This window comes from Elaeis guineensis, chromosome 10, assembly GCF_000442705.2.
Source record: "Elaeis guineensis isolate ETL-2024a chromosome 10, EG11, whole genome shotgun sequence".
Taxonomy (NCBI): domain Eukaryota; kingdom Viridiplantae; phylum Streptophyta; class Magnoliopsida; order Arecales; family Arecaceae; genus Elaeis; species Elaeis guineensis.
The window spans coordinates 8,623,834-8,695,922 of record NC_026002.2 but is presented as its reverse complement, the minus strand read 5'-3'; the positions used below and the strand labels follow the sequence as shown (position 1 = coordinate 8,695,922).

The 72,089-nt window shown below is 33.2% G+C and overlaps 3 protein-coding genes across 3 annotated transcripts; 1 reads left to right on the top strand and 2 right to left on the bottom strand.

Moving 5' to 3' along the window:
- Positions 1-3,100: 3,100 nt before the first annotated feature.
- Positions 3,101-6,301, bottom strand: LOC140852082 (protein LIFEGUARD 2-like). The gene is made up of 4 exons (XM_073244848.1): positions 5,904-6,301; positions 5,185-5,298; positions 3,634-3,791; positions 3,101-3,523 (listed from the first exon to the last, which is right to left on the bottom strand). The coding sequence occupies exons 1-4, from the start codon at positions 6,157-6,159 to the stop codon at positions 3,317-3,319; spliced, it is 735 nt and encodes a 244-aa protein (XP_073100949.1). The 5' UTR covers positions 6,160-6,301; the 3' UTR covers positions 3,101-3,316.
- A 10,354-nt stretch (positions 6,302-16,655) lies between these two features.
- LOC140852072 (chlorophyllase-2-like) lies at positions 16,656-22,886 on the top strand. The gene is made up of 2 exons (XM_073244814.1): positions 16,656-16,974; positions 22,100-22,886. Exons 1-2 carry the CDS (start codon positions 16,723-16,725, stop codon positions 22,796-22,798), a joined length of 951 nt encoding a protein of 316 aa, XP_073100915.1. The 5' UTR covers positions 16,656-16,722; the 3' UTR covers positions 22,799-22,886.
- Positions 22,887-42,493: 19,607 nt separating this feature from the next.
- Positions 42,494-44,190, bottom strand: LOC140852059 (EPIDERMAL PATTERNING FACTOR-like protein 5). The gene is made up of 2 exons (XM_073244773.1): positions 43,981-44,190; positions 42,494-42,978 (listed from the first exon to the last, which is right to left on the bottom strand). The coding sequence occupies exons 1-2, from the start codon at positions 44,051-44,053 to the stop codon at positions 42,704-42,706; spliced, it is 348 nt and encodes a 115-aa protein (XP_073100874.1). The 5' UTR covers positions 44,054-44,190; the 3' UTR covers positions 42,494-42,703.
- Positions 44,191-72,089: the final 27,899 nt, after the last annotated feature.

Below are 72,089 nucleotides of genomic sequence, written 5' to 3'. Positions count from 1 at the left end.
GGAAGAGAGAGAGAAGGGGGCCACCGCCGGGATGCGGGACCCGCCGCCAGGACGCGGGACCCGCCGCCGGGACGCGCGGCCCGCCGCCGGCCGTCTGTGGCCGGCGGCCAAGGAGAAGGGGGAGAGAGAGAGGAAGAGAGAGAGAGAGGAGGGGGCCGGGGGCCACCGTCGGGATGCGGGACCCGCCGCCTGGACGCGCGGCCCGCCGCCGGCCGTCTGTGGCCGGCGGCCAAGGAGAAGGGAGAGAGAGAGAGGAAGAGAGAGAGAGAGAGAAAGGAGGGGGTCGGGGGCCACTGCCGGGATGCGGGACCCGCTGCCGGGACGCGGGACCCGCCGTCGGGACGCGCGGCCCGCCGCCGGCAGTCTGTGGCCGGCGGCCAAGAAGAAGGGAGAGAGAGAGGAAGAGAGAGAGAGGAAGAGAGAGGAGGGGGCCGGGGACCACCGCCGGGATGCGGGACCCGTCGCCGGGGCGCGCGGCCCACCGCCGGCGGTCTGTGGCCAGCGGCCATGGAGAAGGGAGAGAGAGAGGAAGAGAGAGAGAGAGAGAGGAAGAGAGAGAGGAGGGGCCGGGGGCCACCGCCGGGACGCGGGTCCCGCTGTCGGGACGCGCGGCCCGCCGCCGGCATGAGAAAAAGAGAGAGAGGGGAAGAGGGAGAGAGAAAGAGGAAGAGGGAGAGAGAGGGGGAAGAGCTCACCGCCGTCGAGACCTCGCCGCCGTGCCGCCGGAGAGACGCCGGAGAAGATCGAGAAGGAGAAGAGAGAAGGAGAAGAGAGAAGGGAGAAGGAGAAGAGGGAGAAGGGAGAAGGAGGGGAGAAGGAAGAAGAAGGGTTTGGGGAGGGGAAAACGCCATTCTCTATGGCGTTTTCTCTTTTTTTTTTTAATTCTTTAATTATGTATTTGTAATCTTTTAAAAAATAAATTAAATTAAATAAAAAAAATAATAATTTAAATGATAATTTTTAATTTAAATTAAAATTAAATTTTTTTAAAATTAATAATTACAATTCCTATTTTATTATTATTTTATTATTTTTTTTATGATACTTTTTTTTATTTATTTTAAAATAGTTATCATTTGAAATTATAATTTCAGTTTTCTTCCATTTTTTTTTTTAGCATTCTATTACGTATTCTTTACCTTTAATTAAAAAAATATTATTTTTTCTAAAGTTCAATTTACAAAATTTTTTTCCACATTTTTTCTCATTTTTTAACTTTACACTGTATTTATTTTTTGATCAAAATTTAATTCAAATTAAATTTTAAATTTTCCTCCCATTTTTTTTTCTTTATTTAAAATATTTTTTAAATAATAATGTTTAAATTAATTTAGTTATTTAAAATATTATTTTAATTTTCAATTACAATTTTAATTCTTCTTTCTTAAAATTAAAAATTATAAACTTTGTTCTTCAATTACAATTACAATTTCTATTTTTTTTCAATTCTTTATCTTTCTATAAAATTTTTTTAAAATATTTTTAAATTTTATTTAAATTTTTTTTTAATTAAATAAATTTTAATTTTATAAATTATATTTAAAAAATATTTTTATTTCAATTAAACTTTAAATTTTTTTTTATTTTTAATTTATAATCCTTATTTGTTGTGACTTTTTAAAAATTTTCACTTTTTAACTTTTTAACTTTTCCTCGTTCTTTTAAACTTTTTAATGTATTTCTTTTTTTATCAAAATTTAATTCAAATTTAATTTTTTTAAGTCACATTTATAAATTACCCTAAAAAAAATTGTAATTAATTTAATTTAATTTTATTCTTTTATGATATATTTTTTCTAATCTAATTTATAATTTTTATAATTTTAAATTTTAATTTTAGTTTTTTTTTTATCTTTTTGATATTCTATTACGTATTTTTTTTCTTTTATTTATAATATTTTTTAAAAATTTATATTTAAATTAATTTAGTTATTTAAAATATAATTTTTAATTTCATTTACAATTATAATTCTTATTTCTTAAAATTAAAAATTATAAAATTTGTTATTCAATTACAATTATAATTTCTATTTTTTTTCAATTCTTTATATTTTTATAAAAAAAATTTAGCCTATTTTTCAAATTTTTTTGAATCTTTTTTAAATTAATTATTTTTAATTTGAGAAAGTAATTTACAATAATATTTTAATTTCAATTAATCTTTAAAATTTTATTTTTTAAAATTTTTACATTATAATTCTTTTTTTTTGATTTTTTAAAAATTTTAAAATTTATAAATTTTTTAAAATTTTTTAGGACAAGTATTTCGAATGATATTTTTTAATTAAATTTTATATTTTTATTTCTTTCATATTTCTTTCTCTTTTTTTAATTTTCTATGATAATTTTCTTTTTATTTCTTATTTTTTTTTTTGACATTTTTAAAAAATATTTTTAATAAAAATTCTAAATTAATTTTTTTAATGAATTACAAATTCAAATCTTTATATTTTTAATTTCAATCAAAATTATAATTTTAATTTATTAATTAATTTTAAATTTTAAAAAACTAATTTTTTCATTTTTTTCACAATTTTTTTTTTTTTTTTGTGAAAAATTTTGAAAACGTCATTTTGACGTTTTTAAAAACGCCATTCAAAATGGTATTTTTAAAGACGCCATTTGCCATTTTTAAAGACGCCATTCCAAATGACGTTTCTTTTTTTTTTTTTTTTTTTTTTTTTTTTTAAGACGATGCCACCATGAAAATGTGGGGTGACGTGAAAAGAGAAAAAACGTCATTCAAAATGACGTTTTTTTTTTTACATTAATTTAATAAATAAATTTTATTTTGATATATTTTAATATTTAAATTTTTTTTTTGAATTATTTTGAAAAAGGACTCCACAGACAGAGACAGAAGGATACAGATGCGTTGAAATGCTCATATTTTAATAGGACGCCCCACCGTCAAGGACAAGACCTTACAAAAAGGTGAAGCGGGAACAGGTATCCATGCCGAAATGCGATCCACTACGTCCAGACTCGGAGGGTCCCACCCGCTAGCCGAAAATCTGCAAGACCAAGGGCGAAATAGGCAAATTCAAGGTTGTTTAACGTTGTCCCCCAGAAAATTCCATCCGGATGTTTGCAAACTTAATTATAGCCAAGCAGGGAATATTGATTTGCAGAAGAAACATAGAATTCTTCCGATCCACAATAAAATGCAGGGCCATGATGTAATTTACACCAACAAGATTGCATCAAACCTTTTTTTTTTTTTTTTTTTTTGGGTGGAGAAAAGAAGGCTCTATGCACATGATACTAGAGTTATACAATTTTGATGTGGAGTAAAAACACGTGTCGCATCCCTGCTTTAAGCTTCAGCCGCTCTGAAAAGAGTGAGCAAAGAAAGGAAAAGGTTGATGATGTCGATGTACAGAGCAACAGCAGCAAAAATATATTCGTCATAGGAGTAGCGTTTTATCAAGTTATCAGTATCATAGATGATGTATCCGCAGAAGATAATCGCAGCGAGTCCTCCATAGATCATGACTGAGATCCTCCCAAGTGGAAACAGGATCTGAGGAAGCAAAGGAAATGAATCAGGATCTTTTAACTGAAACCCAAAGCAAATTTCCGAAGAAATCATGGAATTAAGTTTTTTTGACAAATGGAAAATGGTCCAGTTACCTGGATGAGGGCAAATACGATCAGGATCATCACTGCAGCGAACAGGAAAGGCCCCAGGAAGCTAAAGTCATGGCCTCTCCTCGCCGCCCAAAAGGTGTACAAAGTGAGACTCACCACCACCACCGACGTAAGGATAACAGACTCAAGTATAACCTTCCCTGTTGTACCAATTAAAGATCCTTAGTTTTCCAAATTATGGGCAGTACCAGCCAGGTTGCAAATCCTTATGCTTCTATAAGAAAACAAGAAGTTTTATATCATATGGACAACTAAACCAGATGATAATTGAATAACATGCCATCTGGGAATTATAAGATCCAAATTGTGGAATATAACCACATAGAAGACAGCTGTTCTGGTTAGGACTAAATGCACGATTTACGATTATCATTTGCACCACACTAGAAGTTATCAAAAATACACATGCATCCATTGAAAGGCCTCAAAATTGTTCAAAATCACGTCAAGCTCACAACAATACCTCTTCGAAGCACTTTTATTTGAATGGTCCTCAGATTGTAGTCTGGAGTTATCAACACCAGCATCAATGGTCCATCTTTTGTGATGTCTCTCAATGAGATCACAAGCATAAAACATTGCCGCAAAGATGCCATGAAAGAAACATTGATACTACTACTCAGACAAACGAAAAGGTAAAATCTTGTGAAACACCAGTTCATAAACAGATTGATTATGACAGTGTCTGATTTAAGAATATTCTACTTATTTTCTACATGTTTCCATTCTTTCACATTACAGACCAGTTTCTGATACCATGTTGACCATGTCTTTGTAATATCTCCTTTTTTGTGAATTAAGGAAAAGGGTTTTCCTTCCTCCTTTTCTCCTTAAAAGAGGAAAAAAAAAAAAGAGGGAGGGAGGGGGAGTGGAGATGCCCAAAATCCATTATCAAACACCATTTAAGATCTAAATACAAAGAAAAAGAACATCTTTCAAAACCCTGAAAACATGATAATCTTTCCTAGGACTAGAAGTTTGTGACAGATCTAATTCCTTCCCAAATTTTGATCCTCATGTTACAGCTATAAACTAAACAGGATTAGCTCAAAGATTATGCCCTCACTTGTCCCATAAAACTATCAACTTTCACATTGCGTCATTTTTCTCCTATATTAACAACCAAACAAGTACAAATGCTCACGGTACTTGCATCTGTCAATATCCGAAAACACAAATCAAGTCCCTTGGTTGTCCCTAAACAAGGGTTTAGACTAACATTTTCCACTCCATAGGGATAATAAGATAAGGTAACATCCTTCTAGTTCAATTGCTACAGTTAGTATAATCTACCAACCATGCTTTCAGCTAAAGAATGGCATCAGGTAAAAGTTTCTTATTGAAAACATATAGAAAAGAAAAGAATTAGTTCTAGTTCAATTGCTACAGTTAGTATGGTCTACCAACCATGCGTTCGGCTAAACAATGGGATCAGGTAGGAGTTTCTTGTTGCAAACATATAAGAAAGAAAAGAATCACTTCTTTTCTTGTAAAGTTTTCCAAAGGAAAGGAAACACTAGAAAAGAATCTTACCACTTGTGAAGGCGCACGTCAATCCAACTGCAAAGCTAAGAGACACTGTAAAAATTCCAAGGAGTAGATAATTCACCGGGTGCGTCTGATGGTAGTAATACAGAGGGCATAACACTGGAACAAAAATAAGATAGATTAGAGATTTAGATACTGGAAGAAGTCAAAAATTTTAGAAGAAAATAAACCAAAACCAAATAAACAGTTTAAAAAAAAACCTAAACATATCGTTCGAAGCCAGGATATCAAGAATTAAAGAATATCATGTTAATTCCTCAGAGAAAGCGCGAATACTCGCGAAGTTACAGGAAAAGAAGGTAGAATTTAAGAAAGCATGGGAGAATTGGATTTCTTTTGAGAACAATGAGAGCCGAAAAAAACCCCAAAAAAATCACTTTAAAGCCGTAAAATTTTCATTTTCAAGATAAGAGAACAAGTATAGCATATTGATAGTACAAGAAATTCCGAAAAATCCTTAATTTACAAGAATAGGAGCCAAAGTTTAAGAAAGCATGCGAAACACTGGATTTTTATGAGAAAATGAGATTCTTTTCAAAGGGAGAGTTAAAAAATACGCTCAAAAATAACTTCGAAGTCATCAACCCAAAGACAAGATAGATATCCTCCAGGTATATGCCAGAAATTTTCAAGAAAATCGAGAAAAAAAAAATCTATAAACCCATACGATTCTACAAAGAAGAAAAAGAAAAGAAGGGGAGTACCAATGAAGGGGAGAATGATAAGAAAGATGTAGAGGCCGAGGCCGGCGCCAGAGGAGACAAAGAAGTGGGAGATTGGGCGAACAGTGACGACGACGGCAGCGACAGCGACAGTGAGCAGCATCTGGACGGTCAGGATGGCGTAGATCTTCCTGATGAACGCCCACCGGAGCTCTGGGCTCTCCAACATCATTGGGTACAGCGGCCGGGGGCCCGATTCCACGTCCACGCCCTTCCCATACGGCGGCCGGATCCACATCTTTCTCCTCTTGGGCGATCGCCGAACTCTCCACACACCAAGAGCACCAGAGAAGAACGCCGAAAGAGCAAGGGTTTGAAATTGGCCTGGGGTTCCTCTCTTGATTCGTTCGTCGGGGCTTTATCGTGGAGAGGGAGGGGAATCAGGTTGGAGGAGAAGGAAGCGCGAGAGGAGTGGCGAAGGTTCGAGACGAGTCCAGGCAAACGACTCGTGCGACGTGGACACGTGGTGAATTGTAAGGACGACACGTGGAAATACAAGTTTCTAGCGCCGTCTTAATCTTAAATAAAAGAAAGATCTTTTGCGAGCCTGCTGTTCTTGACGGAGCAGAGAACAGTGGTCCACGCGGAGCGTGCAGCTGCCAGGCTTGCATCAACTTCGTGGGTCCCCGTGGCAGCGGTGAAATTCTTGGACTTCAGTGATTACCATTGACTGCTAGCTAAACGCGGCGAGCATATTTTTGGCGTGGAAGTGGGTTCACCATGCTTTGCCGGACAAGGAAAGCAAAAACATAATCGAAATTGCATTGAGGTCATTTTAGTCAAATCATTGTTTATTTTTTCAAAATTTTTGTTTTAGAAGGGATAGAGTGACAACATGGTTTCGAGAGACCTCCGTATCGATGCAATTGGACTGCATCAAATCCTTCGATGGATAATATATTTATTAAAATAAAATATAAAAAATTAATTTATTTTAAATAAAATTTAATTATTATTAATTTTATTATTTAATAATAATATTAGTATATATTATATATAATATTATTTTTTATAATTATTATTAATATCATAAAAAAAATTTCTTCATAGATCAAATTTTTTGAAATAAAAAGAAAGAATAACACTCATATTAGAATATGCTAATCTTGATTTGATGTTTTCGAGTGGATAATTTTTCATCATAAATGGATAAAATACATTAGAAGAGAAAATTTTTTTTGAAAAATGTGAGCATTCCAACTGCCTTAATTTGCTTCTAATAAAATCTAATGTAACTAGATGGATTAGCAAATTCATCTTTTCATATGACAAAATATATTAGTTTTTGGACATCATAGAATAGTAATTTATAAGCTTTGATAAGACAAAAGCCAGTACCCTAATAATGAGATTAATCTTGTGAGATATGCATGCAAAAATAGTATCCACAAGCATAATATAGAGATTTGGGATATTTCAATATACTTAAATGAAATGAAAGTTTCATATCTAATGCTTTTTAGTCCAATTTATTCTCACTTCTCTTTTTTTTATGTATTGCTATTTTTAAGATTTCCCATGATACCCTCAATGCAAGTTAGTGTTTTTTTTTTTGATAGAAAATACAAGTCAATGAAAGAGTAGGTAAAGAAAAAGTTTCATCCAAAGTAAAATGGATGAAAGTATTAGCACTATTATCGAATACAGCTAGGAATAAAGTTATCAAATGCTTTTTCTACAATAAAAAAATTATATAAAGTATGAAAATTGGTTAGAAAGGAAGGTTCTATTTGCTCTTATGCATGTTTTGAATCTAATTTAGTGAATATTGTAAATTCTACCTGATGGATTGATTCCAGTGCATTTGTGCACGTTGTCGACAACTTGCTTTCTATCAAGAATGCCTCTAACTAAAAATAAATAACTTATTATCGCTGAAAATCAAGTATGTTCACATGTTAAGATAGTTGAATATTATATAATAGTTTTGGATTCTAGATTTATCTTGGATTTAGATAGGATCTTTTACTCTCTTTTTTTTCCAAAATTTTAGTTTCTGTTCTTACTTTAGACAAAATTGATTTTCATGTTTCTTTTACAAACTCTAAATTTGATTTTAAAAATATTTTATAATTGTTGGATATTCTTTGCTATATGATGGTCTATACAAACTTTCCTTAAATTATTTCATCAATCAATGTTTCTTTACAAACTAGGACTGAAATCGGATCGGATACTAAAATATCCACATGTATATTTATTTTATTTAACAAGTATAGATACAAATGCGGATGTTAGTCGGATGCAAAAATTCAAATCCATAATTATTTTAAATGGATATGGATATTAATCGAATATTAGAAGTATGAATATAAATATGAATATAATTCAAATAATTAAACTTTATGACATAAAATCAAATGTATTTACTAAGTGGATGATAAATCAAGTTAACAATAGCATGTTAATATACCCATTTATTTCTTATAAAATTTTATGAGTGCTATATATAATTAAATAAAATTATAAATAGAATTAGATATTCAGATATAGGTCAGATAGTTGTCTATTCATATCTATATCCATTTTTCTTTGATGGATATATATTAATATATATGAATATTAGTTGAATATTTGAATTTCTATCCATATCTAGATAGATTCAAATACTAAAATAAATCTTAACAAATATATTCAATCTATTTTCATCTCTATTGTAAACTCTTTTGTTGTCAATAAAAGAGAGAATTAATGAAAAATCCTCTATATTATAGCATCGAAGACTAGGATGTATCTCCGAAAAAATGCTCAATAGGTTCATGAAGGATGAGATCTTATGATCATTGAATTTTACTAATTTTATGATCTATATTGAGCGCATAAAGACAAAACTGACACACACATTTAAGAAAAATGGTAAGAGCGAAAGAACTTTAAAAATTATTCATAATAATGTATATAGATTTTTTTTTTCTTATCTAATAGATGAAAAGTATTTCATCGATGACTATTCTCAATATATATATTTATACCTTTTGTTTGATAAGGTTGATATTTTTGATGCCTTAAAGAAATTCAAAATGAAGATAAAGAGGAAATCAAGAAAGTAATTAAAGCGATCAAATGGGACAGAGATGGTGAATATTACTGTAGATATATAAAGATGGAAAAAAAATCTAGATCATTAGCAAAATTCCTAAACAAATGGAATATTGTACCATAACATGTAAAGCTAGGCACACTAGGTCAAAATAATATACCTAAAGGAAGAATTAAATGCTTAAAAAAATAGTTCGGGCTATAATAAGTTATCCTATCCTGTCTATTTTTTGTAGTGTAAAATTATAAAGACAACCAGATATATATTAAATAAGATCTCTACTAAGATAGTTCAAATGACTCCTTGGGAGTTCTGAACTAGTAGAAAACTTAATTTGAAATATATGTATATTTGGGGATGTCCAGTTGAAGCCATAGTTTATACCTAATAAAAAAAGACATCTGATCTTAAAATGACCAGAGATATTTTCGTTGGTTATTCGGAAAGGTCAAAAAAATATAAATTCCACATCTATCTCATAAACTATAAAATGTGAGTGGAGAACTTTGAGACATCATCTTTAAGAAAATAAAGAAAACAATCTCTATACCTGAGAAGCAAATGGAGATAATAATTTCTGTTCATATTTCTCAAGATAACTTTTAGGAGGAACCACTACTTTATCAAGATCCACCCTATGATATTGCTATTGTTGAAGAGACAACTATCCAACCACCGCCATAAGTGAATTAAGGGACAACTCTTTAAAGATCTACTAGAATAAGAAAAATCTATTATACCTCCAGTTTATGTGGTATATCTAACTAATATGGATGAAAAGAATGATGATATCAAGATTTTCTCGTAAGCCATGAGAGGGGAGAACTCCTTATAATGGTTAGATGCTATGAAAAAAAGTTAAGCTCTATAGATAATAACTATATTTGAGATTTAGTTGACCTATCAGAAGAGGTACGGCTAGTAGGTTGTAAAAGGATGTAAAAGACCAAAAAAAACTTTGATGGTAAAATTAAACAGTATAAAGTCAGACTTATGACAAAAGATTCACATTAAAAAAATTTTAAAGCAACCTATTCTCCAGTTTTATCAAGGGACTCTTTTAGGATTGTCCTAATCATAATAGCTCATTTTGATTTGAAGGCATGTTAGATGGATGTAAGAACATCCTCTTTTAATAGTATTTTAGAAGAAAAAATTTACATACAACAACCTAAAGAATTTATTGTTAATAGACAAGCGTATATTTATAAATTAAAAAAATAATTCTCATGTTCCTTTAGAAGAAATCAATCATTGTTATTCTATCCTTTGCTCTTGGCCTGTTCAGTGTAAGTTGTATACAGAAAAGTATAGGAATGATTTTTTTGAGGTGTTTCAATACTGTAATAACTATAATTTTCTTTTGTGTACATTATTTCTTTTTATAATATATATATTTTTTAAATTAAGATCCCTTGACCTCTCCCTAATATTTCAAAAAAAAGGAAAAAAAATTAGAGGATAACATTTTTTATTTTTTTATTTTTATTTTTATTTTATTTTATTTGCTTTTTGAGTTTGTGTGTGTCTAGCATTGCTCCTATAATTTCCAGCTATTACTTCCACCATAGTTTTAGTGGTCTGATGAACAATAACTTTGTGTTTTGATGGAATGATTAATGAATAATTTAAACCAAGTTTAAAATAATTGCTAGTAAAATTTGAGGTGAAAACTGCTGATATACGATAGCTTAAACTAGGAAGAAGAGCAACCCAAACTGAAAGCTATTAGAACCGAGTAGATTAATATTTAAGCGGATGAGCATCCAAAAGCAGTTGAGCAAATAGCTTTGGAAGATTCTTTGGTTCCTTCACGGAGTGGAAAGGAGGGAAGGATCCGGAGGCATCTACTACCACCAAACGAGAATGCTCGCCGCTGGAAGGCGCTGGATTATTTTTGTTGAGTGGAGGACACGCCAGGGATCGCACTAAGTAAAACTTCCAAGAAGAATTTTTGTAGTGAAAGTTGAGTATTGCTTTCAGGACATCTTTCCTTCGTTCCGCAAGTTTCTATAGTTGCCGTATAATTCATGAGTTGCGTCAGTGATGGCTGCCATGCCAACACCATATCTGAACAAGAAAAAAAAAAAAAAAAAGTGCATGGCTGGCTTTGAGATTTATATGAAACATGATAAAGATAAATTTACAGTGAGTTTATGCAAAACGTTTCTAAGCCGATGATGGATCTCAAATAAATCCAAATTTAAGTATCAGTCTTAGCACAATGATAAGATTGCTCCATTGTAATCTAGATGCCACAGCACGAATCCATAGTGATAAAAGCCTCATATGCAGGGATTGTAGTGACCTCGTATGATTTTGAAAAAATAGGATGCTTTAAATAATTGTGAAAAGTTCCAACAGTGTAAGCATCCAGAGGGCTTTTAATTGGTATGCTGCAGTACAATTGTATAACACGATATCTAGCAATCATCCAAGTTAAATTGATTAAAAGGCCTTCGAGAAAAGGATACTAAGTTATTGGCAAGAAAATCAGCTAAGTTTCGAGTTACTATACCTGCAAGTATGCGACAGGCCATGGGACTCCCAATATACATATGTACTTGTCTAGGATGGCAAGCTAGCAATAGCTTGCCAATTATCAAGCCGCAGCTTCAATAATAAACTTCTTATCTTTGAGATATCTAGATTGATTTAATATCTTGCGTATCGGATGCCATATTTTTTTATTAGATACCAATATTTTGAATCATTATTGAGTTGTCACGTTCAGATCAAGCATAATGTGGCCCACATAGTGCTTTTGATTTTTGCTTTTAAGCACACAAGATCAATTTGAAAGCAACGTTTGCTATAGTAGTTGTATGCTGTTATGTAGATATCATTTTTATATGATATCATATAATACTTGGGACATGCAACATACGCAACGTACATACTCCCAAGCTTTGGCATCCAATTTGTGGCGGAGTAAAACTCTGGGTGACGCATCTCCACCCCAGAAAGTTTCCGGCATGATTTCTGATATTTATTACTCTACAATATGCATATAATATGTTGAGATAATTTTTCAATAAAAAATCTATCATATTTTCACTTAACTAAAAATAAATCATATTTAATTTATATTTTTGATGTTTTAAAATTTCATGTTTTTAGAAACAACCTACTTTGGACATTATTAAGTGGATTTTGCATAAAGAATCCACTTCCTTACACATTTAGGAGATTTTGGATAACTACCCTCTAGGTCCAAGCACGAGAATTAAGGGCAAAAGCCTAAACAAATATGTATCAAAAATTTAGAATATGTTTATTGAACATTTAGTAACTGTGTCTTGGGCATTCATTAAATTTGTATCCCCCGTTTTGTACTGGTACAAAATTGTTTAATAATCTCTGAATATCTATCATTCTGTAAAAAAAATAATTTCATATTTTCCATAGATTTTCAATGTAAAAATTACATTATTAAACCACCACATCCTTGCCCTCATGACTAGCATACAAATATTTTTGTCTATGCATCAACATGTACCATATTTGCAAATGTTACCAACAATGAGTTTGACTATTTAAATATACGTATTCATCAGAAGTTAAATGTATGGTGGTCTAATAAAGTTCAAACTTACCTTTTTGGCTAAAAAAGATGACGCATGTAAAGCTTCATGCTGTTAACTATTTTATATAATAGATATTTCTCACTCTTTTTATTGATGTAGGTTGATTGTGATCAATCATGTAAATTATGCGTTGTTTGTATGCTCAATTAACTTTTTCCCTTGTTAAACTGCATACGCCTGAGGAATCTTGGAGACTAGATCGAGATCAATAAAACTCAATAAAATCATAATAAAAACCATATCATAACATATACAAGCTATTAAATATCTATTAAACAGTTTTGCTTTCTGGTAAGATGTAAAGGCCGCGTCCATTGATCGGCCTTTAAAATTTAAAATAATTTAAAGTCTCACCAAAAAAAAAAATAAGGTTTGGTGGGGGAAGGAAGACTCATATTAGGAGTCTCCTCCTTCTCCGATTCCATTCAAAAAAAAGACCCTAGGTATGCTAAAACCCTAGGGTATTTGACCTATAAAAAGGCTTTTCCTCCCTCTATTTATCATACCCCAAAACCCATCCACTACTCGTAAGAAATCTTCTGACTTATCCTTGAATTTTTGCGAAGGGATCTTTAGGATTTTTCGATGAGCTGGCTTTGTGACCTCACCAGAGCCAAAGTAATGCATAAATCTTCTTTTTTCTTTCTTCCAGTTTGTATGTGTTGAGGGGATCACTATTGCTACGATTTAGACTAGTGAAGAGCCAGATTAGTGGTAAAACAAGGCCATCCCTTGGTGCTTCTCCTCTCCTTCTCCCACTAAGCTGGCCACCATTGTTGCATGTGCTGTGCTTGGGCTATTAAGGGCTGGTGCAGTCGTTGAGGTGGGGGCGGGTCATCACCACCGTTACTAGGGACAGCTCTTATGGAAAGGGGGTTGGTCAGCCCTAAAGCCTTCCACCTCTATTTTTTCAAGAAGAGGGAGAAGAAAAATAAGAAAGGAAGAAAAAGAAAAAATAATAATAATACCTTGATTTTCTCTCTTCTTCACCCTTTAATCTTTATATCCTTCGGACCAATGGGGGGTCCAAGTACATGGGGTTTGGGTCGATGATAGGAAGCATTCCAAACTAGCATTGTGTGATCAAAGATCTCGGATTAGTGTCGTACAACCACGTATCTTGATATTCTAAAGTTTTTCACTAGGAATCCTAAATGTTTACAATTGTTCTAATGATGAAATTTAGCTCTATAGGTGAGCAACTATCTAAACAAGATAGTGTCGAGCCGAATACTTTCTCTCTAAGTTTGCAAATCGAGGAGCGAATTAGTACTCACTGTACTTGGATTAGTCTTTAGTAGAGATAAGATCTCTTTAACACAATCAACAGAGTTTTTATTTCATATACCAACTTTATACCTGTTGGTGAGGCCTATGTTCATATAGACGCTAACTTTATATATTGATTTTCTCAATTCTAGGGATTCATTATAGCTATCTGAGAATCTTTAAAATATTTATATCTTTTTCTTGAAACATACACATACGTAGATGAAACAATAAATAAAACTCATGCTTTATAAATATGTTATTTTCATAAATTACATTCATGGAATCACTTGTCATAATAAAATATATTGTTTCATATATCATATACTGATCGTTATTTTAAAATATGATTTCATCAACAACAGATCATTTGCATAAAAAATATAATAATTTAAAAATAAATAAGAAATATAAAATTTACTTATCTCGTCCATCTTAGATCTTCAAGCTTCATTGAAAAAATCTGTTGATCATATTTAAAATATCAAAAATATGATCAATTTTTATTCAATGAATTCAATAAAATTAAATAATAAGAAAAGAAGATTATTGACTACGTGGTCAATTCGATAGATTGTCCACGTACCAGATCAATTCAGGGCCTCCTAGCTAAGTGTCAGATCTAAATGACTCGATCAAAGAATCATAAAGTACGGATTAAATCAAGATTAAGATCGATCAACATGATTCATCAATAGTAGATTTTAAAGATACTTAATATACTTATTGGGATGGGGTCAACATACTGCACAAATTTCAAAGTGGTTTCGGATCATTTTGAAAAGATCATCTCAAGTTTATACTTGAGTCCATGGATCAGATAGAAAGAAAAAGAGATAGTAGAAGAAAAACTCTAGAGAGAAGGAGAGAGAGACACAAGAGACAGGACCCTTCTCTCTCATTCTTCTCTTCTTTTTCTTTTGTTCTTCTTTCTTTCTTTAGCCGAACAAGAGAAGAAAGTGAGTGGTGGCTAATCCCTGGAGGACCGGCAATAGACAGCAGCAATAGGTAGACGATGGTGGTGGAGTAAGAGATAGCCAACGACAAGTGGCCTGTCGACAAAAGTCATTAAAAATAGAGCCAAATCGAGGCCCTTTACTTGGTTGTTCTTGGGTTCCAATCCACTCGCCGATGGTTGGTGCCCCAACATTGGCCATGGACTAGTGCAAGGGGGAGGCCAAAGCCCTCGGTGACTTGCTGGCGATGAAGGCAGCCAGAGAAAGGAGAAAAGAGAAAAATAATAGTGGAAACAAGGGATTTTAATTTTTATTTATTTTTGACAAAGTTGATAGTTGGCAATGGCTCCCAAAGCCATGGGAAGAAGGGGAAGAGAGAGATAGAAAGAAGGCAGAGGCTTTTACCTTGCTCTAGTGATGTCTCTAGCCCCGATTTCCAGCAAACACAAATCTGGGCCCTAGGGTGCCATGAGCTTTGATGGAAAGAGGAGGGAAGATGTTCATAGTGGTGGATCTTGGAGGAAGGAGAGTCCTATTTGTAGAGAGCTTTAGGGTCCTAGTGGCCCTGGAACTCCGATTAGTTTATGGATTCATTAGAAAAGAAGAATCCTGATCTTTTTTTCGTGTATATGTGTTGTTGGTGGGTTTGTGGGGGGGGGGGGGGGGGGGGGGTGTTGATCTTGGGGACTTGGGCTGATTAGCTGGTCCAGGATATCACATCTGCTATACACGTCTTCAACCCAGGGAGACACCAAACATATTCTATGTCGTCCACATCTCCGAGCCCTCCAATCACACCGCATGAGCCTTAAGCCCGAGCCGATTACAAGCACTCTTCTTGTTGCCGCTCCATTTTGGAAAGGAAATGTTTATAATAGTTCTCCTCCCTGGATATCCTCTCTATAATCATTTCTACTCTCAGCCCTCTCGAGACAATTTTTTTCGTCAAAATCAACATGCAGAAATGTTCTCTTGATATCATGCTACTACTTATACTGTAAAATTCAGATTTGAAATCAAAGACAGACAACTCCAACCGAGCCATGCTTTATAAATGAAGCAAATATCTTGTTGAAATCCATATCTTGTTTTTAAGAAAGCATTATTTTTTTTGTTTCCCAAAAGTTATAGAAGAATATTTTTGGGTAATACCCAAACATACCTTAAAGTTTTTTTTTAACGTCCATGTCTATTTAAGTAGCCTACCCGCTTTATGTGTTTTCTTTGCGGGAAAGGATGGCAATGGGTTGGCCCATATGAGTCCCTTTAAGACCTATGCATGAGCGAACCTACCAACCTACACCACACTCATTAGTTAAGCAGATCAGAAATTTAAAACTAGGTCCGACTTGTTTATTAAACAGATAACCCAGCCCCTTACCTAATTGATTTAACAAGCAGGTCAGCTCAAGTTTTATGTCTGATAAATGATTAAACTGAGCTTAAATGAATTAAGCATGTCCTTAGCAAGTCAAAAAAAGAAGGGTTACACAGATCCCAATAGGTCTGGCTGTAACCATGTGAATCCAATCCGCTTCTTAAACAGGTCAAACAGTAGTCAGACAGATCAAGACTCTAACTCCGAACCCAATCTATCTAATAAATAGCCGGGTCAAACTTTTTTAATCCAAATCCAAATCCAAATCCAAATCCATTTATTTCACACACATTCGGGTGATGGATTGGGTGATGAGCATGTAGGCGCAGTGTTCGGCCCGGGTGAGTGAGGAGGAAAAGGGCCCAAGAAAATCCATGCCCAATGGAACCAAAGAATGGGCTCTTTTCAGACCCAACACCACATAAGTTGTACAAGGAACAAAGTCGCATATCTTCCACTCGACAAGGAGCGGCTACAAAAGAAACACAACGCACGAACGCTGAAACAGCCATCCCTGGGATATTTTAAAGACAACCTTCGCTCGCAGTCTACACCAAAACAAGGAGACGCCATGTCCCATGCCGGCCAAGTGTTCGAGCACGGGAATTACACCGCGAAGCTTATCAGCCTCGAGCCCGAGCCCACAGGGAGCTCTCTGACCTCCCCTTCGCCTCCTCCAAAGCCTCTCCTCATTGCCACTCCTTGCGAAGGAGGGATCTATCCTGTACTGGTGTTCCTCCATGGATATCTTCTCTATAATTCCTTCTACTCTCAGCTCTTTCAGCATGTCGCTTCCCATGGATTCATTGTTGTCGCTCCTCAGGTTAGTTTATAACTTCTGTTTAGTCTCCTATGTGGAAGTAGTTCCGTTCGGAAAGATTTTGTAAAGTAGGATAAGTAGTGATATCTAAGATTTTGTTGGGATTTTTTGGGTAATAATTGTTAGATGTAGGTCTGCTTTTTGTTGGGGTAAAATAAAAAGTTTCTGCCGTACATATTATGGATGCATCTGAGTTCAATAATTATATTAATGAGTAAATATTATTTGGTTTTGTTAATTTAGAATTCAATCCCCCCAAAAGAGGTCAAGATGGTTAAAGTTGATGAGGCAGTTGCCGATTTAGTCGCCAACCAAATGGCATAGCATAAGCAATTAGTTCATCAAGGGTGTTGTGAAGAGAACTAAAACAGCACCATCTTCTATTTTTTTTTAATCAAGATAATCTTAAGAAAAATGTAACGTTACCAATGTTTTCTTGAATTTGCTTCTGCCATTTGTGGTCCTTAAGCCCCTTTCAGAGGCTTCAGACTCACAAAGAATCTGAATTTACTTGTAATTAAAGGTTTTTTAAGAAAAGAAATTATTCCTAAAGGACTCAAGAAGAATCTATTAGTCAAGTAAGACAAATTGGTTAATAAATCTTACTTAAATAGGATTTCTTTTCTTTTTTTTTTTTTTCCTTTAGGCAATCCAGATAAATTAAATTAAACAAGTATAAGTACATCCATAGAAAACAGCAAACAAAATATCTAACAATGAGACATGAAGATGTGTCCTAGAATCCTATGGTGTTGATCCTATATGATGAGACACATAAGACGCCATCCAATCCGCTGCACTATTGGCTTCCCTATATAAATGAGAAACCTTAAATGCGAGAAACAAATGCAGCAATCACCAGCAATCTAAGAGAAGAGGATGAAATCTGATTAATTACAGATGATAATGGATCAGAAAGCCATCTAATAATTATCTGAGAATCCCCCTCCAAACAAACTTAATAGGATCTTTCACTATCTAAAATCAAGAAGTTCTCATTTGTACTATTTGACCCTTTAAACCACTTCTTTAGCAGTGCTAAACTTGTGGGGACATGAAAGTGAAAACCACCTACATGTAATGTGAATCACACCTTCCCCACTTAATGTCTAGCCCCTGCATGAATTGGATGTGTACATCACTTCTAGAGGTACATGTGCCACTGATATCACATGTGCATGTAGGTCTAGTTTTCCTTCTTAAATACCTTACTGATAAGATTTTTATTAACCATTTCGGCAAGCAGTTGGAAAGTTATGCATGACTCTTGAAGTTGTCCTGCATTGTTTGGATGGTTTAAGCCAGTTATCTCACATTGCAAGGTTGTTCACGTTCTGTTCTACATCAGAACCTATAATTTGTCCTAGATTTTTTACAGAAATTTGGCTTACGTAGCTTATGATAATAGCTTGATGCCTTGCATTAGATTTATAAGAATGCTTAAGGATTATTGACTCCAATTGGGTCCTACAGTACAACAAAAAGCCCAAACTTTAACATGGTTATGATTCCAAGATTTCCAAACTGACATGGTATTCAAGGTTATATTCAAATATGACTTTGTTTTCCACTTCAACCGTTATCCTTTTGCTGTATTGGACACTGTCATCCTTCGGAGACCGGAGATCAGAAATCACTTCAAATCTTCCATGAACAGGTAGATTGCTAAGATTGGCCAGGGACAGTGATTTGATAACTTGATATTAATCACAAAAGGAGCATTGTTATGCTTCCACAGCTTCTAATATTAGAGAAAAGATCCTTTGTTTATGAATTGATATTTTTAGCTGCAAAATAGTTCTCACTCAAGGCAGATCCAATATGTGGTTGTCCTTTGGTGATCTTTATGAAAACAATCTGTTATTTGAGGTTTAATTTGGAAGAATCAAAAGGTTGGATACTTGTGGGATTAGGTGGTAGAAAAGAGTTGCATAGTTTGTTAACCATGTTTTAAATAGTGTGAATGCAGGGAGGTAGAATTTGTTCATAGGTTCTCAGATGTTAGGAGATACCATTTAATTTAGGTTCAGGCTACCTTTTGAAGCATCTCTTTGTTGTAGTAGGATAGTAATTGCATAATTTATTTTATTAAGTTCATTATCGAAACAAGATTTTTGTCCAAACAGGCCAACAAGAGGCAAGATCCCAAAAACGAACTTAGGGTATTTATAAATCTCTTATCAATTGGTTTATGCTCTGAAATGGTGCAGTGAGGGGAGATTTTTCTATCATCCACTATGTGATTCACCGAGAAGAACTGTCATGTAAGCTGCACATACATCATGCTGAATGAGTTATTCCTGGGTCCATTTAGGACCGACATCGGGCCCCACTTCGTAAGGACTCAAGCCTGAAACCTAACCTGATCTTTATCAGATTCTAAGTCAGCCTGATGTGGGCTTGATGGATTAACCACCCTTTTGTGCCTTTGCAAGAACATCGGCCTTCCTCGAGATGGCACAAGTCATATGAAGGATGATACAAATGAGAATCTGGCACATGAAGTACTTTCCTCTGAAAATAGACACACAGAAGTTCTTGATTTGCAAGATCATGAATTTTCATATCCTTATAACTCCTTTTATATATAATTACAACAAAAAGTCACCATCAGTCCTTGTTCTATCTCTCATGTTTATATCTTCAATCTGGATGAGGTTGTCCAAATTACTTTTTCACATCTTGTATTCATGTAATTCAAGTATTGACCCTCTCTATCTCAAGTTATGTAATTCTAGACAAACTTCAACCCTTCCCCTTTACATAATATCTACTGCTCTAATCATTTAAGAAAAAAGAAAAACAAAGGGTGAGATGAATGTGCAATATCCATAAGCTATGACTCAAGGTAAGTATAAACATCCAAAGAACATTTATCACTGCCATGTGAGAGTACCACAAGAAGGATATAAATAATAAATACACCCCAACAAGAAAGAGTCTAATTAAAAGATTTTGGATACTGAAAGCAATTTAGATGGCATATTCTAAATATATCCTAAGCATGTTAACTAACATGACAATGATAGCTAGTACTTATGTTTGATTGTGTTTATCATAGCAAATTAAATCCGTCTTATTTGTTAACTTATCCATTGCAAATTTCTGTTGTATAGCTGAGAAATTTGTGGCTTGGATAGATATGGTGACAGAGTATGTGTACTTTTCTGGCATCCTTTGCAATTGTAAGCTGCCTTTCTTGGCTAAGTTCAGGATAGGGGGAAAATATAGAATAACATTAACCTCCATTATTTTATATAATAGCAGCTTCTGAAAATCAGCCAAACTGCTAGGAAGGAATCAGCCAGGGATTCCTTAAGAGTGAGCCAGCTTGTCCTCATAGCACTAATTGAAAAAAAGGTTAAGAATATCATGCTAGTTTGTGCTTTTTGCAAAAGTTAGAAAAATAAACAGAGTAGTAGACCATATGTAAAGTTCTGATTACGATTTAGTGATTTAGCATCGGTTGTATGATCTCAGATAAATAAATATTAAATAAAAGTTTTCACATGTTAAAGAACCTAATTTTACATGCCAAGTATACGGTATATATCTCATTTTGCCCTTTGATTAAGTGAGATAACAATTACAGCTCAAGTTGTAGCTTCCTTGTATTAACATTGGTAATCTTTCTCTTGATATACTGTTGATGACTTTCGATAGTATTGTGTTTTTATTAAGTTTGCATTTCATTTTTTTCTTCTTTTTTCTTTGGTTGGCATTCATGTCTTTCTCATGATTACTTGTGGACTCTTTTTTTGTTTTGTTTTGACAATAACGGTGGGAGCACCTCACAGAATTACCTAAGTCAAATAGTCGGGAGTTTCACAATCCAGGTCCTATGATTTGTCTAAGCCTTTTCCACAACTCTACCATAAAGCAAGTCATCTTATAGAGCTTGTTGATATTTTTTTATTCAGCCTATCCAAATTGAAGTCAACATTTGGTCTCAGAATTGGTTTGATCTGAAACCTAAAAACTTGTTTGTTGATACACATAGAACGAGCACTCCAAATCAAGAAATGGATGCATTAAAATGCACACACTTCATTTGAAAATAACAAAAATAGTGAAAAACTAGCTCACAAACTAGCCAGATCAGTTAAATCCTCTGGGAAGAGTGAAGATTGCTCATAAGACTAGCATGCCAAATCAAAAATTGTTGAAAGTGCAAAACTGAACTCTTTGAGTGATAGGAAATGGTACTAAATGTAAAAACATCAATGTGCCATCAACTAAAAGCTAGATTTTCATTTGCATAAAGACCTTTTTTTTTTTTGCATCATCTTCCTGAGACAAGTTACATGCGCTTTCTTGAAAAGCAAAATATTATTCTATGTTGTCTACCTCACTTTAATCTCTCGACTTGGGCCAATAACATATTTTTTTGCTAATATACCTCCATCTGGAAAATTGCATGTGACATATCTTCTCTGACAATACTTTTTTAAGCTTCATCTCTCACAATCCCTCATTTGAGATAAAAGATAGAATAAATTACTGTTTGTTGGTTGTCTCAAAATTTATTGAATTTCCATGCGTGCTACTCACTATATAATTGCATGAAAACAACTAAACAGACAGTGCTTTGAGTAGCTAGTAATTAAATATCCATCCAGGAAATAAAAGATGGCAGTTATCTAAAAAATACTGTAAATCTTGCTGCACCAAAATTGGGCACACATGAAATTCCCATAACGTGGAAGGAAAATTTTGAAACCTGACATGTAAACACTTGAAAATAAACAAGAGAATACGTGAAATTTCATCCATATCAATGGTAGCACTAAGAAAGTCCTACAACTCGGTGAAACAAACCATTGAGTAATGCTTATATTATATTTATACTTGAAAAACTCTTGGAACTTCTATGATACTTTCACTAAACTGTTGTTTTTCTAAATTTTAACAAGCTTGTGCTATAACTCAATCCAAAAGTTAATCTACTTGAATACTGCAAAGTAGCAGTTATTTTGATATTTCCTATTGTAAGATTGTATTCCTTTATAGTTGATGATATTTGTTAATATGTTTGCATTTTCTTTTTTTTTTTAGCCGAAATATGTTTGCATTGCCAGAGGATACCATTTCAAAATTTTTGCACTTACTGTTTTCTTGTGTAATGTAGTTGTATCAGGTGGCAGGACCAGATTCTGAAGATGAGATCAAAACTACCGCAATTATAATAGATTGGTTAACCACCGGATTGCATCATTTGCTTCCTGTGCAAGTTCAACCAAATCTATGCAAACTAGGGCTCGCTGGGCATAGTCGTGGTGGTAAAGTAGCATTTGCTCTTGCACTAGGACATGCAAAGACTACATTAAAGTTTTCAGCATTGATTGGCATAGACCCTGTTGATGGAATGGACAAAGGAAAGCAAACTCATCCTCCAATACTAACTTATGTCCCTCACTCTTTTAATCTTAATATGGCAGTTTTGGTGATTGGATCAGGTCTAGGTGAGTTGAAAAGGAATCCTTTCTTTCCTCCTTGTGCCCCAAAAGGTGTGAGCCACCAGGAATTCTTTGATGAATGTTGCCCTCCTGCCTATCATTTTGTCGCGAAGGATTATGGTCATTTGGACATGTTAGATGATGAGACCAAGGGACTTAGGGGAAAATCTACATACTGTTTGTGTAAAAATGGAAAAGCGAGGAAACCTATGAGAATGTTTGTAGGTGGGGTCATGGTTGCGTTCATGAAAGCTTACTTGGAAGGTGAAACTCAAATTTTGGTGGCTCTCAAGGATAATCCAGAGATTGCACCTGTGGAGCTTTTGATTATTACTTATCTTGATAACATTTTTGTCAATAATTTAAAGTAAGCACTGTTTGTTAAACTTTTGTCTTGTAGACAGTATGTCATCAGTTTCAAATATTACATGAAGTAATAGCAAAGGCAAGGTTATGACATGTGAAGCTTCTTAACCTTATTGTGACAATAGGTGCTTTATGTGTTGCAATAAATGCTGTCATAAATGATTAGAGATAGATGTGACAGGAATAGTTCATTGGTTTGTTTATGTAAATACTTATAATAAGATGTTAAAGCTATTTGCCTAGTGAAGCATTCATGATAACAAGTATCGAAAGATTTGCATGGAATGAAATGAGTTTAGGTTACCCTGGTTAACAGTCAAATCTATCAGATATTTTAGGCATAGCTGCTGTTAGATCGTTTGGAAACCTTACTGAGTTGTGGCAAATCATGCCTGAAGTACTTCGTGTTGTGATTTGCTATGAGCTTATGCTGGATCATGGAGGTATGACTCAAAATTTATGACTTTGTATCTGGTTATGTTTCAGTAAGAGAGCGATTCTCAAAGCACCACTCACATGCATTGCACATTGACTCTAGTACAAGGAAAGGCAGGGTTTGCCTTCTATATATCAATATTCTTGTGTTACAAAGAATAAATCAAAACACTTGATTGATGAGTGATGAGATGGTACACAAGATGGGCTATTTAATTGATAAATGGTTGTGATGCCATGTAACACTACAAGGAAGATGGAGATTTGGACAACTATAGCGTCATGGAAAAGATTGAACAGGGAGGCGCTGAGGAGTTTTAGTTATAAGTGAGGATTAAAAACATGAATTTTTCTTTGCCTATCTATGGCTAATCTTTGCACTATTCGGGTTCGTATGCTAAACAATATTTTTTTTTGAAGAATACAAATAAAAGTAGTAACCATAGAAATCAGTGTAGCTTGAAGGAAACATTCTGAGCGGTCCCTAAGATCTTTAAGTATCTATGGGTTCCTTCCATGTATGCACAGAGATAGAAATCACTCTTAACTTTTGCTGGCAAAAGTGAAAAAAAAGGTAGTTGCACGGAGTACACATTCAGGTTGGATTTGGCTTTGGATGGCATTATGGTCTCTCTCTTTTGATGAAAGATTCTGCTTTTTGTGTACTGGTTTGTAGTTTTTGTTTTGGATTTTAGTGCTTCATTCCGTTGACTTCATGTTTTCAGTACATTACCGTGGCAAGGTAAACAATAGATTTGGCTAATTAATTTGGATTTTTACTTGCATATTTAATGATGGGGACCACTTATTATCTTATCATGCTGCCACCCGGTATCGTGTTCTTCACTTTTCTTGCTCTCCATCTCCATTACTGGTCACCTAATTCTGAAATTTTTGAAATCTTTTGTTATCAGAACTAGAAAAAGTTTCATCCATAATTTTTATGGGTTTCTATTTTTAATTTAAAATTACACAAAAATATCTAAAAATTTACAAATATTAAGATGATGATATTCAGATAATTATAAACTTTTATAATTTTTATTATATTATTTTTTAGTTTTTTATAGAAAATACGTGTAAATTACATAACTATCAAAAAAATATATATATGCGGTACAAGTTCTAGAAAAAATATGTATGAAATGTCTTTACATGATACTAAAATTTTGTGAATGTTTGAATTAACAATATTTTATTAATTTTAAAATAATATTCAATTGATATAAAATATTAAATTTTATTTAAATTATGTATGATGTAGCTTTTCATAGGAGATACGGCATATGTTCTTTCCAGCCAATATAAAGTACTTATAACATAATTAATTTAGAAATCACTTTAAAGTTGGGCTTTTATGTGAAAAGTAATCAATTGATGGAAGATTAATCAATTGCTGTTGAAATCACAACTTCTTTATTGTTTTTATGAATTTTATCCAAAAATATATTTTAAAGCAATAGAAAAATTAAAAATTTATAATAATATTGGCTTTAAATTTTGGTATGATTTTTCTATATTTTGGGAGTGCTTGACATGGGTAATAATTTGATATTTGGAATTTATCAGCCGAGTAGTTATGCATTGATGTTTTTCTCTATTTTTGCAACATTCATATAGGATGTGGTCACCACTTGGTTGCCTTCATGTCAAGAGATTGTAATGTTATAAGGAAAATAAAAAGAAAGAATGGATATGATGATTCTTGTTCTTTATTTCTGTTGTTCATTGATTATAATCAGTTGATATTTCAATTTTAAGAATCATATTATCTGTCAATCGGGAGTATCTCATCTCTTTCTATCTCTTTATTAAACACCATGAAAGGTCTCTATAAAATGTTTTAGACACCAGGAAAGGTCCCTATTAGTTTCTGTGGCTTTTGGCCTATCAATATGTTGTAGAAGAGAGCAAAATTTCAAATAGTCTTATTATTCTATCCTAAACTCATGATTTAAGTCTCCTTCAATGAAGCGATTGATGTACTTAAAATATGGGTTTGTAAAAAAGATGAAAAAACTACAATCCTGTTTGAGCCTCATAGAACAACTCAAAAGTAACAAAACATGCATTTGTTGTTTGGTATCAAATCATACAACTTTTCTTAGAAGATGGAGGAAAACTTCTTATTGGGTCTTTCAAGGGGAGAGAAATTTTTTTCCACACACCACAAGACTTGTATATTATAGGTTTGGTTTCGAGGAAGTATATGGGATAGTAACGTATGCACCTACTTCTAATGGATCCAAGATGCTATTTACTACTTACATCAAAAGGCTTGTTTGCACCACATCTACTATGATGCAAATAGCCCTGAGCCACCGGTCTCTGAGTTTGCATTCTGCAATAATAATAACATACCATTTTTCTTTGTACAAGAAGGACGGGGCAAGAAACATCAAGAAAAGATGCAATTTCTTATCAAAAAATTACTTATTTTTGATTATGCGAGAAAATATATTGTTTTGCTGCACAACAATTTTACCATTGAAGGGCTTGTGGATAATTTTTTAATGCTTACTGAACACCTGATGGACATTAGATATTTGATGCATGCTTATTTAAATTACCACCAATATTGTTCCTAGACCTAGAGACAATATTGTCAGGAGATTTCTAGGTGTGTGTCATTACACAAAATCAATAATTATATAGACTTATTTTATACAAAATGCATAAAAAGTGAAAGTGGATATGATTTCTGTTATGTCTTTTAGAAAAATGCCTTAGAGTGCCTATCATGCACAAAAAAAAAAAAAAAAAAAAAGAGAGAGTATTGGAACCACAATATTGATGTTGCAAAAACTTCACAATGAACCATCCCTTGTGCTTGGCAACAAATCCTCCAAGCTATACCAATCTTCTCTTACCACATGATGAAAAGAGAAAAGAATAAAGTGTTGTGTCCATATAAAGGGAGATCCATGGCATTGCCCAACATTGAATCATCATCATGCTTTCAGATTAAACACATGATGCCAAGTTTGAACGCACGTGTGTTGCACCAGAGGCCGGATCCTCTCACGTCGCACTGTAATATATTCCATGCATGAAACTAAAGATTACACCTTTAGCATGGGACCCTCAAAAGATCCCCTGGTGGAACAAGATTAGATGGGCAGCAACAGTTGGTTCCCCCATGGCACAGGATCCATTACACCTGTCCACCCGGAAGTACCAGCTCCACCCGGTCTTATCACATCACATCACATCACCTCAAAGCTCTCCTCTCCTTTCTTTTTCTCTCTCAACTGCATGTTTCCAACTTTCCATTGCTATGGCCGCATTTGGAGTGGGGATAGAAAGTAATGGGCGGTCCCTGCGCTCTTTAGCTGGAAACTGACCAGGTTCAAACCTATTCACTAAAGCTTAACAAATACCTCGGATTTAAGCAGCCATTGTAGCATCATAATGGCCATGGTTGGAACAACTCCATCATTAAGAACTATGTCTGAGTTATAAATAAATATCATTTTGTGTATATTATCACCGGTATCTACGGTCTTATATAATAATTTTATGATCACTCATTATTATTCCTGCTATTTGTATATCTAGTATTTTTAGAGAGAACTTTCTTGTTGCTTTTATTTTTGCTAAAATGGAATAGTAAACACAAACTATTTTAGAGCTAATTCATCATATTGGACCTCTATCTCACGAGTACAATAAGAATATTTATACATATACAACCTCTTTTACTCTTGCATCTATCGTTGGCATGTACATCACGTCCAGAATTTTGTCAATGTTACTTATAAAACTTCTTCTCATCTCTATTTACAAATCAACTTAAAAAACTTTCATTTATTCTGAATTAGGTTTACTGTTATAGATTTGCAATTGACCATTTTCTTAGTATTTGGTGTGATTATTATAAATTAGGAGACCATATTGCTCCATCAACTGTACAGACCTATTTTAAAAATTGCTCACTTACAATCATCAAGAGAGGTCGAATAAGTTGTAGCTAAAAAGGAACCCACTAAATATTTTTTTTTTTAAAAAAATTGTAATTACCGAAAAGGTTAGCAATCTTGAATTAGGTTCACTTGACATGCTCAATCTGAAATCCATGCTTGAAAGCATGGGGGCGAGTCTCCAAGCCAACAATATGTAGAACACAAGCTTTCAATGCTAATTATAAGGTGAATCTGAGAGACTTTAACCTGGGCCTTCACCTCTCATTTGGATGTCTTCTAACAAGCTTTCAATGCTAAAGCTACTAAATGATCACACACTCCCTCCTCCGCCAGCTTCTCACCATGTGTATGGGATTTTGACGTAAGGTAATTGGGCACAATTTGCAATAGGAAAAAAATTTAAGGAAATAATTGTACGACTGCCATTAGGCATTTTATTAAACATGAAAACATGAAAAGAGTACAAAGCAAGGAACGAGAGAGGAGAAGGGGAACGGCCCAGCTAGTTTACAAAATTGGACGTAGCCTAACAACAAACATCTTTGCAAGCCAATCTATCTTCACTTCTTTGCGAGCTTTATGACACCCACGCAACCCTCTTAATGAGGTTCCTGTTAGCATCTTGCCTCAAATCAATCATAAGCCACATGCGGTGGAAAAGGTAATTATTTTTTCTCTTTTAAAAAGGTTCATGTCACGCCCCCGACCCGAGATTTTGAATCGAGGATCATGACAACCGCCGCATACTCATAGAAAACTCTTTCCATAAGCATGCAAGGCATCTTATCATGCTAATCCTAAAACAACAGCGGAATAATTATTCAATAATTTAAATCCAAAACATAACGACCTAAATTTTTTTTTTAATATCTCAATAAATTCAACAATAATTCAAAGGCTTTGCATCAAATTCAATAAGCCTTCCAACCTAAAATAAAAGTACGAAGATTCTGCTTCTGATCACTCATCTATTCATATCTTGTATCATCTTAATTTCTCAACATCTGTAAAAATAGTAAAATAAGAGGTAATGAGCTAGACAGCCCAGTAAGCAACGATCACTTCTCAACAGATTTCATCAGACATATAAGTAAATAATCATTTATAGAAAATAAGCATATAGAGTTCATCAATTCGAAATCAATTTCAATTATGCAATATAATTCATGCCAAATTCATTTCTTTTTCGAAATTTCAAGTTTCTTTCGGGATTTCAATTTCTTTTGTTCTTCAATTTCTTTTTCGTCAACCATGAGCTATGACCACATTATCCCTGTGGCAGGGTCATAATATCGCGTATCTGCTTGCAGTGGGCTGCGAATCATCTGGCAGCCAAGTCCTTTGAAACCGCTGGTCTAACTGGCGGTTTTGTCGCTGGTCTATCTGGCGACATGTCGCTGGTCTTACTGGCGACACAAATCCTCAGGACAGTCAATTGCCAACGTATATGCCCCCGTTGGCGGGGTCCTCAACATAGTCAGGTTGTCAATTCTTATTGTTTCTTATATCATAATTCTTCATAAATCATGTTTCATATTCTAATTTCGATAATAAAACATATAATCATGTAGTATCGAAATCAATCAATATAATGCATCATGAAATCAATATATTCAATCATGCTTCATCATAACATTTCAAATAAGATATTTTCATAACAAAAATACCATTCATCCAATTTCATGCATCGCTTCACAAATCATATCAGAAGAATACACTATAATTTGCCGATGAATCTAGAAAAGGTGAAACATTACTTACCTCGAACGCATTCCAATAAATCCATAAAATTCTATAAATTTTCTTCCAAAAATTCTGTTCGTAGATCATATCGCGATATCCCATGATCAAACATCCACAATCCTATACAGAATCAATTTGAATAATTAGAAAGAATACGAATTCTATATTTCAACAGTTTAGATTGGGTCCGATCATCTAATTTCATCTAATCAAAATCTAATTAGGACCTAAACGATCCAAAGTTTGACTATCAGATCAAATCGGATTCGAAGTGATAGGACCAAAGTTTCTTCATCGATTTCATAAAATCAAGTGGAGAGAGAAAAATCAGAGGAGAGAGAATTCAGGAGGTACAATTCGAATTGATCAGGTGACACAATCCAACATTACGATTGGTCCAATATCTCGAGTGGTGAAATCAACATGATCAAATCAAGTCATGACTAGATCGGGATCAATGAATGATCAAATCTAAAGATTCATGGTCTGATTAAGGTGGGTGCCAGTACGCTGTCTGACAATCATAGATCAGGGTTCTTCATTAAAATCAGATCAGACTTATTAAAAGAAATTTCTTCATTCACTAACCTTTTTTTTTAGAGAGAGAATCAATCAAGAGAGAGAAAATTTTAGAGAGAGAAAATTCTAGAGAGAGAAAATTCTAGAGAGAGAAAACTCATCTTGAATTCTTCAGACAATATGATTCAACAAATTCGATCGATCAGATCAAATCATGCTAAGATTATCATGTGGATAATTCAATAAGATCATGAGAAATAAAATCTAAAAATACCTGATCTGATCAAAGTGGATGTCGGTGTATCGTTCGACGATCACAGATCAAAAATCCATTACGATGATCATTTAAATTCATCGTCATTCTTCTCAAAATTCTAAAAATCTTAGGAGAGAGAAAATACCAGTTCAGGCTGAAGAGAGAGGGAAGAGAGAGAAACTCTCTTTCTCATATTTTATTATTTATATCATTATTTATTAATTAATTTAATGATTTTTCTTTTCTTTTCTTTTCTCTCTCTCTCTTTTTTTTTTCTTTTCTTTTCTTTTTCTTCATGGAAGAGAGAGGAGAGAAAATCCTATTTATTATTATTATATTATTATTATTTTATTTTTCTCTTTTTTTTTTTTTTCTTCTTTTTCTTTTTTTTTCTTTTCTTTTCCTTCTTCTTCTTTTCTTTTTCTTTTTCTTTTCCTTCTTCTTCTTCTTCTTCTTCTTCTCGCACCGGAACAGAGGACTCTTGTCCTCAGGCCTCAATCGGCCGTTCGGGCCGTGGCTGCCACGGCGGAGGCCGGCGGCCGACGGGCCATCTCTCCCGGTCACGGAGGAAACAGGGCCGGCGGTCAATCCCGATCGCCGGCGTCGGAGATTTCAAGGAAAATAAGCCAAAAAAATAGAGTCTGTTCCCGACCAAAAATCGGCGACGCTCGTCGCCGGCCACCGCGCACAAACGCACGGGGGAAAGAGGAAGGAAGGGAGGAAAAAGTGAAGGACTTACCACGACCTCCTGGGACCTCGTCGGAGAGAAAACACGGCAAGGAACCAACTGCGCCCGCGGCTCTTCTTCGAGAAAATCGGAGAGAAAGAGGGGAAGAAAAGACCGATGAATCGATTCTAAAGAGAGGGGGTCTTCTTATAGAAATTTCTAGGACTCCGAGGGGTCTTAGGAGTTCGATCTTTGCTCGGATTTCGCCGGAGAAGGAGACTCCCATCGGGAGTCTTCTTCCCGATTTTGAATTCCCCTATTTTTTTTTTTTTTTTCGTTTGGGCTGGCGGGCTATCACATTCTTCACCCCTAAAAAGAAATTTCGTCCTCGAAATTTTCATACCTGTAGTCTCGAAGGGCTGGGGATAGTTTTGCTTGAGTCTTCATAGTTTCTTACTTGAATCTCATCCTCAAATATTTCAAAATTCTAATTCTTAATACAAATTCATTCTTAAATCATTTCATAAGGAAAAAGTCAATACATTAATATCAATCTGATACGGAACCATTCATTTTCTTATTCATCAAGATCAACATCTCAAAGATTTTCAATATTTCAAGATTTCAAAATTATGATCTCATTTCCTGTAAAAATTAATGTTCAATATCTCATGACTCAAATTAAAATCAAATCTATCTCTTATGAATAGAAGAGGATCAATGTCTCTATTCTTGCATAAGAACTTCATTCATCATCATCATTCATTTTATTTCAAAATATTAATCACTCTTAATTTCAACCCATCATAAGATAGGAAATCATACTTCTATGAGTCATATGATGACATCCCAATCAATCAAAATTCAAAAATATTTTCTCTTATTCGTACGTTCAAAGGTTGAAGATTTATCATTTCAATCTCATTCTCGAGCTTTTGATATTTTAATTCTCGATACAACTTCATCATTAAGTTATTTCATAAAGATCAATATCACCATTGTTGATTGAATCAATATCATTATTTCTAGTCATCAAAATTTTCTTACTCAAACCCTCAAACTCTTAAATATTCAATTCATTATCAAATTAAATTATAAATAACTCCAATCCATCTTTTGTAGAACAATCATCAATATCAATAGATAATCTCAATCTTTTTCATTCAGTCTGAGAAATAATAATAATCAAAAGAGTTCTAACTTCAAATTTCATTATACCCTGGAGATAATTATTTGAGTATACTAATCTAAGATCAAAATCATCATTCGATAAATAATCTCAAATTCTTTCTAATAAATAGAGAATTATAAAATTTAATTCTAAGATAGAAAAAATTTATCTCTAAATATTCTAAATCTAAAATCAAAAATCAAAGGTCCACTCATCCTAGAATTAGGATGCTAATTATTTTTGTAGCATAGTAGGTGGAAGCTCTACTTTTGAAAATCATATTAGGGATATCCAAAAATAATTCAAAATTTTAAAATATTATTCTTTCTAATATCAATAAATTTCTTGTATCAAACCATATCATTTATCATAATTCTTTAACTCAAAGGGTCAACATTCCTGACTTACTCAAAGTAGTTCAGATTACCATGCTTCCGCTGCGCACTCTGATCTAACAATCAAAATTTCTTAGGTTCACCAAAAAAAAGTTGGATCAAATTATTTCTTTACCTTATCAATAGAAAAGATCTAAAATTTCAAATTTCAATTGAAGTCAAAGATTAACTTTCGATTCTCATTCATACTTTTACTGGTGTACAAAAATCTTGATTAACCCTTGAGTCCAATATCATATTTAAAACCATCATATAGATTTACTATAATCAATATGAATCAAATCTTAATTCTCATATCAATTCAATTCGAAAATTTTCAAACCAAAAATCCTTATAAGTCAAATTAATGAAGAAAAAAAAATACTTCGATGCTCCACCAAATTTGGACATAATCTTAATATATAAGAACTTCAAATCATTATTTTTTTTTCTAAAATTTCTATCATCAGGATCTTCAATATCTATCAAATATCCTTTCATAATAATCATACAAGCTTCAAAAAATCAAATCTCCATTTAATAATAGATTCAATTAGGGACCTCATTAACAAAAGCAAAGGAACTCCATATCAATTTCTAAATCCCAATTTTTTTAAATTGTAAATTCACACGGATCCCTTAATCTGAAATAAATATAAATCAGATCTTTTATCTTAATCTGAAGATATCAATTTTTCATTAACAACCTCAACAATAATATCAAAAAATCTCTTGATCAACTTAGATACGAAGTCTTTAAATTAAAATTTCATACATATCAGGTAGTCTCCAAGAGACATAATAAGATCTATTTTCTAGATCTAAGGATGATGATTCAAAGATTCCAATACGATGAATATTCTACAACCTCATAATCGATTTCATCAATAAGAAATAGGTTTCTTTGCAATATCCTCAAATATACATTCATCCTAATATGCCACTTTATATATAATCCTCATATCAAATTCAATTTCGATAAATATTCCAATCAAGCATCATAAAAAAAACTTTCTTAGCCCATTCTGGAATAACATTTTATCGTCAAGTCTTTATCTTGCTAATAATAGTCAACTTCTCAACTAGAAGTAATATAATAGTATTATTCTCATATCGAATTTGAACTTACGATTCACTTGAATAACCAATGATCAAATTAATAACCATAATGCACAATAAAATTTTATATCAATCCTTTTGTGATTACTTTCGATCAAGATCTAACTAATCATATCATGATCTATAGATCATCCATCATATTTCAAATTCTATATGTTATAATCTATTGTGATCCTTTCATACATAATCTCAATATTTAATCAAAATTTATAAATATTTCTCCAACTACAATCATCAAAGATCTACACTATAATGTCCCTGGTGTCTATCCACTTACACCTATTCTATATCTGATTCTATGTTTCATAATTCATCCACTTATGCTCTGATACCACTTTAATTGTCACGCCCCCGACCCGAGATTTTGAATCGAGGGTCATGACAACCGCCGCATACTCATAGAAAACTCTTCCCATAAGCATGCAAGGCATCTTATCATGCTAATCCTAAAACAACAGCGGAATAATTATTCAATAATTTAAATCCAAAACAAAACGACCTAAAATTTTTTTTTTAATATCTCAATAAATTCAACAATAATTCAAAGGCTTTGCATCAAATTTAATAAGCCTTCCAACCTAAAATAAAAGTACGAAGATTCTGCTTCTGATCACTCCTCTATTCATATCTTGTATCATCTTAATTCCTCAACATCTGTAAAAATAGTAAAATAAGAGGTAATGAGTTAGACAGCCCAGTAAGCAACGATCACTTCTCAACAGATTTCATCAGGCATATAAGTAAATAATCATTTATAGAAAATAAGCATATAGAGTTCATCAATTCGAAATCAATTTCAATTATGCAATATAATTCATGCCAAATTCATTTCTTTTTCGAAATTTCAAGTTTCTTTCGGGATTTTAATTTCTTTTGTTCTTCAATTTCTTTTTCGTCAACCATGAGCTATGACCACATTATCCCTGTGGCAGGGTCATAATACCGCGTATCTGCTTGCGGTGGGCTGCGAATCATCCGGCAGCCAAGTCCTTTGGAACCGCTGGTCTAACTGGCGGTTTTGTCGCTGGTCTATCTGGCGACATGTCGCTGGTCTTATTGGCGACACAAATCCTCAGGACAGTCAATTGCCAACGTATATGCCCCCGTTGGCGGGGTCCTCAACATAGTCAGGTTGTCAATTCTTATTGTTTCTTATATCATAATTCTTCATAAATCATGTTTCATATTCTAATTTCGATAATAAAACATATAATCATGTAGTATCGAAATCAATCAATATAATACATCATGAAATCAATATATTCAATCATGCTTCATCATAACATTTCAAATAAGATATTTTCATAACAAAAATACCATTCATCCAATTTCATGCATCGCTTCACAAATCATATCAGAAGAATACACTATAATTTGCCGATGAATCTAGAAAAGGTGAAACATTACTTACCTCGAACGCATTCCAATAAATCCATAAAATTTTATAAATTTTCTTCCAAAAATTCTGTTCGTAGATCATATCGCGATATCCCATGATCAAACATCCACAATCCTATACAGAATCAATTTGAATAATTAGAAAGAATACGAATTCTATATTTCAACGGTTTAGATTGGGTCCGATCATCTAATTTCATCTAATCAAAATCTAATTAGGACCTAAACGATCCAAAGTTTGACTATCAGATCAAATCGGATTCGAAGTGATAGGACCAAGGTTTCTTCATCGATTTCATAAAATCAAGTGGAGAGAGAAAAATCAGAGGAGAGAGAATTCATGAGGTACAATTCGAATTGATCAGGTGACACAATCCAACATTACGATTGGTCCAATATCTCGAGTGGTGAAATCAACATGATCAAATCAAGTCATGACTAGATCGGGATCAATGAATGATCAAATCTAAAGATTCATGGTCTGATTAAGGTGGGTGCCAGTACGCTGTCTGACAATCATAGATCAGGATTCTTCATTAAAATCAGATCAGACTTATTAAAAGAAATTTTTTCATTCACTAACCTTTTTTTTTAGAGAGAGAATCAATCAAGAGAGAGAAAATTTTAGAGAGAGAAAATTCTAGAGAGAGAAAACTCATCTTGAATTCTTCAGACAATATGATTCAACAAATCCGATCGATCAGATCAAATCATGCTAAGATTATCATGTGGATAATTCAATAAGATCATGAGAAATAAAATCTAAAAATACCTGATCTGATCAAAGTGGATGTCGGTGTATCGTCCGACGATCACAGATCAAAAATCCATTAGAGGATCATTTAAATTCATCGTCATTCTTCTCAAAATTCTAAAAATCTTAGGAGAGAGAAAATACCAGTTCAGGCTGAAGAGAGAGGGAAGAGAGAGAAACTCTCTTTCTCATATTTTATTATTTATATCATTATTTATTAATTAATTTAATAATTTTTCTTTTCTTTTCTTTTCTCTCTCTCTTTTTTTTTTTCTTTTCTTTTCTTTTTCTTCATGGAAGAGAGAGGAGAGAAAATCCTATTTATTATTATTATATTATTATTATTTTATTTTTTTCTTTTTTTTTTCTTTTCTTTTTTTTTCTTCTTTTTCTTTTCTTTTTCTTTTCTTTTTCTTTTCTTTTCCTTCTTCTTCTTTTCTTTTTCTTTTTCTTTTCCTTCTTCTTCTTCTTCTTCTTCTCGCACCGGAACAGAGGACTCTTGTCCTCAGGCCTCAATCGATCGTTCGGGCCGTGGCTGCCACGGCGGAGGCCGGCGGCCGATGGGCCATCTCTCCCGGTCACGGAGGAAACAGGGCCGGCGGTCAATCCCGATCGCCGGCGCCGGAGATTTCAAGGAAAATAAGCCAAAAAAACAGAGTCTGTTCCCGACCAAAAATCGGCGACGCTCGTCGTCGGCCACCGCGCACAAACGCACGGGGGAAAGAGGAAGGAAGGGAGGAAAAAGTGAAGGACTTACCACGACCTCCTGGGACCTCGTCGGAGAGAAAACACGGCAAGGAACCAACTGCGCCCGCGGCTCTTCTTCGAGAAAATCGGAGAGAAAGAGGGGAAGAAAAGACCGATGAATCGATTCTAAAGAGAGGGGGTCTTCTTATAGGAATTTCTAGGACTCCGAGGGGTCTTAGGAGTTCGATCTTTGCTCGGATTTCGCCGGAGAAGGAGACTCCCATCGGGAGTCTTCTTCCCGATTTTGAATTCCCCTATTTTTTTTTTTTTTTTTTCGTTTGGGCTGGCGGGCTATCACAGTTCAAATTTTAAAATTCGTTCTTAATAATCCTATGTTGGATACTGATTAAATATAAGTATATTTGCATTTAGTGAAGTCCATTAGTTCCAAGCAGAATTAGGCTTAATTTGATTGTGTTGGGTGATAGGGTTGGGTTGGAGATCACATGCTTGCTTGGCTCCGCAGCCTATGAAAAGGGCCATGAGGGTCATATGAACCGAGCTTATAAAAAACCCCTGCATCAAACGTCCTAATACAAGACAAGTCAGAAAACCTTGTGCCTTATGTGAGTTAGTGAGTCTCCATCACTATTTTTCCTCCCCCTGCTCTAATCACTTTTGGGATAACTGAAAGAGTTGTTTGGATCATACCTCCGCACGCATGATTACGCTCGTGATAAGTGAATTCGGACTATACCAGATTTGTTATATTTTTTGAATAATTATTTAATTAAATAATATTGTCCAGAAAGATAGCAATCCAAGAGAGGGAGTGAATTGGATTCTTTAAAAATTTTAATCAAATTAACAATGATCTTCAAATTAAACTTATTTGAATATTTATGAAAAGTAAACAATGTGTAGCAACGGAATAAGTAAAACTATGTAAGAGTTAAAATGATACAAAGCATGCAAAATAAGAGAGCAAAAGATACAAGACAAACACAATAATTTATAGTGGTTTGATGCAGCCCCACACTTATGTTCATTCCCCATGAGCCTCTTGAAAATTCTACTATAATCCTTTTGATTACGGCGTGTTTGTTTTACTCGAGCTCACAAACAAACCAATTGATTTTTCGGGATCACCAAATAAAATCTTACATCGATTATTTTTTGGATTCACAATCAATCCAGTTGATTTTATGGGCTCACCAACTAAAACCTACAAAGTTTAATTCCAGATTTGGACAGACCTTTACTCCAAGTTTCTTTTCCCCTAACAAACTTGTAAAAAAAATAAAATACAAAATGAAAAGTTTCAGCTCAAAATAAAAATAGAATTTTAACTCAATAAAGTCCCAAGAAAAAGCTGATGATTTGCTCTTTGATGCTTGATTTCTTTCTCAAATAAAGATTGAGAGGATGTGGAAGAAGTTGGTGATAATTCCTCTTCAAAAACTCTCAAAACTATGCACTAGTTCCTTTCTTTTCTTCTCTTTTTAATGGTATTCAATGTTTCTCACTCAAATTAATAATTTTCTTCTTTCAACCCACTTAACTTCTTTTCAAAATAATTTTCTAAATTTTAATAGGCTTGAAAGAGGCTTAAGAATGAGTATTGGCCGTTGAAGAGCTTAGAGTAGCCATTAAACCCCAAAACTAACCATTGAAAAAGTGCAGAAAATTAACCGTTACAGCTATCTCCGTGAATGGAGTCGGCTCCATTTGCAAGCGAGTCAGTTCAGATTGAAATCGAGCTAGCTCGAGCAGGGATCTTGAAAGTGCAGTTTTCTATCTTTTCTGAGAGAGTCAGTTTGGATTGAAATCGAGTCGATTCTGATCTGTACCAGTCTTCTTCCAACATGCCAGAGTCAACTCAAAACTTTTCGGAGTTGGCTCCAAACCTTCTAACTTCATTTTTCTTTATATTTTGACCTTTTAAATTTGAATTTCTTGATCCCAATCTCTTCTAAATTATATTTGCTTCTTTTAATTTTATTTATCTTCACAATGAGCTATCAAAACTTGTGAGAACTTGTTCTTTTAAGTACTTTGGCTTGAAATCTTAAGAGGAATTATCCTTAAGATAAGTTCTTCATTGTGAGCATTTAGAATATTCTACATCCAATCTTGAAATACATAATTAGTATCATAATTATTTCATATTTTATTATCATCAAAATTAATCATAAGATCAATAATCTTTTTTTTTGATGATAACAAAACTTTGAGTATTTACGTAATAAGCATATTATGTGTTTCAATTAATTTTTTAATATTCAACATAAAGTGAATAACCAGACGCATATAAGCATACACTTCATGAATATTACCATTATATTCAAGAGTGCATACATCCAAAATTATATTCTATATAACATACTTATTTTATATGATTTTCTCAAGCAAGCAAGTGAGTTTCTCAAGTATAATGAATCAAGTGATCAACTCAAGTATTTCACGCATATGATCATCTCAAGTATATACTCAATATAACTCTCTCCCTTTTTGACAGCATCAAAAAGCACAAGAAAGGAATTATGTTAAAATTTTAAAATTTGGCTTTCAAAATTTTCAAATCAAAATCAATCATCAAAATCATCCAAAGAAATTTAATTTTTAGAATTTTATTTAAGTTCTTCCCCGTTCAAATTCAACTTGAGTTTAACTTTTAAATTCGGACCAAAACTTTTTTTCTCAAAAATATAGATGCAAAAATACTTCTTAATTTCAATTAAAAGTACTTGGGCTTTAAAGATTCAATAGATAATTTTTTTTTGAATAATATAGTTTTGAAAATATTTTTCTTCTTTTTGATATTAAAGTAGATCATTCAAAAATATATCATAAGAATTTATCTCAAACAATGTAATTACAAGAATATAGTCATGAAAATTCAGATTTAAGACATAGCATACTTTTTTTTTGTCAAAAGATAAAGTGATGAGATTTAAGACAAAAATAGACTATCTGATACCAATAATAAGAATTATGATAACAAATGTGATAATATTCTTGAAAAAATTTTGCTTAATACCATTTGAAAGAAGTTTGAATTTATATCTTTAAAAAATAATTAATTTAATTCTTTTTTATACCAAATATCTTGAGATTTAATCCAAATAGCAGCTATCAAAAAGAATTTTCTTTCCTCATTTGATCAATATATATTTAGAAACATATCTTTCCCTTTTTTAATAAAGTTAATGCATTAAAAAATTCTTAAATTTAATTATAAAATAGCTTTGAACTTTAAAAATTTAAGGAGGATAAAATTTTTCAGAATAATGAATTTTCATAAGATAAGTTTAATTTTTCAATAGTTATTTTTTTATTTTCTTGAAAAGCATCAAACACTTAAATTCAGAAATGATATCAATTTTCTTAATTTGTCTCAAATAACATTTCTTGAAAGCAATGCTTGATTTCTTTCTTAAATGAAGCTTGAGAAGATGTGAAAAAAGTTGGTGATTATTCCTCTTTGAAAGCTCTTAAAACTATGTACTAATTCCTCTCTTTTCTTTTCTTTTCAATGATATTCAATGTTTCCTCACTCAAATTGATGATTTTCTCTTTTTAACATACTTAGCTTCCTTCCAAAATGATTCTCTACCTTTCAATAGGCTTAAAAGAGGCTTAAGAACGAATTTTGATTGTTAGAGAATTTGGAGTAGCCGTTAGATCTAAAAACTAGTCGTTGGAAAAATATAGAAAACTAGCCGTTATTGCTGTCCCTGTGAATGAAATTGGCTCCATTTACAGATTATTATTTTCAAATTTATTTTTTATATTTTTAGCAATTTCTAGGACAATCTTAAACAGCCTATATGAATTTGAAATTGATATCATAGTTAAGTCAGGGTTCATTCATATCTTCTCATCTCACCTTCACCCTATACGAATCTCAAAGAAACATGGAAACAAGTATCATTTGGAATTATGGACAAAAATCATATGCGAAAATCCTCTTTAGATCTGTTTAAACACTACATAGCTCATTTTATTAAATCACTATGAATTCCACCTTTTATGCATCATTACTTTTTTCAAGAGATTCATCGACATACATCATTGGATTGAGAAACTTGCAAGGAACAACTAGTTCACATGGATTGTCCTTTTAAAGACAGCTTTTCAGGGACTGGACAAGCTATATTGCACAACCTGATTGGCATGTAAGCAACAAAAATTTATGCATATATATATATATATTTTTTTTTTCTTTCATAAACCAACCTTGGCAACGAAGCGCTTATGGCCCTATTATAAAGCAAACATACTTGCCATGCATCCCCATAGTACAAATTAGATACAAGTACAACTAGATTTGTAAAGGGTACATATGTATATGGTTTCTCAAAAATTAGTGCAGCATGTTTTTTGATAAAAAATTATACGCTGCAAAGCATGCACAGCATGGTCATGCACGTCATTAATTATAACTATCCATTTTTATAACGATGCATCGAGATGAACAATTGATAACTAAAGTCTTTAAGGAAACAAGCGATGTTCAGAGATGAGTTTTAATAAATAGAGTCTGTGATTGATGATGTATACGATCAATGGTGTATATATATATATATATATATATGGTATAGAATATAATTTTTTATTTTTAAAGCTACTTTTATGTACGTGAGACACGTGACCAAACAACAAGTTTAGAAGGGGCCTTAAGTTTCCAAGTTAAGGGTACTTGGAATTCCAAGAACTGGTAGTTTGTTGAGGCCAGGGTCTTAACTACCCTATAAAACGCCTCTTATTTTGGGGAACATTGGGAGTAAAAGAACCCCAAGTCCAGATTACGAGAACTCCCACTGTCGCCATCCCACGGATGTTAGAATCCGTTACGTAGAACTCGTACACTGGCTGGCATCCCAAAACCATTTGACGTCGACGACACGGCCGCTAATTTTTTTAAGAAACTGATGTTAGAGTTTAATAAATTAGGGGTCCGATCATAGCGGACCGTATGGGAGTATTTTGGTTTCTTTGGTTGGTTTAAACTTTTTTTTAATGCGATTCGTGAGCGTGACAGCTCAAAAATCAGAAGAAAGGAAAGAAGTTAGGGCGACTTTTTGCTCCAGTCTCAGAGCCAACGTCGAGTCCAGAAAAAGCTGGCATCAATAAAAAACCACCACCGAGAACAAGAAAGAGAGAGAGAATTGCCCTTTGTCTTTTTTGTTTTTTCTCTTTCCAAAGTCTAACTAAAAACCTATAGGCTATCAAACCTTCGCTTCGTTCCAACTATTTGATTAAAAAAAAATTTATTTTTATTTTAATTTTCAAAAAATAAAAAATATTTTAATTCAATTTTTTATTATTATTATTTAAATTTTATTCTATTTACAAACACGAACTAAATATATCAAAGGTTATGATCATTTTGATTTTGATTTTTTTTATTTCAATTTTGATTTTAATTTTATTTATAAATTAATTACATTTTAAATATATTAAAAAGATATTTAATAAAAATTCCGTTGATAGATGGGCATCTTCGTTAATTGAGTTTCTTATCCCTACCTTCTTAATCAAAAAAACAATGCTCAATATATCTTCACCAACAAAAAAAAAAAAAAAAAAGAAAAAAAAAGAAAGAAAAGCAAAGAGACCATCTTTTCAGTATTATTATGACTTGGAAGATAACTCCCATGCCTCAGATTGTTATTCAAAGAAAAGCAAATTCTTTTTTTTTTTTTTTTTTTTTGAAGAAAGTATAAACTCAAATAAGAAGCAAGGAATAGGTCTTCATGAAGCAGTCATGTTTGGACCAAACTTTTTCTGACAAAACAAGGGATGCTAAGAGTAGGAAATCGTAAGAAACGAGTACATTTGGTAAAGGGGAGAATAAAGTGAACAAAATCTTTTGCGAGGACCCCAAAGGCTGGCATACTAAGATAGGATTTTATGCCACAATTATTAGGCGGAATACAAATATAAAAATCTATAAATAGATGTGATAGAACAAGGCGACAACATTTTCTTTAAGTTGTGGGAAGGCAACAACATTTTCTTTTAGTTGTGGGAAGCAAGCCTGTGGCAAACATTAGTTCATTGAAATTTTAGTCAATCAGCGAGTATTTCGAACAATTTGTTAATGAATCAACATTTTTTGCAACAGAAATCAGTGATCTGAGCATGAATCTCCATGCATATGGTTAAGAGGTGCAATCACTGAGCAATAACACAAATGGATCAGATCAATACATTGAGAGGCAAATCAAGCAATGTCCTATAATAAAAATGTTAAGATTTGGACTTTGGACTGATCATAAACAAGGTTTCATATGGGAAGTTGACCTGTGAATTAGGCTTAATTAATTTCATGTGGCAGTTTAGAGCCTAGTGAGGTAGCTTAACATTTTTTCCTTTAAATTTCTTTCCATTAAAAAGATATATACTATATTCCTACCAAAAAAAAAAAAAAGATATATACTATGAGTTCCATACTTTCTCTTAAAGCTGGACTTCAGCCTTTTCAGTACCCCAAAGCTCATGTCAAAAAACCAATCAAAACTACATCAGAAGTCCTACAGGAAACAAATAAAATAATCACATGATTTCCACCCATCTTGTCCCTTGGGAAACACAAAAGAATTAAAAAAGAGAGTGACAGCACTAATATTATCTCCATTTCAACCTCAAACCTAGCACCATCTGCAGCCTAGACAAGGGGGAAACAGAAAAAAGGGAAAAAGAAAAAAAGAAAAAAAAAAAGAAGAATTCTTACAAACACTAAAATAGATACATACTTTCAAAAGAAGAGATCAAAGGAATTCAGGAGCTTCTGCCTTTTTAGCTCTATCTCTATTGATTCACAAGAATAGTAGGTGTTAATGCTAAGGGAAGTCAGGATCAGGGCATGAAGAGCTTATTCCCACACTTGCATCGCCAGGCCTCCGGGTAGTACTCCAACGGCGTGCACCGACCCGGCTGGATCGCCACGTGCACCGGCTGGCACGGGAGGCACCGCCCGCACCGCCCCCGGCACGTCGGCGGCGACGATCCCGGCCCCACCAGCCGCCGCCGGGGCACCGGCCGTAGCTCCCAGTGCGGCCACTTCTCCACATAGTGCCTCGCTCTCGCCTCCTCCTCCCCCTCCGGGGCCACTCCCACCACCAATGCACTGCCTAAAACAAAAGAAAACTACTCATTAATTGTTTGCAAGGCCTCCGATGATTACCAAACATTGATAAAAATGGGATCTTTCTAGCGGGATATTAATGGGTTCAAGGAACTATTGTGAATGCTAAATTTTTTTTTTTTTTTTTTTAAATCGCATCTTGGGCACTAACAAACGAGAAAAAAATGTTTTTTTTTTTTTTTTTAAAAAGAAACAAAAGCTGTTTGAAGGAAAAGTGTGAGCTTGTTAAAGTGAGTTTTAGTGCTCCGTTTTGCTCATTTGGCGAGTGAGAAGAATTTCTAAAACTATCATCAACATGGGAATTTGATACCAGAGCACTGGAGGGGTTTAAGGAATTATTACTGAATAAAAAGTTATTTTTTTAAAAAACAAAATTCTGAAGCGCTTAAACCTAGGACAAGGGGAACTTTTTAAGTGAAGTTTGGTATTCTGTTTTGCACGATAGTAACCAGAATTCTAGAACTGCAACAAAAATGGAATTTTGAAAGCAGGGTTTTGGTGGGTTGAAGCATTCATTGAATAAAAAACGCATCTTGGAACTAATTAATGAGAAAAAAAAAACAATAAATTTTGATTTCTATGGGAGTATCAATATGTTTGGATAAAAAACAAAAACCAAAGAAAGGTGAGTCCTTTTAGTGAGTTGGTGATCCGTTTGACGATGTTAGCCAGCATTAATAATAAGAAAGGGGGGCCTTTGGCTATTGGGAAAAGGGGGGGGGACCTGGGAGTTCTCTCTTCCTTCCCACTTTGGAACGGGGCGAGGAACATGAGATTAAGAAGGGATGGGAAATAAAGGAGGGATTTTTAGAGTTGAAGCTGGTGAGAAGAGCTCCTCAAATGAGTACGGAACAATAGATTTTTGGGATAAGGAATGAGAGAGAGAGAGAGAGGAACTTTGGCCGGTGGGTACAGAGAACAGATAGATTTTAGTGATTAGCCTTGGGATTTGGGAGTGTTAGCAGATGCTAGTAGCTAGTAAACTCACCAACAGCTGCGGCGAAGAAGAGAAGGATGAATGCAACGGAGAGACGGTGGCCCGGATGGCACAGAACTCCCATGGCCAAGCTTGGAGGTTGCACAGAGGGGAGGGAGAGAGAGCAGAGACTGGTGCAAACGAGGAGAGATATGATTGCAATGGCGTGCGAGTCAAGTCAGAGAGGGAGGGAGGGAGCGAGGGGTGGGGAGAGAGAGAGACTGGCAGAGTGCGGTGGGGAACATGGGGGAAGTATTGGGCAGGGGTTGATTGCTAAATACCCTTGTTACTTGGATATGTTACCAAGTTGCCTCTCAGAGGTTATGTTTATTAATTAAATTCTAAAGCTTAAAAGGTACCATGTATGTGACAAGGGGGCTGGTAGGCCAGATGGAGCTGAATTTGACTTATTCAGATGATGTATTATTAATATTTGTGATGCCTTTTTTTTTTTTTTTGGTAGACTATTTGTGATGTATTGAATATAGTCCACTGAAGTCAGGGCTATGTTTAAAATTTCAGATGATGGGTTACTAATATTTGGTATAATAAAGTTATACCAATCACTGTCCAAAAACTTATATATCCATTAGTTGGCATTTGATTAGCTTCTTATTTAATCGGTCACTAGGTAGGTTGGCTCTAGGGTGGGAAACTACAAATTAACTTTTAATTGGAGTCCCTGCTTACAAAATCAATAAGTTGCACTTTTGTGTTAACTATTCTAAGCTTTCAGTTATTTGTTGGTTTCAACTTTTTTATTAGTTTTTTCTATGTTTTTTTCTCAGTTTTTTTCCTTTTTATGGTGATCTCTGTGGGGTCTAGCATAGTGGACTCCTGAACATTAGCCAAACTTGGTTGCTAATATTTTAGCAGTCAGGCCATGAGGATCACCCTACAAAAGAACTCTATCAAATCCACATTAAAGGAGGGCACCATAAAAAATGGGAAGGCTGCGGACCTGTACTCTTTTCATGGCTGCATTGGATGCATGGCCTCCCATAAATAATTTACTTGGGATGTCTGGCTCCTTTTTAGTTCACCTACAAAGGCACTTGGATTGGACAGCTCAATGTAATGCTTTAAGCTCAATAGATCCACCTCATCTAAGAACAACTTTAAGCATGCATGGGAAGGAAATATTTCCTCCATTGCAATTTTTACCACCAGAGATCCAGAATTTGTCAGCCAAATGTGGAAGGCATTGCAAATTAAAGCAAGGTTTTGACAATATGGCAATCTCCACAAGTAATTAGAATTATAATAGAAATATTGGTCTTTACATGGCTACTTTAGTCATTATTGTTCAACTGGCCCTTCTTAGTTATGGAGACAAATAATGAACTACAATGGGAATAAATGTTCTTCTTTAGAAGCAATGGGGAAAAAATGACATTTTTACTTGTTCAAGTCATTATTCCTACAAAAGATACAATTTTTTGAAAATTATTCATAAAACAGAGCATATAATTTGAATTGGCATGATTATTTGGGATTTTTTTTTCTTTTCTTTTTATCAGGTGGAACGTGAAAAGTTAAATAAAAGTTGATACAATAATTAACAGATAAACAACAACTATTATTTAAACCTTTTATTTGCTTGTATGCTTGCACTAGGCATATGCAGTCCCCGTCTTAAAAATATTAAGCGCTGTAAATCAATAAAATCATCATGATAGACACATAAGTGTTAAATTTATTAAATAATATTTTATTAAACTTACGTATTAAATAGCAAATAAATATTATTTATCTATTCAAAAAATAAGATTATTCCTTTTTGCAAAATATTATGCATTTAGTGTTGTCTAGCTACTTTTTCCACATGTATAAATAAGATAGATGGTATTGGTTTGGTATATGCATCTATGTATGGCTATATAACTGGAGATAAAGACAGATTTAAATCACTATTTAGACAGGCATCTTCTATCATAAGCTGGGCAAACTCGTGGAAACCCTGGAATTAGTAATATATGCTACCATTGCTTAGTTGCCAAAGCCCATTACTCGGCTACCCCAATTCCTCCACATCTTTGAATTAATCCTAGAAGGAAAGATGGGATCTTGGTGGGGTTAGAGGAATTTCTTTGGTTCTTTGTGGGGAGAGACAATGTGGAGAATAATGTCACCGTAAAGCCCAACCTTGGAAGGGTGAAGTGGCATGGAGTATGGGAAGAGGAAAGGCAAGGTAAGTGTTGTGGACAATATTGGTATAGAAGGCATTAGCAACCTAAATGGTGATGGAACGACAATACGACTCCTTTAGATAGCATGCATCTATTAATTCGAAATTTAATTTGAAATTATATTTTTTTTTTGACCCAAACACTTTCCAAATGCGTGGGGTGATTACGGGCAAAAGTGAAGTGATAGAAAAAATCAAGATCAAAGAAAAAGGGATCAAAAAAGATGGCTAGTGGCGAGGTTGATATTGGTGGCAGCTAGAGTAGCAGGGGAGTAGTGGGCAAATTAGAGGTATTGGAGGTACATAGAGTAGAAGAGGAAGGAGATGTGGAAGAGGTTAAAGCATTAATTTATTGATGAACTATTATTCATTATGTTGAGACAAACACATGTTTTTATGGGCATACACTTTACATACTAGTGATGCATATGTACATAAGAGAATTACGATGATCATCAGACCTACCATCGATTGAGGAATATTCAAGGCCAAACCTTAGAACTGATTTTGACTTATACATAGATTTCTGTTGAATACATTTGTATCAAAATTCATGTTCTCTTCAACCCCCAATATAAATCAATATGTATCTTTTAACTCTCACATATGTGTTTGCTCCAAATATATATATATATATATATGTGTGTGTGTGTGTGTGTGTGTGTGTGTATCAAGTTGAAAGAGATTATGAAGTGGAATGAAGCAGATTTTTTTACAAAATTCAATATTTTTCTATATGGATAGGAATGATTTATTTGTCAATAGAACTATAATAACTAATGCCAATTAGGTTACATACTTAAAAGAGATTTAACCAGATTCTTTTTGCTAATTAACTACAAAATAACTAAATGATTCAGATTTAATATTAGAAATTTTAGTTAGTGAGTGAAATATCTGAAAAGTTGAAAAATATAAACTCTCTGTAATAAAGTATAAATAAAATGGTGGTTTCTATATTTGGAATATCGATTAGCATACCGAGGAATGCTTAGCAAGTCAAGAAAAATCATATTTGATGGCTTTGCATCCAACCGTCTCCTTGATGTGGTGAGGGGACCCATACTTCTTGACCTATGATTATGGCATCACATGAGATTCATTGTACATCAAAATCTATGGCAAGATGTCTCAAGAAGAGTGATGATGTTATGGAAGATGGTGGAAGCTCGAACAAGCCTCGTGCATCATAGAATGTTCTGTTGGAACTGGACCAAGGTAACGACCATGTCAAGTCGAGTTCATGCTGAGTCACATTCCGGTATCAACATAAAAATATTGGCTCAAAGCATTGCGCTTTCTAATTTTATTCTACACTTTATGGGTTCGGATTGTATTTTTTGCGTGAAAGAATGATTGATCTTTTCTATGACATTGACCATTGAATTGCATCCTTTACAGATCTCAAAGCACTCTGTACTACTTTATTAATCCATCTACATAAATCTCGAAGCAACCATTGCACGATCAAATAGTGAATTTGCATGAAAAAAGATGAATCTTTTTTTCGCATGAAAGATACAATCCCTATCTATATTTTATTACAGCTTGAGATTTACTTAGTGGCATATCCTTAAGCTCAGGCCTGACCCAATCGAAGTCGATATAGCTAAAATTTCCTAAATTGAAGCTTCATCCAAAACTAAATTTGTGGTACGAGCTTCAAACTACTTCCATTATATCTGCCGCTGAGTTAGGTTGCTATACATCTTTGATCATTTCCATTAAAGGTCAAATAAGGAGGTTAAGATTTAGAGGGAAAAAAATCTGCCTAGGTGCTATCAAAGTTGTTAAACCTAATGACCATGGCTCAACTTTGTGATTTTTGCAAACAATAGAAACATTACTGTAAGATGTCTAGCTTCATTTAAAATCCTTCTAAGTTCATAAATGTGTCTAACAATCAATTATTGCCGTGTTGGATTGTGCCCTAAGAGCAGCCACATGCTTTGAAAATTGTATAGCATCATTTAGCTAAAGCCCATCAAGCAATCTTATAGTTTTATACCTATATTGGAGGAACAAAAATCATATGGGCAGGCACCACAAAAGGAAATATGGGCTGGGTTTTTTATTTTGCCATATTTTCCTTGGTGTCCATCTTAAAGCAAAAGCTTAAAAGTCAGAGACTTCTCCTAGTAACAGAGTTGTCAGTTTTCATGATTAAAAAAAATTCAAAAAAGGAAACAATCGTGTATGGCATCCTCTTTCTTTTTTTTTAATAGCCAGATGATACATACCAAGCAAATTAATCAACTTATAAGCCAATATATATCTCTAAATATATCAATATATAGCTTTCAAAATATGATATTTATCAGTATACAAACAAGTAATACATACTTAGCAAATTAGTCATCTAGCAATCCAATATAATTTTTAAGCTAATTGATTTATTATTTATAAAATATCATCATCTCAGCATGCACTGTATGGTGGGTGATATACACTCGTTGACCTTCTGATATATATTACAAACTTTTTTAATACACACTTAATAGTGATCCAATAGACACATCTAAATATATAGTTTTTAAAAAATACTTTTTATTAGTATATACTAAATAACTAAATAATACGCACTAAACAAATTAAGTCAATTTAGTAGGCCAATACATATCTCGAGATACATCTATATACAGTTTTCAAAATATGAAGGTTATCAACACCAGTACATAATGCACCAGTACATAATGCATAGTTTTCTAACTTTATCTTATATATATATATATATATATATATATATATATATATATATATATATATATATATATATATATATATAATTATTATTTAGATTCCATTAATTCTTAGGTGCAAAGAATTTGGAAAAGAAAGAAAAATTTCAAGGAGGAGAGAGATTTGGAAAGGACAAGGAAGATCTCATAGATGGGAGGGATGGCTTGATGAGAGGTTTGATAAGGAAGAAAAAGGATGCTATGTGTGATTTTTTTTTTTATTATTTTCTTAAATCATGGGATCGACACCTCTGTTAGTAGGAGAAACATCTAATTTTTGGGCTTCTGCTTTAACATGGGTACAAAAGAAATGTAGTAAAATAAGAAGCATGCCCCATATTTTCTTCTGTAGCATCCAACCCATATGATTTTTGTTCATGTTAGAGATATGATATGTTGGATGTTTTTAATTAGTTTATGACTTTTCTTCTGAATAGCATATTGGACAGATTGTAGTTTACTGCTTTGAAATTCATAATTATCATGCTATTATCTCTCTACTGTTTTGTTGATATCTTGTTTCAGCTTCAATTTTGGTGATACGAGTGTTTGTTAGATGGAAATTGGGTATTTGATATGGTTCTAGTGTATTGAATGGAAGAAGTATATAAATAGTTGCATGAATTGCAGATTTTTTGAAATATTAATATGTAAAAAGGTTTATATGGGTGATTAATAATAGTAAATAGAGGGGAAAAATGCCTCTGAAGTAATGCTTAAAATGTCACAAATTCTCCAAATGGCTTGATTTCTAGCCACTTTTAGAAATGCGTGTAGTAAGGCTTACAAATGTAGCAAAAGCTGTAATTAGACTAATGTGATGTTCAAAAACTTTACAGTGGAATATAAAACAACATTTGTAAGCGTCCCAATAGCTTGACAGATCACAAATAATATAAGTCATGTTTCGTAAGTATCGCAATAAAATATTAAAGTGATATTTAAAATATCATCAAATTTGTAATAAAAAGATTATTTTATTTGTAATAACATTTATAAATGTCACATAAAATTGAAGAGCTATGTTTATGGCAAACATTGGAATAGAAACCAGGTTTCCAACCACAGACAAGGACAAGGACAATGATAAGGACACAAGCTAGCCAGGTTTCTGAATGTCTTCATATATAGTGTGAAAGCCTCAATTCTAAGCAAAACTCTACCTTCCTACCTTGCAGTTCAGTGCAATGTGGATGTTGGAGTGTGTCAGGTGATGTCAATGGAAATTAATGGTCAGGCATCATGTATAACTTGTACTCTCTAATTATCTATGATGATCAGTAGAGCATTTTGGGCTATCTAGTTGTTTGGGCACAAGGATTGTGATGTGTCAACATGATTGCAAGGGAATAATTAAGGAGAAGATATGAGGATAGAAATTCGGTCGGGGAATTAATAAGGAGGCGTTCATGAGTGGATCCATATATATTCTTGGATGTCTACAATGTCACAATTACGTTCCATAATATAGCTAGCCATCCTTTATTCTGAATTTGAACGAGTGCACGAGGTACATGCATGGGGGACAATCTGCTTGGACATTCATATTTCCAAGATGATCGATTAAGGTTCATTACTTGCTAAGCAAAGCTAAATCAGCCAACAAACCCATGCGCCAAAACATCATGAAGAGATTGGCCAGTTTGTCTTCTACCAATAGGAGGGTCCACCACCCTTGCATGTGGATGTCGGTGTTTATCTTTAGCATCAACCCCGTCGCTTTTCTTCAAACTTCTACCTCATTGTTTGTTTCATCTTCTAGTGATTCTAAACCTAAACCATCCATATATATATATATATATATATATATATATATATATATATACCAGAGAGAGAGAGAGAGAGAGAGAGAGAGAGAGAGGAGTATCACGATAAAATTAGGACAAGGAAGGCAGGGTACGAGAGAGAGAGAGAGAGAGAGAGAGAGAGAGAGGATCATGATAAAATTAGGACAAGGCAGGCAGGGCCCCACTGGGGATGTGGATAGCTCTCTTCAGTCACTCGTGCGAGCGTGTGCATGTGGCCTCTCTGTCTCGTACGGCCACAGCATCACAGATGTGTGAAAGGGAGAGTGTCTCTCTGTGTGTGTGCGTGTGTGATAGAGAGAGAGAGAGAGAGATGGAATTATTGAGCTTTCCGGGGTGGGGTGGTCAATCTCGACCTCTACCACGGAAAAGGCCAGCGGGTGGGCACGAACGAATCCACGGTGACCGCGACGAGTTATTGAATGATCTGGGACCCACGGGACTCACCTTCTCCCTGGCCTGGGCCCCACCATGCTCCTTTCGGCTTTGCTCCAGTCTTGACCACACACACCTCGTTTGATGTTTGTCTCAAAACATTCAATACTGCCATAGCTTCTTCAATTCTCCGCCGTGGGAATTGAGATTACATTATAATTAATGGTGTGTTAAGAAAACAAATAATAGAACGTGATTACGTTCTTAGTCGCTTCTCATGACAAATAATGAAGATTAAAAGACTATATACAGAGGAAAGAAAAACAACAGCATTACTTGTTTGAGTCACTATTTGTAAGAACATAATAAAGAAGATTGTTATAAAGCAAAGTATTTAGATGAACAATGAAAAATTAGATGACAATCGTTATCTCCATGAAAATAATGATATGCATTATAATTTTTGTTGCTAAAGATATAATTAAATTCTTTGCTTTGCCATTATAATATTATACTAACTATCATTTTAAACCATGATCTGTTTGTAGCAATGCAGCTTTTTGCTCTTTGTTGTTGTCTGCCTCGTAATTGTTCAATCAATCACAGTTATCTATATAGTTTAATTGTCAGATACTTCTTTCTACATTAGAAGAAAATAGATTTTATGTATGACTAACTAGCAATCAAGTCATATACATCAATTCATAACTATGATGTGTATATGTGTATACATACATGCATACATACAGACACACATATATATACACGAGTCAGATAGCTATGCAGGATATTTTTTTTTAGATCTAATTAAATTGGTCAAATATATAAACAAATCATGCGTTCAATTAACTAGGCCTAGAAATACATGGCATTTAGGCTCGTGACACACTCTTCATTATTGAGACAAGTGACGAGCCTCCATGAGTGGAAGGATGTGGCGGTCTCCACAAAATGTAGGGTATGAGTCTAGATGGAATGCCAGAGTGGATCAAGCTATCTAGTAGCCGGTTTCCTTCAAAGTTTCTCTCAAGATAAGTAGAAGAGACCATTGCATGAGCTAAAGCTGTTGATTAGATGCATCCAAGTGCAGCACCCTTACCAATTTTCAAGCTTTTTAAAAAATACATATAGAAATCTAACATCAGGTGCTCTGCATAAAAATTAGAATATAGAGATAATATCCATCATCTAATTTTTTTGCCAAGTCAATTTCCCACCCTACTCTAACATTAAAGTTTGCATTTGCCAGAGAAAAGAATGTATGCAGTGTATACATGGCGAGATTAAATTCAATAATAGAAAAAAAAATAGTAATGAGGTAAGATAAACAAAATTTATAGTTGTACTAAAAACTAGATGTTGTACAAAATATTTATATTTTTGTTTGAGATGATCATTGCATGAAAAAGTTGCTACTGTATCTAGATGTAAATGATATCTAGATACCAAAGCAGGTTTTTCTTACAAAATAGAACCATAAATAACATTTTTTTGTGCACAAAATAGTTCTATTTAAATTTTTTTATTTTTTAGTTTACTTGAGGAGAGTGCAACGAATCTAATTTAAATATTAAAAAAATGATTAATGAATGAAATAAGTAATGCAATGTGGAAAGGTGCGAATACAGGCTTCAAGAATTTAATTTTAACATAATTATGTTCTATTTATTTTTAATATATTATACTCAATTTCATAGCTTTAAGAAATAGTATTAGTTAAAGATAAATGATCTTGCACAGGCCTTTTTGTTCATGCTTCTAGAAAATAATTTTGTCATCCTCTGGTGCCATTTTGTTAAGTGTTGCATGCGGGGCCTCCAACATGTGCAGCACATAATCCTTAAATTTTGTTAATTTTTTGTGATGGATAGACCGCTTGTGAGTTGTGGCTTATGAAGAGTGGAAGCGAGCCCTTAGTTTCCAAAAGAGAAAAGAATAAAGAAAATTTGGTGAGAGCACAACCACTGAAATTATTGATAAGAAAAAAGGTCTGCTATGATGGCATACGCTCTTAGAGTCTTCAGGTCTTCAGGCAATTCATTTCCGGACAAATACAGTGTTGGTCTTCTTCATTTGCTTTCTCGTTCTCGTCTTTTGTTATCTTCCTCACTATTGCATGCGACTAACCCTTATTTCTAATTATTTTCATAACAAATTAGGTGAGGAAGGGTTCACTGCAACAAAAAAGATTATTTATAATATAAAAAAATATTACAAATATTAAATTTTTATCATAAATATTTATTTATGATAAAAATTTCATCACTAATACTGCGTCACTAAAAATATGATCGCAGATATTATTTTGCGATGGAAAATGAATTTCGTCACTAATAACATATTTTTTATGACGAAAATTTACGTCGTAAATTTTTTTTATTTTTTAAATTATTTACAAAAAAATTTTGTCGCAAATATAGTCTTTTACGATGGAAATACATTTCCATCGTAAATAAGATTATTTACGATAAAAAATTTTTATCATCAATAATTTAATAAAAAAATCTTAATATTTTTTAAAAAAATAAAATAATTTTTTTTGCACTAAAAAATTTCGTCATCAATATTTTTGTCTCGAAAAATACTATTGGCGACAAAAAAAATTCTGTAGCAAATAATTTTAAAAATGATTTTGAAATTTTTAAAAATTATTTGTGATGGATCATTTCCATCGCAAATAAGCTTATTTGCGATGCATTGTCCGTCGCAAATAATTCAGTCACTAATTAAAATATAATATTTTTTAAAAAATAATTCATAAATATATATGTTTAAATTTATATTTTTAGTATTTATATTTATAATGTATAAAATTAAAATAAAAAATTATCAAAAAATAAATTTGATCATTTTATTATATTAAAAATAAATTTAATAATTACAAAAAATCCAAAATAAAAATATAAAAATAAGCTGCTGGCCATCAAGCATCAGTATCTAGAGAAAGAGAGCGGGTGGAGGAGCTCGGACTGGCCTACTACTGTCTCATCTGCTCCATCTACACCATCTGTTCCATCATCTGTCTTATTAGCTGTCGATCTTCATCAGCGTGCTATCGATCTTCATCAGCCCGCTGTCAATCTTCCACAGCATGTCTCTATATCTCTGTCAGTCGGGCATCGCAGGTAGTATGAACGTCAGTTAGGGATGAACGTGAGGATGGGGGAACTCTGATCCCATATACTTGCCCCATAACATAATAGGATCTCGTACCAAGCACCTGATCACAGATCTAATCATCTCTGGGTGCGGTCGAGCTCTCAGGGATAAGCTGGGATCTAAACTCCATCATACGATCTTGAAAATTAAAGTTATAGGTATTCTAAGTTTGTACTGAAAATCAAAATATCAATAAAAAAATAGTTGAAAAAATTTACATAAAGCTCCTAGCTCTCTGTCGTCCACTACCCTGACAGTTGTCGATAGGTCCGCTGGTAGATCTTGATCCTACCAGGAAGCTCGTCACTTTCTACATCTCTCTGCAATTTGAGAATAATTAATAAAAAAATTTTAAATAGTTAAAGAGTTAAAATATAATAAATAGAAATTACTTACCATCTGTTCTATAAGGCGAGCGAACGGCCTCGAACACTTATAGTGCACGACGGTCTATCTCACCCAGTTTCTGACCCGGATGATCAATTGATCAATGTATATAATTCATCCAACTTTTATCGATATCCATCTGACAATAAAGAATAATGCTTAATGAGTCCTAACTCCACCAACTCCTTCCTAATAGGTGTGGCCCTATCCCTTTCAAAAATACATCACTTTTATTGTTGCCACAGCTTTATTTTTTATTCCATATCTGGAGAATATCTAACAGCATCTCTCTATAGTTCTCCAAGTATACGATATAGATAGATCAAATTTTAACCACATCTAATATGTATCTAGAGAACAAACGAAATAACTACAATGAAATTTTTCATAATAGAATAAAAAATATCATAACAATAATAAAAAAATGATATATTTTTGAACTGCCCAAACGAAGCATTTAAGAGCCATTCACAGAGTCTGTTTTGGGGACCCTGTGACCGACTCTTAAACAAAAATCTAAGGTTACATCAATACATGCATTAAATCACTACCATGCATCTCTCTATAGAAATAGAGAGATATAGCTGGATCCAAGCTGGATCCGAATCAGATTTCGATCTGGATCCCAACTCAGATCTGGATCCTGATCCGGATCCCAATCTAGATTTTGATCGGATCCAACCAGGATCATGATCTGGATTCAAACCGAATCCCAACCCAGATCCCGGACTAGATCCCGACTCGGATCCTGACCTTGATCCAATCCGGATCGTGATCTGGATCTCAGATTGGATAGTTCATATGCATTAAAAATTCACTGAAGGATTCGGCTAATCTTAGTTAAAACACTAAATTATAATCATAATAAATTATATGCATTAAATTATAAATAAATATGTATTAAATTATAACAAGCAAAAATATATATATTAAATTATAACAAAAAAAATATATTTTATTAGTAATTAAATAATAAAATATTTGATTAATATTTTATTTAATTTTTTTCTTCATTTCTTCCATCCCTTCCTCCCTCTTGACCCCGACCGATCTTCCTCCACTAGCGGCCGACCCACACCCACCCTCTAACGGTGCGCCACCCACGGCCTCACCCCACCCATCGTGCCACCCCCTCCACCCACCCGCCCCTGGCTCCCGTGCCACCCCCGACTGCCCGCCCACCCCCACCTTAAGAAACCCCCTCCACCCTCTAGCCCCCCGGGCCCCCGCAACCCCCTCCGCCCTCCGGCCACTCGACCCCACGGCCCCCCATGCCATCGTCCGCCCAACCCCACAGCACTCGAACCTCCTTCAAGTTGTCGCCATCACCCCAACACCCGCCGCCATCCCCCCAACCCCCAGCTCCTGCACCCGCACCCCATCATCGTCGGACGGACCCCGACGACCCACGCCCCATCCCTCCTCCGCACCCCATGGCTTCCCATTCCCCAGGGCCGAACCCCCTCCCCTCCATCGGCGGCTCCATGCTATGGCGACCACTGACACGTGCCGACGGGGGCATCGTACATCGCTCATCGGTGGATTGATCAACCAAAAAAAAAAAAAGGCCGGTGGTGGGTGGAAAACAACAACGGATCATACATGTAGGGGAAGAGGAGTCGTTGGTGATAGTCGATGAAAGTAATAGTGGAAAGCGATAGCGGAGCTTGGGAAAGCGATGAGAGAGCTAGCCGATTAAGCCCGAGAGCGAGAAAAGTCAGGAGGAAATGCAGGAACCCAAAACACGCACAGACGAAGTGACAGAAAAATCCGGCCACCAGATATTTATTGGACTTTTAGCGATGCAAATTATTTTCTGTCACTAATAATTATTTATTTGCAATGAAATATAAATTTTTATCGCTAATAATTTTCATCAAAAAAATAAATTTTTTCTCTCTGAAAAATTTTAATTTGCATCACTAATAATTATTATTAGCAACGAAAAAGATTATTCCATCGCTAATAATTTCCACAAAAAAATAATTTTTTTTCTAAAATTTTTTTCTCTAAAAAATTAATAAAAAAATTTAAAAAATTTATTTACAATGAAAAATAATTCAAGTATTTTATGATAGATTTTTTGATCATAAATTTTTTTATATTTTACAACCAAAAAATTGATCGTAAATATATTTTACAAATGAATACAATTTTTTCTATTTTTTTCTGAATATGATATAATTTTAGAATTTAAAATATACTTTTATCATTTATTATCTAAATAATTATCATTAGAGTATCTTCACAAAAGACCACCTCGATTCTTATGCCCTAGCTATATCAATCAATAAAATTTGATTCGACGGTCACGAACGACCGCATAATGATCTGATAGATAGAGACCACTGATGAATCCAAAAATTTATAATGATAATTTTAATGATATTTGTAAGATACTATTAAAATTTTACTTCAATTGACATCATTATTATGGTCAATTTAGCACGAAATAGTTTGGACCGTTAAATAAAAAATGAGTGATCAAAAGGCTAAACGGTATCTGATTATAAGATAATTTTTTTAGATAAATGATCTTTGCTACTACTTTGATCATTTATATGCTGGTGATCGTAAAATTTAAAATATACATATATAAAGTATTTAAAATTATATGTCTCTTGATACACATTCTTGAAGTCCTTAAGCAATTATACTTATGCTTTTGTAAGATCTACTTAACGTGGATGGTTCATATAAGCGGAATTTGAGTTTTACGATCACCACTGTATAGATGATTAAAGTAGTGGTAAAGATCAATTATCTAGAAAATAGACTTATAATCGAATACTATTTGGCCTCTTGATCATACATTTTTCATTTAACGGTCCAAATAATTTCATACCAAATTAACCATGATAATGATGTCCGATTGAAGTAAAATTTTGATGGTATGTCATAAATATCATTGAGATCATTGTTTTAAATTTTTAGAATCATCAATAATCTCTATCTATCAGATCATAATGCGATTATTTGTGATCGTCAAAATCAAATTTTATTGATCGACATAGCTATGGCTATCAGATCGAGGAGATCTTTTTTGACGATACTCTAACGATAATTATTTAGATAATAAATGATGAAGATGGACTTTAAATTTTAAAATTATACTATATTCAGAGAAAAATAAAAAAAAATATTCGATTGCAAAATATATTTGTGACTGATTTTTTGGTTGTAAAATATATAAAAATTTATGACCAAAATATCAGTCATAAAATATTTGAATTATTTTTCATTATAAATATTTTTTTTAATTTTTTTATTAATTTTTTATTGAGAAAAATTTTAGAGAAAAAAATTATTTTTTGGTGGGAATTACTAGCGACCGAATGACCTTTTCCATCGCTAATAATGATTATTAGTGACATAAATTAAAATTTTAATGCAAATAATTTTTTTAAATTTTTTGTTAATTTTATTTAAATAGAAAAAATTTAGAGAAAAATTTTATTTTTTAGTAAAAGTTATTAAATTTGCTAATTATTTGTAATGAAAATTTTGCATCACAAATAATAATGTATTTATGATGAAAAAATAATTTTTATCATAAATAATTATATATTTATGATAAAAAAATAATTTTTATCTCAAATAAGCTGGCATTTATTTATTTTTAAAACTTCTTATTTTTTGCAGATTATTTGTAATGAAAAATTTGTATCATAAATAATCAATATTTATGATGAAAATAAAATTTACGCTGTAAATAATAAATTATTTATGATGAAAATATTTTTTTATAAATAAGCTAGAATTTATTTAGTTTTAAAAATTTTTATTTTTTATCAATTATTTACGATGGATAATTTGCTTCGTAAATAATCAATATTTACGATGAAGATTAAATTTATATCATAAATAATTTATTATTTGTGATGTAAATATTTCATCACAAATAAGCTGGATTTATTTAGTTTTAAAATTTTTGATTTTTTGCTGACTATTTGCGATGGAATCATTGCGTCGTAAATAATAAATTATTAATGACTAAAATTATTTTTACATTACAAATACTTTATTATTTGCAATGCAAATTTTTTATCACAAATAATCTGACATTTATTTATTTTTAAAATTTTTTATATTTTATTGATTATTTATGATAAAAAATTTATATCGTAAATAATATATTATTTGTGATATAAATGTTATTTTCATCATAAATACATAATTATTTACGATGAAATTCTTATTACTTCATAAATAATTGATTATTTGTGATAGAAATATAATTTCATCATAAATATTTTTATTTATGATGAAAATATTTATATCGTAAATAATTTGATCATAAAAATCTTATTATCTTGTAGTGGATTTCGCCATCCTCTTATTTTCCTAAAGAAAAGAAATAAAAAGAAAAAAGTGCCTTTCCCAAGGCACATAAATAACAAAAGAAAATTTATACTAGACAAAATTAAACATCCATAGCCATCCATTATTCTATTCTGTGTATTGTATGTGCCAGGCGCTACACCTGTTCATAACATTTCTAGAGGATGATTTTCTTCATCCCTTTTTTAGGCACTTTTCACTGCATAATTATTGACGAAGAAAGAGGAAAAAAATGAGCACACAGAAAAATTGAAGAGTATATTTATTGAATCTACTTCAAAAAATATACTAATAGATTTATTGATTTAGGGTCTCTATGTTTACATGTTTACAAATACAACTGGCCCATTCCAATAAGTCATTGCAAAGAAAATTCTACAATAATAAATAAATTATATATAGATAAACAATGATAAATCAACGATCTTTCTCATCGATATAAGTACCAAATCTCTCTCAAAGGATTTCAAGATTTATTTTGCATCTTAAGCTCCTCCTATATAGATCGACATATTACTGAATGTAGATCAAACATGCAATCTCGAACAAAAACCTATTAAATCAAGCAACAGTAGTAAGAACAAATATAGAAAAAAAATAAATTTATCTAAAAAAATAAAAATAAAAATAATGAGTTCGATTCCTCTCATAAAAAAATCTCATATCTCTCTCCTTTTTCAAAAAATTTTCTTTTTATGTAACTCACTCTCCTTTATAAAACCAGCACTCTCTCTGAGACAAAAAATCATCATCTCCCACTAAAAAATAAAAACACCACTATCCCACTTCAACAAAAGAAAATATACTAAGATATATTATACCTAAGGCTCAACCTAACTAAAGTGAACTAGCACTAAATGACAAACTATTCCAACTAAAATTAGAATAAGAAATAAAAATAAACTAAGAATATATAGAATCCTAGCATAAGCATGATAAGAAATAAACTCCCGGCATCCTATAGCTCCTCTATTATTTAATCATGTGGTCCACAATAGAAGGGATCTAACTTGAACATCACCAACATTTCTGAAGCACATTTTCAAGAAAAAGCTTCTTTCCCTAATAACAATATCTACATTCCGAACATGCCTCCTTCGGCGCCCTAAAATTTGCTAGTTTTCATCCATTCCAAATAACTATGCTTCCTTCAACATCCTTTGGGTGATTGCATCAGCCTTATTCAAAATGATGTCCTAAACAGAAGATATTATGATCCAAGAAGTTCATTAGGGGCAAAAGATAGAAGTAGAGCAAGGATAAATTAGGTTGCTTTAAAAATAATAATAATAAATTCAACATTTTCAAATAACACCATCAACAAAATTAAATCAAGAGTTGAGCAACCTCAGAAATTTTAAGAGGGAGGACTATTTAGGACCCACCCCAAGTATCAGTAAAATGCTGCTCGAAACTCACATCTTAGCTACTAAAGTTTTGTCTTTTATTTTCATCCTTACTGTACAAGCAACACATTGGTTTGTCTTCTCAATCAATGCCTACAAGGTGTATTTGGTAGCATTCAGCATTATCCCTTTGCCTAGCAAAAACCATCTTTCGACATAATTTTTGTAACTATGGTTTCCGACCCATCAGCTGAGCTAGAAGACATCCTCCTATTTCTGATTGCTAAAAGCATAGGTAAAGAAACTGGATTTCACACACACAAAAAAAGGCAATGGAGAAATGAAGGCTTGGCTCCTATGCAAGAAAACAAAACAAAACTGGGGCTAAGGGGCAGAAATATAAAGGTATTACATAAAAGAAATATCAGCAAAAATTTAGATGATAAATTTGATTTACTTACTACTCTGGATTTGTACATACAAGACAAAAAAATCATCCTCTTTTCTTAAATAGAAAAGAATGATAGCATTCATGCTACAAATCTCAAGAATAATTTTTTTGATGATCAAATCTCAAAAATAATAACATCCTAATATCATCACCCTAGCTAAAATAAAGAAAATCACAAAACTAAAAAATTCCAACAAAACATAGTTTCATAATATACAAACTACAAACTGATCCAACAAATACCCAACTTGGACAAACAAAAAAAAAAAAAAAGGAAAAAAGATTAGCAAGTTATACTCAAGATTATAGGAGAAAAGAATCAAAAAAATTATATTTTTTATTAAAAACTCAAATTAGATTATTATAGATTAGAAAGAAAAAAACATAGCAACAATCTAAACATATTATAGATTAGAAAAATTATAATACTCTATCCCTGGCCCTAATCTATGATTAGAATTTTCTCCTCCTTTAATTATATCATCCCTATTTCCTGCCCTACCCTACCCCCTTTTTTCTATGGTTAGGGTTTCTATTTATAGAGTTTACCTCCTCCTTGGTACAGTCATCGAAAATTCTACTGTCAATATTAGCCCACTCATTTTCTTTGCTACTCCTTCCCTATCTCTCGCTTTTTCTAGGATTGTAGTACAAATTACCACTACTACAACAACTATTCACTTGGGGCCCATTAAAGCCATTAGGAGAGGAAGAAAGAGAGAGAGGATCTATGGATGGCAGTGAAATAAGGGATAGCCCTACACTTGTCCATACCACCGGACCGAGTGAGGGGAAAAAGATGAGAGGAAGAGAGAGGAATGGGGTCTAGGGTTATCAGTGATGCGACAACTCGTCATGTGGCTTGATGCACGGTGGAGTTTTTCTAATAGCAAAAATTAGAGTTCTACTGGGTTTTCAAACAAGCTTGGGTCCCTTTTTCTATCACCCCATGGAGGGATTCGTGGCAGTCGAGAAGGGTGGCAGCCTCTCCTCCTTTATCCTCCTTCAACATGATTACTTAGATGGCACTAACGATAGTAAAGATGAAGTAGGGAGGTAAGATCGACTGTGGGATTGCTAATTAGCTCAATAGAATACAAAGAAGGAGAGAAAGGAAGCTGGTGGTGGTGGTGTTAGCATGGAGAGGAGAAATAAGAGAGAGCCATATGCCTCCCCTTTCTAGGCCATACTCGATCAAATGGATTGCCCATGTCGCAACATATCCATGTATGCGGGAACGAGGGATGGTGAGGGACGTATGAGAATAATGAGGATGTAAGAGGTGGCATGTGTTACTCCCCACATTCTTAATGAAAGGACAGGTGATCTTTATACATAACACATGCCATGTCATACATCTGACTGATAGCCTGATGATTGATCAACACACTGAACTCCCCTTTAATGTATGTAGATATGTGTATGTGCACAGAGAAAGAGAGAGAGACAAAATACATACGTGCATACATATTTGTGTATATATATATATATATATATATGGATTGTGCTACACTTGAGTAAATATCTATATTAGATGATGAAGATCTCATTTAATGATCCGAATCATTGGTTGTGATCTATTATCTTTAATCTATTTACATATATTAAAAATTATATGATTTGAAAACTCCTAATTTATACTTTAAGTGATCAAAAAAAAATATTTATATTATTTAGATATCTAATTTTTTAATTATTTAATGTAAAAGCTAAGATCTTCAAATTTCATGATTGTTTAGTATATAAGTAATTTACAAATAATATATCACATTCGACGAGTCCAATGCGTTAATATCATTTAATATAGATATGATCAAATCTAAATAAAAATCCACTCGAGTATAATCGAATCCAGCTCTATATATGCAAATATGTACATACATAAATGTATATTTTTATATATCTACATATATACATATGCATGCATACATGCACATATACATACATACATACATATATACACACACACATATATATATATATATATATATATATATATATATATATATATATATATATATATATATAATTTTAATATGTAAATTTAGTTTTGATTTTGAGAATGGAAGCCGCGTGTATTCTCTCTGTGAGCAAGAGAGAGAGAGAGAGAGAGTAAGCGATACGTTTGTCTGCGGTGGGATCGAAAAGCAGGGATATGGTGATCGCCAAAAGCTTCCGTGCAGTCACATGGATTTCTTTGGCGGACTTTTTGGATTTGATAACCTGACAACCATTATTTAATTAAAGAATGGGTTCTGCGTGCGTAAGACTTTGGGAATTTTCTCAATTACCCCTTCGACATATTCCCATTCACAAAGTCACCTTTTATTTATAATATTCAAGTCTTGACTTCAATCATCAAGAGGGTGGTTTTCCAAGAAATACAGATGATATGCTGTTGATCGTTGCATAAACTTTCTATATGGCCTTCCAAATGCAAGCTTTGGCAAGTTGAATGCAGAGAAAATAACTATGAAGACAGTTTCTTAAGTACATGAGCCCTCATACCTAGAATCTTAATGATGAAAAATAATATATGGTCCACTTGTCTGTGAGTTTCACATTTTTTTTTCCTTTTTCCTTTTAACAAAATTATTTTTTTTATATATTTATCTGTTGGTTCTCCTATGTATGATTTTTTATAATATGAAAATGAGTGAATACGTAGAATATGATCAATATTCTATAGACACTTTTATAGGGCATATGGTTAAATTATCCAAGGCCAAGAAGATCTTATTTTTTTAAGAGCAATTCATATAAGATTCACGAATTTATAGTTATGGAAAGTTTTTGTGGAATAATGACAGGAAGAATATGTAGTTGGTTGATTGGATTTTTAACTTCCTACTTTTCAAGTGTTGCTTGTGTATGAAATTATCTATAGGAATTAAGAATACTGTTTTCTTCATTTCTCTTTTTTGATGATTTTTTTTTTTTTTTTTTTTGGATGATGATGATATAGTTATCTTCATTTTCTCATGATCATCATTATTCAGGAACAAGCCAGTCTTGCCTTCATACTATACCCACCTCAATAATTTTTTCAATGGCTCCACCATTTTTCTCCAAGCGGTGAAGTGCCAACCCATAGATGAAAAGAAAGATAACCAATCCCTGCTTCATCTTGCACGTTTTACATGGAGTCTTTCTCCTATCTAAATAATTACACTAAAATATCCAAATCTAAGTACATGAGTGCTTGCACCAAGCTATTCCTAAACTCAACAGCATGCTCCATTCTAACAATAGTTTAGCCTCAATAGTGGAATTGTATTTCAAATGGATTTTCTCTTTTTTTTGTTTTATTATTATTATTTTTTTTTTTTTTTGGGTCAATATATAAAAGAGATGTAAGGTTTTACAAATCCTTGGTTGTCATCAAAAATAGTCAAAAGTTACAGAAGTAGCATAGTAAACTTGAAAAACCTAACGTCGAAGCGACAAAAATAACCAGATAAATAGTTTGCAACTTTACAAACACGTCCAAAATACAATTCAAACACAAACTAAAGCATCAACTAAGATAGGAGAGATGTCTCAATCAGTTTGCCTTGATGCCTCCACATTGCTTGAAAATGATGCATCTTCAGATAAGGTGGGTACTACTACAGAGTTGTAATCTATTGACACAGCAATTTGTTGCTTCTTGACATCTGAACGATTACATTTAGAATATAATCCTAGTTCCATGAAATGAATCTCGTGCAACAATTTGGAAGGCCCAATAACTTCTCCATACGTTTGGAGTACAAAACATCCTCGATCATCAGTCTGATTGCTTAAAAAACAATCTAGAAAGCTGATACGTTATTTGCAACCAATTAGAATTTTGTTTAAGGCTTTTTGATTAGTTCCATATGTTGAGGACTTAGAATTCGTCATGTGATTGGCAATTGTAGTCACAATACTAGCATTAAAATTTTAGAAATTGATCTTTTTCTATTGTTATTTCCTCATGAATTCTTCGGCAAGATGAAGGCATGCATGCATTTAGAATGATTGAAAGATGATTGAGAATCAATGAAAAAATCATAAGGATCAGAAGAACACACCTAAAATTGCATGAAAGAATCTAAAGACAAAATAAAAGAAATATTATAGCAAGTTAAAAGAGTAAATCCTACAAGTTATCCAAGAAAGCATGAAAGCCACAAGGCAATTACAAAAGGCATTGAAGCTCGTTCGATCGGCACAGAAAACGAAACCATTTCTGAAGTTTGATGTCCTCTATTGAGATCTCCCAATCTGATCGGCTCCTCTAATATTTATGGAGAGAAATTTGATTGATTTCCCTCATCAAAAACTATCTTTGAGTAATGATTTCGAGTGCCAATTACCATTTGCTTAGTTGATTTTGCATGTATCTTTTTATACGTAACGCCACTTCTCCTCCAGGAAAAGCCATATGTCACTCCCAGATCATCCAAATAAATAGTCAAAATTCAAGTTAAAATTTTGTCAGATGGTTAACTAATAAACAAGTTAATAATATGTCCAATAGAAAAGCTAGTAAGCTTTAGTTGGTTAGCTTCAACTAGTCAATAAATTTCAAGACTACACAAATAATCGGTTAGTAGGATCACCTGACCCACCATGGGCGACTTCAACCATCTTGAGTAGGTCTGGATTAAGTTTTGAGAGAAAGACCCCCCGTATCTAAGGCTGAAATATGCACTAAAAATTTTCAAAACCATAACTTGCTCCTGCTATATCTAATTAAAGATACTCTTTCTTAAAATTAGATAACTTTTCAAGATCTACAAGGATGCAACCTTTCCAAATAAGTTATCATACATTACCAATTAATGTAGGGTTTTGATAATATTTAAGCTGGAAATGTGGGTATGTCAAATTAAGAAAAAATTCTTTTGGATAAACTTGGACTAGATACATCTTCCAGTCTAAGAACAATTAGGTGACTAATAAAAGGAAAAACGATATAGAAATTGAGCTCTAGTCTTAGAAATATTTTAAATTTTTATTATTTTTACTATAGGCACTTATTATTTAGGAGTGACTATAATGTCTTTTAAGTAGAAGGTGAATCTGAGACTGATTTAGAGACTTAGATCTTAGCCTTTTAAATAACGGACACCGATATTAGTTTCATATATCTTTTACAAAAGTAAAGGATTAGAACCCTACTTTTTGAAATTCTTAATATCATATATTATTTTATTCTGAGATATTTGAGTTAGTTAGGTTAAAGAAAATATTTTTCTTCTTTTCAAGTGGATCAATTTCAAGGGCATGTTAGAAAATTTGCAAACTTTGGAACTCAAATCTCGGCAAAAAATTCTCTTTCCTTTTTGTAGATCCCTTTACAACTAAACACAGCCTATGTTTCTTCTTTTTCTTTTTTTTCTTTTTTGTCAACACTTAGTATCTAGATACCAAAGCAGGTTTTTCTTACAAAATAGAACCATAAATAACATTTTTTTGTGCACAAAATAGTTCTATTTAATTTTTTTTTTATTTTTTAGTTTACTTGAGGAGAGTGCAACGAATCTAATTTAAATATTAAAAAAATGATTAATGAATGAAATAAGTAATGCAATATGGAAAGGTTCGAATACATGCTTCAAGAATTTAATTTTAACATAATTATGTTCTATTTATTTTTAATATATTATACTGAATTCATAGTTTTAAGAAATAGTATTAGTTAAAGATAAATGACCTTGCACAGGCCTTTTTGTTCATGCTTCTAGAAAATAATTTTGTCATCCTCTGGTGCCATTTTGTTAAGTGTTGCATGCGGGGCCTCCAACATGTGCAGCACATAATCCTTAAATTTTGTTAATTTTTTGTGATGGATAGACCGCTTGTGAGTTTGTGGCTTATGAAGAGTGGAAGCGAGCCCTTAGTTTCCAAAAGAGAAAAGAATAAAGAAAAGTTGGTGAGAGCACAACCACTGAAATTATTGATAAGAAAAAAGGTCTGCTATGATGGCATACGCTCTTAGAGTCTTCAGGTCTTCAGGCAATTTATTTCCGGACAAATACAATGTTGCTCTTCTTCATTTGCTTTCTCGTTCTCGTCTTTTGTTATCTTCCTCACTATTGCATGCGACTAACCCTTATTTCTAAGTATTTTCATAACAAATTAGGTGAGGAAGGGTTCACTGCAACAAAAAAGATTACTTATAATATAAAAAAATATTATAAATATTAAATTTTTATCATAAATACTTATTTACGATAAAAATTTCATCACTAATACTGCGTCACTAAAAATACAATTGCAGATACTATTTTGCGATAGAAAACGAGTTTCATCGCTAATAATATATTTTTGCGACGAAAAATTTACGTCGTAATTTTTTTATTTCTTAAATGATTTCTGAAAAAAATTTCGTCGCAAATATAGTTTTTTACGACGGAAATACATTTTCATCGTAGATAAGATTATTTACGACAAAAATTTTTCATCATCAATATTTAATAAAAAATTTAATATTTAATAAAAAAATAAAATAATTTTTTTTGCACTAAAAATTTTCGTCGCCAATATTTTCATCATGAAAAATACTATTGGCGACAAAAAATTTATGTAGCAAATAATTTTTAAAATGATTTTGAAATTTTTAAAAATTATTTGCGATGGATCATTTCCATCGCAAATAAGCTTATTTGCGACGCATTATCTGTCGCAAATAATTCCATCACTAATTAAAATATAATATTTTTTAAAAAAATAATTGATAAATATATATATTTAAATTTATATTATTAGTGTTTATATTTATAATGTATAAAATTAAAATAAAAAATTATCAAAAAATAAATTTGATCATTTTATTATATTAAAAATAAATTTAATAATTATAAGAAGTCCAAAATAAAAATAAAAAAATATAAAAACAAGCCGCTGGCCGTCAAGTATCAGTATCTAGAGAAGAAGAGCGGATGGAGGAGCTCGGACCGACCTGCTGCTGCCTCATCAGCTCTATCATCTGCTCCATCTGTGCCATCCGTTCCATCATCTATCTCATCAGCTGTCGATCTTCATCAGCGTGTTGTCAATCTTCATCAGTTCGCTGTCGATCTTCAACAGTCTATCCTTATATCTCTGTCAGTCGGGCATCGCGAGCAGTATGGACATTAGATCGGGATGAACGTGAGGATGGAGAAGCTCTGATCCCATATACTAGCCCCCTAACATAATAAGATCTCGTACTAGGCATCTGATCATAGATCCGATCATCTTTGGGTGTGGTCGAGCTCTCAGGGATAGCTGGGATCTAAACTCTATCATACGATCCTGAAAATTAAAGTTATAGATATTCTAAATTTGTACTAAAAATTAAAATATCAATAAAAAATAATTAAAAAAATTTATATAAAGCTCCTAGCTTTCCGCCATCCACTATCCTGACAGTCGCCAATAGATCCGTCGATAGATCTCGATCCTACCAGGAAGCTCGTCACTCTCTACATCTTTCTGTAATTTAAGAATAATTAATAAAAAAAAATTTAAATAGTTAAAAAGTTAAAATATGCTAAATAGAAATTACTTACCATCTGCTCTATATGATGAGCGAACGGCCTCGAACCCCCATAGTGCACGATGGTCTATCTCACCCAGTTTCTGATCCGGATGATCAATTGATCAATGTATATAATTCATCCAACTTTTGTCGATATCTATCTGACAACAAAAAATAATGCTTAATGAGTCCTAACTCCACCAACTCCTTCCTAATAGGCGTGGCCCTATCCCTTTCAAAAATATATTATTTTTATTGTTGCCACAGCTTTATTCTTTATTCCATATCTGAAGAATATCCGACGACATATCTCTATAGTTCTCCAAGTATATGATATAGATAGATCATATTTTAACCACATCTAATATGTATCTGAAGAACAAACGAGATAACTGTAACGAAATTTTCCACAATAGAATAAAGAACAATATGACAACAATAAAAAATTGATGTATTTTTGAACTATCCAAACGGAGTATTCAAGAGCCATTCACAGAGTCCATTTTGGAGACCCTATAACCGACTCTTAAACAAAAATCTAAGATTACATCAATGCATGCATTAAATCACTACCATGCATCTCTCTATAAAAATAGAGAGATGTAGCTGGATCCAAGCTAGATTCGGATCAGATTCCGATCTGGATCCCAACTCGGATCTGGATCCTGACCCGGATCCCAACCTGGATTCTAATCGGATCCAACCCGAATATGATCTGGATTCAAACCGGATCCCAACCTGGATCCCGGACTGGATCCCGACTCAGATCCTGATCTTGATCCAATCCGGATCGTGATCTGGATCAAAACTGGATGCCGATCCGGATCTCGAATCGGATAGTTCATATGCATTAAAAATTCACTGAAAGATTTGGCTAATCTTAGTTAAAACATTAAATTATAATCACAATAAATTATATGCATTAAATTATAAATAAATATACATTAAATTATAACAAGCAAAAAAAATATACATTAAATTATAACAAAAAATATATTTTATTAGTAATTAAATAATAAAATATTTTATTAATATTTTATTATTTTATTTTATTTTTTCTCCTCATTTCTTCCATCCCTTCCTCCCTCCCCGCCCCGACTGATCTTCCTCCACTGGCGGCCGACCCGCACCCACCCCTAACGACGCGCCACCCACGGCCTCACCCCGCCCATCATGCCACCCCTTCCACCCTCCTGCCCCCCGGCCCTTGTGCCGCCCCCGACTGCCTGTCCACCCCCACCCTAAGAAACCCCCTCAGCCCTTTAGCCCCCCAAGCCCCCACAACCCCCTCCGCCCTCCGGCCACTCGGTCCCATGTTCCCCCGTGCCATCGTCCGCCCAACCCCACAGCACCCGAACCTCCTCCAAGCTACCGCTGTCATCCCAACCCCGCCTGCCATCCCCCTAAACCCTAGCTCCTGTGCCCGCACACCATCATCATCGGACGGACCCCGATGACCCACCCCCCCTCCCTACTCCACACCCCATGGCCCCCCTTCCCCACGGCCGAACCCCCTCCCCCCCCCACCGATGGCTCTGTGCTATGGCAGCCACCAGCACGTGCCAACGGGGGCGTCGGAAGCCACTTGTCGATGGCTTCATCAACCAAAAAAAACAAAGACCAATGGTGGGTGGAGAGCAACGACGGATCGTACGTGAAGGAGAAGAGGAGTCGTCGTACGTGAAGGAGAAGAGGAGTCGTCGGTGACAGCCAGTGAAAGTGATAGCGAAAAGCGATGGTGGAGCCTGGGAAAGTGATGATAGAGCTGGCCGATTAAGTCCGAGAGTGAGGAAAGTCGGGAGGAAATGCGAGAACCCAAAACGCGCACGAACGAAAGTGACAGAAAAACCCGACCACTGGATATTTATTGGACTTTTAACGATGCAAATTATTTTCTATCTCTAATAATTATTTATTTGCAACGAAATATAAATTTTCGTCGCTAATAATTTTCATCAAAAAATAATTTTTTTTCTAAAATTTTTTTTCTCTAAAAAATTAATAAAAAATTTTAAAAAATTATTTATGATAAAATTTTAATTTGCATCACTAATAATTATTATTAGCAATGAAAAGGATTATTCCATCGCTAATAATTCTCATCAAAAAATAATTTTTTTTTTAAATTTTTCTCTCTAAAAAAATTAACAAAAAAATTTGAAAAAATTATTTACGATGAAAAATAATTCAAGTATTTTATGATAGATTTTTTTGGTCATAAATTTTTTTATATTTTACAACCAAAAAAATTGATCGTAAATATATTTTATAAATAAATATATTTTTTTTATTTTTTTTGAATATGATATAATTTTAAAATTTAAAGCTCATCTTTATTATTTATTATCTAAATAATTATCGTTAGAGTATCTTCATAAAAGACCACCTCGATCCTTATGCCCTAGCTATGTCGATCAATAAAATTTGATTCAATAGTCACGAACGACCGCATGATGATCTGATACATAGAGATCACTGATGAATCCAAAAACTTACAATGATGATTTTGATGATATTTATAGGATACTATCAAAATTTTACTTCAATCGATATCATTATTATAATCAATTTAGTACGGAATAATTTAGACCGTTAAATAAAAAATGAGTGATCAAAAGGCTAAACAGCATCCGATTATAAGATGATTTTTTTAGATAAATGATCTTTGCTACTACTTTAATCATTTGTATACTAGTGATCTTAAAATATAAAATACACATATATAAAGTATTTAAAATTATATATCTCTTGATACACATTTTTGAAGTCCTTAAGCAATTATACTTATACTTTTGTAAGATCTGCTTAACGTGGATGGTTCATATACGTGAAATTTAGATTTTACAATCACCACCGTACAGATGAATAAAGAAGTAACAAAGATCATTTATCTAAAGAATGGACTTATAATCGGATACTATTTGATCTTTTGATCACACATTTTTCGTTTAACAGTCTACGTAATTTCAGACCAAATTGACTATGATAATGATGTCTGATTGAAATAAAATTTTGATGGTATATCACGAATATTATTAAGATCATTGTTTCAAATTTTCAAACCCATCGATAGTCTCTATCTATCAGATCATCATGCGATCATTCTTGACCGTCGAAATCAAATTTTATTGATCGATATAGCTACGGCTATCAGATCGAGGTGATCTTTTGTGATGATACTCTAACGATAATTATTTAAATAATGAATGGTGAAGATAGATTTTAAATTTTAAAATTATATCATATTCAGAGAAAAATAAAAAAAAAATATATTTGATTGCAAAATATATTTGCGACTGATTTTTTGGTTGTAAAATATATAAAAAATTTATGATCAAAAAATTAGTTATAAAATACTTGAATTATTTTTTATTATAAATAAATTTTTCAAATTTTTTATTAATTTTTTATTGAGAAAAATTTTAGAGAGAAAAAAATTATTTTTTGGTGGGAATTATTAGCGATGCAATGACCTTTTTCATTGCTAATAATGATTATTAGTGACGTAAATTAAAATTTTATTACAAATAATTTTTTAAAATTTTTTATTAATTTTATTTTTAAAAAAAAATTTAGAGGAAAAAAATTATTTTTTAATAAAAATTATTAAATTTGTTGATTATTTGTAATGAAAAATTTGCATCATAAATAATAATGTATTTGTGATGAAAAAATAATTTCATCATAAATAATTATGTATTTATGATAAAAAAATAATTTTCATCTCAAATAAGCTAGCATTTATTTATTTTTAAAACTTCTTATTTTCTACAGATTATTTATAATGAAAATTTTGTATCATAAATAATCGATATTTACGATAAAAATAAAATTTATAC

Bases quoted from the DNA above. Each gene is read 5' to 3' on its own strand.
- LOC140852082 (XM_073244848.1), bottom strand. From the start codon at position 6,159: ATGTGGATCCGGCCGCCGTATGGGAAGGGCGTGGACGTGGAATCGGGC. The intron at 5,299-5,903 runs GTACTCCCCTTC...TTTTTGTTCCAG, and splicing joins TATCATTCTCCCCTTCATTG to TGTTATGCCCTCTGTATTAC. The intron at 3,524-3,633 runs GTAACTGGACCA...TTGCTTCCTCAG, and splicing joins TCGTATTTGCCCTCATCCAG to ATCCTGTTTCCACTTGGGAG.
- LOC140852072 (XM_073244814.1), top strand. From the start codon at position 16,723: ATGTCCCATGCCGGCCAAGTGTTCGAGCACGGGAATTACACCGCGAAG. The intron at 16,975-22,099 runs GTTAGTTTATAA...TGTGTAATGTAG, and splicing joins TCATTGTTGTCGCTCCTCAG to TTGTATCAGGTGGCAGGACC.
- LOC140852059 (XM_073244773.1), bottom strand. From the start codon at position 44,053: ATGGGAGTTCTGTGCCATCCGGGCCACCGTCTCTCCGTTGCATTCATC. The intron at 42,979-43,980 runs GTGAGTTTACTA...CTTTTGTTTTAG, and splicing joins CTTCTTCGCCGCAGCTGTTG to GCAGTGCATTGGTGGTGGGA.